Source organism: Heptranchias perlo, chromosome 33 (assembly GCF_035084215.1).
Source record: "Heptranchias perlo isolate sHepPer1 chromosome 33, sHepPer1.hap1, whole genome shotgun sequence".
Lineage (NCBI taxonomy): Eukaryota > Metazoa > Chordata > Chondrichthyes > Hexanchiformes > Hexanchidae > Heptranchias > Heptranchias perlo.
In genome coordinates, this window is record NC_090357.1 from 14,242,645 (window position 1) to 14,314,733 (window position 72,089).

A 72,089-nucleotide genomic window follows, 5' to 3' on the forward strand; every position below is an offset into this window, starting at 1 on the left:
GGATGGTGTGTGACTTGGAGGGGAACGAGCAGGTGGTTCCCATGTGCTTGCTGCTCTTGTCCTTCTAGGTGGTAGAGGTCACAGGTTTGGGAGGTGCTGTTGAAGAAGCCTTGGCGAGTTGCAGCAGTGCATCCTGTGGGTGGTACACGCTGCAGCCGCAGTGCGCCGATGGTGAAGGGAGTGAATGTCTAGATTAAAAACTGCCTTATTAATAAAATGAATGATAGATGAATGGAAAAAAAAACTGCAGAGAATGAATGCTGTTTAGTTTATATGTAGGGTGTTATAGTACTATTATGTATATTATAGTATGTTATAGCACAGAAGGAGGCCATTTGGCCCATCGTGCCTATGCTGGCTCTTTGAAAAAGCTATCCAATTAGTTCCACTCCCCTGCTCTTTCCCCATAAACCTGTAATTTTTTTCCCTTCAAGTATTTATCCAATTCCTTTTTGAAATTTATTATTGAATTTGCTTCCAAAACCCTTTCAGGCAGTGCATTTCAGATCATAACAACTCTCTGCATAAAAAAATGTTTCCTCAGTCACCTCTGGCTCTTCAGCTGATCACCTTAAATCTGTGTCCTCTGGTTACTAACCCTTCTGCTACTGGAACCCATTTCTCCCTATTTACTTTATCAAAACCACTCATGATTTTGAACACCTCTATCAAATCTCCCCTTAACCTTCTCTGTTCTAAGGAGAATAACCCCAGCTTCTGCAATCCCTCCACAAAACTGAAGTCCCTCATCCCTGGTACCATTCTAGTAAATCTCTTCTGCACCCTCTCTAAGGCCTTGACATCCTTCCTAAAGTGTGGTGCCCAGAATTGAACACAATACTCCAGCTGAGGCCTAACCAGTGTTTTGTAAAGATTTAGCATAACTTCCTTGCTTTTGTACTCGATACTTCTATTAATAAAGCCCAGGATCCCATATGTTTTTTTTAAACAGCCTTCTCAACCTGTCCTGCCACCTTCAAAGATTTGTGTATGTGCATTCCCAGGTCTCTCTGTTTCTGCAACCCCTTTAAAATTGTACCATTTAGTTTATATTGCTTCTCCTCATTCTTCCTACCAAAATGTATCACTTCACACTTCTCTGGGTTAAATTTCATCTGTCATGTGTCTGCCCATTTCATCAGTCTGTCTTTGTCCCCCTGAAGTCTGTTACTATCCTCCATGTTGTTTATTACATTTCCGAGTTTCTTGTCATCTGCAAACTTTGAAATTATCCCCTTTATACCCAAATCCAGGTCATTACTACATATCAAAAAGAGCAGTGGTGCTAATACTGACCCCTGGGGAACACCACTGTATACTGCCCTCTCGTCTGAAAAATAACTGTTCACCACTACTCTCTGCTTTCTGTCCCTCAGCCAATTTTGTATCCACGCTGCCACTGTCTCTTTGATCCTATGGGCTTTAATTTTGCTAATTTTGCTATAATGTGGCACTTTATCAAATGCCTTTTGAAAGTCCATATACACATCATCAACCACACTACCCTCATCAACCCTTTTCGTTACTTCATCAAGAACTCAATCAAATTACTGAAACACGATTTCCTTTAACAAATCCCTGCTGACTTTCATTTATTAGCCCATGATTTTCCAAGTGCCAATGAATTTTTTCCTGGATATTGGGCATCATTTTAGCACCTGCTATTGGGTGCGTTCCTGGTGGGGGGGCTCCGAAAATCGGAGAATCCTGGAGCGGGACCAGAGCCTGGCTCCAACCCGCCCACTTCCGGGTTCCCCACTGATGCGCCAGCGTGCGCGCGCAGCCCCCGCTGGTGGGAATCCCGCAGGCAATTAAAGCCAGCGGGATGCCACTTGAAAGTATTTATCTTGCTTGTTCAGGTCATTAACTGACCTGATTAAGGGATTATGTGAGGAGGGGTGGGATTTTATAGAAAACTGGGACTGTTTCCCATACTGGGGGAAACACTCCCAGTTCAAATGGACGTGTTGCAGCTGTCAGCCTGTGGCAGCTGCAAAGGTCCATTTGACAGGTGGGGGTGGAGACCCTTTGGGACAAAGTTTGGCCTCCACCACCCTCCTCCTGACAATCAAAGTCACCAACTTGCACACTTACCCCGGGGTCCAGACATATGTACCTACCTTGCGGACCCCCTCAGATGTATATCTTCCTGATGGGGGCCGCCGTAGCTGCAGTCATGACCTCCTCGGAGGGTGAACAGCATAACCAGCCTCACCAGCCTCGCCATCCACGCTGTCAATCTCTGACATGTGGAGCTCCACAACAGCGTGCTGTGACACATCCACCTGTACAGGAGGAGGGAGGGCTACTGCAGAGAGAGATGCGTCGCAGAGGGCACTCCCCTCGCCACAGGGTCCACAGACCGAGGCTCAGCTTCCTGGACCTCTCTGAGCAGCAGTGCACACGGAGGCTCAGAGTCACTCGACATGTAGTCATGGACATCTGCAGCTTCCTTCATGCCGAGCTGCTCCCGGCTGACCCGAGCACCATCTTCTTGCCTGTCGCTGTCAAAGTCACCACTGCCCTCAACAACTTCTCCTCCGCACCTTTCCAGGGTGCCACCGGGGATATCGCCGACGTCTCTCAGTCGTCTGCACAAAAGAGCCCTGAAATACACCTACACCCACTCTGCAGTGACACAATGGGTGGCATCAGTTGTGGGTCTTCATTGTGATCCTCAGGAAAGGGCATTATTGCGCAAACCAGACAAGATTCACAAAGACATGGCAGTAGTGGTGCCAATATAATATGCAATGTGAGTTGGTCAGAAATTCAATATAAGTCAAAACCATGACAATCCCTCAAACACCCTTGTGCATCCCCTTCATGCTCACGACACGTTTGCCTTACGCTGCCTACTGCACATATGTGATGCATGCCCTGTGGCTGCAGCACAGGTAGTGGCAGGTTGAGTGAGGCTGGCCGTGAAAGAGATGCACGAGAGGGTGAGTATGAGAGAGAGCCATGAGATTGTATGAGGATTGGGTTGAGTGGTAGTGGCGGGATGAGTACTGGCGAGGTGAGTAGGTGCAGGAAAGATGAGGATGAGGTTTGAGTGGGTATGAGGGGTGATGTGACAGAGTAGTGTTGGCAGTGCAGAAGGAGGTGTGGGGTGGGGGCGGTGATGTGGCAGATGGAGTGTAGGGGAATGAGTAAGTGTACTCACTTCGGCTGACCTACTGAGGTCATTGGAGCGCCTCCTGCACTGTATGCAGGTGGGCGATATGTTGGTGGTGCAGGTGACCTCCTCTGCCACCTCGAGCCAGGCCTTCCTGGTGGCAGAGGCAGGCCGCTTCCTCCCGCCCGCCGGGGGGAAGATCTCTGTCCTCCCCCTCCTCCTCACCCCATGTATTGATACCTGGAGTGAGGCATCATTAAACTGGGAGCAGCCTTCCCCCTGGGCTGCTCCATGCTGTAATTTTTCCTATTTCCTGCAGCATCAGTCAGTGGAGGACTGCCCCTTTAAATAGAGCTCCTCCAGCTGACAGATCTTACTGTGCATGCGCAGCCCGCCCGACCCGCAGATCAGCAGTGGGGAACCCGGAAGATAAGGTAAGTGGATCCAATTGGGCTGTGATCGCGCGGGTGGCTGACTAATTTCACCGGGCGCGTTACCCATGCGCCCAATAGCCCCCCGCCGCGAACCCGCAGCCCTGGTAACATCGAGCCCATTGTCTCTAAAAGTTTCCCCACCACCGACGATAGGCTGACTGGATTGTAATTGTCGGGTTTAGCCTCTCCCCTTTTTTGAACCAGGTTGTGACATTTGCAATCCTCCAGTCCTCCGGCACCACCTCCATATCTAAGGAAGATTGGAAGATTGTGGCCAGAGCCTCCGCAATTTCCACCCTTACTTCCCTCAGCAACCTAGGATGCATCCCATCTGGACCGGGTGACTTTTCTACTTTGAGTACTGCCAATCTATTATCTATTGATCTATTTTTATCCTATCCAATATCAATACTATCTCCTCCTTTACTGCTACTTTAGCAATATCCATGAAGACTGATGCAAAGTATTCATTTAGTACTTCAGTCATGCCCTCTGCCTCCGCAAGAAGATCTCCTTTTTTATCCCACCCTTCCTTTGACTACCCATTTACTATTTATATGTTTATAAAAGACTTTTGAATTCCCTTTTAGGTTCGCCACGAATCCATTCTCTATACTCTCTCTTTGCTCCTCTCATTCCTTTTTTAGATCTCCTCTGTACTTTCTGTATTCAGCCTAGTTCTCTACAGTATTATGTAGCTTACATTCGTCGTAAGCCTCCTTTTTCTGTTTCATTTTAATTTCTATATCTTTAGTCATAAGAACATAAGAAATAGAGCAGGAGTAGGCCATACAGCCCCTTGAGCCTGCTCACCATTAAATAAGATCATGGCTGATCTTCTACCTCAACTCGACTTTTCCGCCCTATCCCCATAACCCTTGATTCCATTAGTGTCCAAAAATCTATCGATCTCAGTCTTGAATATACTCAATGACTGAGCATCCACAGCCCTCTGAGGTAGAGAATTCCAAATATTCACAACCGTCTGAGTGAAGAAATGTTTCCTCATCTCGGTCCTAAATGGCCGACCCCTTATCATGAGACTAAGACCCCCAGTTCTAGACTCTCCAGCCACGGGAAACAGCCTCTCAGCATCTACCCTGTCAAGCCCTCTAAGAATTTTATACATTTCAATGAGATTACTTCTCATTCTTCTAAACTCCAGTGAATATCGGCCCATTCTACACAATCTCTCCTCATAGGACAACCCTCTCATCCCAGGAATCAATCTCGTGAACCTTCATTGCACCATCTCTAAGGCAAATATATCCTTCCTTAGGTAAGGACAACAAAACTGTACACAGTACTCCAGTTGTGGTCTCACCAGAGCCCTATATAATTGCAGCAAGTCCTCCTTACTCTTATACTCCAACCCCCTTGCAATAAAGGCTAACATACCATTTGCCTTCCTAATTGCTTGCTGTACCTGCCTGTTAACTTTTTGTGATTCGTGTACAAGGACACCCAAATCCTTCAGACAACCAACATTTCTTAGTCTCTCACCTTTTAAAAAATATTCTGCTTTTCTATTCTTTCTACCAAAGTGGATAATTTCACATTTCCCCACATTATACTCCATCTGCCACCATCTTGCCTACTCATTTAACCTGTGTATATCCCTTTGCAGCCTCTTTGCTTCCTCCTCACAGTTTACTGTCCCACCTAGCTTTGTATCATCAGCAAACATTACACTCGGTCCCCTCACCCAAATCATTGATATAGATTGTAAACAGCTGAGGCCCAAGCACTGATCCTTGCGGCACCCCCCTAGTTACAGCCTGCCAACCTGAAAATGACCCGTTTATTCCTACGCTCTGTTTTCTGTCCTTTAAGCAATCCTCAATCCATGTTAATATATTACCCCCAATCCCATGAGCCCTAATCTTGTGTAACAACCTCTTATGTGGCACCTTATCGACTGCCTTTTGAAAATTGAAATACACTACATCCAGGGAGCTCTAGCTTTGGATGGCCTTCCTTAACCCCTCGTAGGAATGTTTCTATTCTGTATCTGAACCAACTCCTCCTTGAAGGCCTCCCATTGTTCAATTACTGTTATGCCTGCCAATTTTTGATTCCAATCCACCTGGGCAAGATCCCTTTTTAACTCACTGAAATTAGTCGTCCTCCAGTTCAGTATTTTCACATTTGATTGTTCCTTGTCCTTTTCCATAATTACTCTAAACCTAATGATATTATGACCACTGGTCCCTAAATGCTCTCCCACTGAAACATGCTCCACCTGCCCCACTTCACTCCCCAGAACTAGATCCAGCACTGTTTCCTTCCTGGTTGGGCTGCAAACACACTGTTCCAGAAAGTTCTCTTGTACACATTTCAGGAATTCCCCCCCACCCCCCCCCCCCCTTTGCCCTAAGTGTATATTTGTTCACGATCCCGAGCTATGAATATACAAAAGATAATGACATAGTTCGAAGAGAGCTGGAGAAATTTCTGATTGGCTGAAAGCATTTTATTCCATAGTTACCTCACCTTTACCATAGCCGGAGAAAAATGGTAATTTGGAGCAACAGCATCAACAGTAACAGTGATCTTGGATCAAAGCCCAGCCTCTGGGATCGCTGCAGTTTGCTGCTTTTATTTTTTGGCAGAGGTATGTGGCCAACTCACAAGTGAAAATCTCAAACTTATGATTTGTCCAGGTTTGACAGTTCTGACATGGATGTGTTGGATCGGCTACAGGGAAGAGTGACAAGGAGGATTCCAGGTGTTAGGACTCTAAGTTATGAAGACAGAGACACAGAATGGAATTTGTTTCCACTGTAGTAAAGAAGATTTAGAAGGGAGATGATTGAAATCTTTAAAATGTTGAAAGCTTAGAAATGGAAATGTATGTAGGTTATTCATCCTGGACTGTGACTGCAGAACTGGAGCAAGCGAGACTGCAGATTAGAAGGATTCATTTTCCTCCCTGTATATGTGGACTAGTTAAAGCAGTTAATGCTGCGCCAATTACCTGCTTCAAAAAAGAGCTTGACAAATATCTGGTTGGAGGATGGAAGATTAAATGGATAAACATACACAGATATAACTGAAGATTCCAAGCAACATGATGGTTTCTGTGCCGCAGAGACCACAGAAATGTCCTTTGTGGAAAGCATGAAATAACGTCAGTGTAAGGATACAGAGATATTCTGGAGTTTCACTTGATTATCTTTAGGGGTCGAGGACTAATTTTACAGAACTTACCCTCAGAAGATTAATTATGTTAGAATACATGATTGGACAAACTGTACATAGTCGGTGGAAGGAGTGGCCTTGTTGAGAATCGTGCCTTTTTATATTGTTGAATGAGTTGAGACAGGATAAACTTGCTGAACCAGAATACTGCAAACTATGGAAATTCATACACAGAGGGGATCACTGAAATGATGAAATATTAAAAGGGAGAAACATAAGGGAAAGAAATAAAAAATAAACACATGATTAACTGGACGAGTAAACTCAGAATGGTGGTGATTAAGGAAATATATCACTGTTCTTTATGTGGAATATGGAGGTTTGATTTCCCTTGTTGGAATGATAAATGTAAATTTAAAGTGAATATCAAGGGCATATTTCAGCAGGAGAAAGCACACATGAATAATTTGCAACTTCAAAGCAGTTTGAATATTCCTGAGTGTTGCATGTTGTTCACTTGCATTCTCAAAGCAGGGCTATCAGGTGGACCTCTGATTGGTGAGTCTCCTTGCAAGTCGATGAAACTGGACCTTCTGAGCTGACAGGGCATCAACAGGCTGTGTGGCTTATGCCAGGAAAGTCTTGAAAGAAAGTGCGTACCTGCATTCATTCATCACTTTCCCTGAAGCAGCACAACGTATTGACAGGTACTAAAATATTTTCAAGCAGGACACCAACAAAATGTGTTACATGGCACAAACAACGAATACTTAACAACTGTGGGAGTTCACCCCTCTGGCACATTTGATTTCACAGACATATTCTGAAGAGAATGTATTGTGGTTGCCATTTTACTTATTTATATTTAGTCTGTGGCACAGATAACATTTTTGCACTGCTGCTGCAATTTTTATTTTGCGGGTGGTGGTGGTCGTGGGAGGGGGGCGGAGGGGGGAGGGGCTTTAAGTCTATTTCTCTGACTCTGCTGTCAGGACTGAAGGAGTATGTCAGATTCCCAGTCTGCTTCCAGTCACATGCCAGAACGCAGGACACCAAGGGGGTAATTTTAACCTTGAACCGCCGGGCGGGTTCTGGTCAGACGTCCATTTTACACCTCGACCGATTTTCGTCTCTACAGACTTCAATGTGGAGTAAAATCGGATGGGGTGTAAAACTGCTGACCGACCGAAACCTGCCTGTTAGGTTAACATTGCCCTCTTTCAGACGGCTGATGAGAACCAAGTGTGTGGGAGGCAGAAAATGGCAAATTTGTGAACTCACTGGCTCCCTGTCTGCTTCACACTGCAAGATTCATCACTGGATTACTCGCCCGTGGTCCTCTTTCTCTCACAGAAATGTTCGAGAGCTACATTAGGCAGGTAAATGTTATTGAAATCAGGGCACAATGGTGCAAACAGAAAGAGAAAAGAAAGACTTGCGTTTATGTAGCACCATTCATGACCTCAGGATGTCCCAAAGCACTTTACAGCCAATGAAGTACTTTTGAATTGGAGTCACTGTTGTAATGTGGGAAATGCAGCGGCTATTTTGTGCACAGCAAGGTCCCACAGACAGCAAGGAAATAAATGACCAGATCATCTGTTTTAGGCGTTGGTAGAGGGATAAATATTGGCTAAGACACCAGAAGTCCCCTGCTCCTCTTCGAATAGTGCTGTGGGATGTTTTACATCTACCTAGGGGGTCAGATGGGGCCTTGGTTTAATATCTCATCCAAAAGGCAGCACCTCCAACAGTGCTGCACTCCCTCAGTACAGCACTGAGATGTCAGCCTAGATTATGCGCTTAAGTCTCTGGAGTGGGAATTGAACTCACGACCTATCTGACTCAAAGGTGGGAGTGTTACCACTGAACCACAACTGAAAATCCCATGATTTCCTTGTCTCCCCACCCTGTTACTGCCCAGTGCTATGCTTGCTCATTTAAAATGGATTAATGGCCAAAAAGGTTATTGCTTGTTGGGAATGGATGATTTAAAGAAGCATTTCTCCCCCTCCCCCCTGCCATTCTATTGTAGCATATGTGGATTGCTTTAAATGGTTAGGATTTCGTGCAGGAGGATTAAAAAGAACAAAGAACACATGTCAGGGAGATCAAATAGCACCAGATGTGGACTGCTCATACCAGGCAATATGCCACCAACTGTATCTACAGGCAAGGCATACTTACCTCAGAATGATGGAGCAGAACAGACTCTGCAAGCAAGGTTGATCAGGGTGCCGTTAAACAGTGAAATCATCTGCTGCAAGGAAAGCTGCAGCTAAACTTCACCATTGGGATGGTATTGCCAGCGTCAGTCAAGGTCACCTCTCCCCTAAAATTGCTATCTCCACCTCCTTCCAGAGTCGAACAAGAAACATCTGCTGTATCAGACAATTCATTACCCACAATGTATAAAACAGGTGACTAATATATTGCTGAGCACGGCTAACATTTCAATCTCCTTTCCCACTGAATAGTAATAGCAGCATGGTAGAAGTACCCAATTTCATTGCACTGCTGGGTTTCCCAAATTAGAGAATCACTAATGGCACTCATGTGTCCACGAGCTTTAATCTTGTTCGAGGAACACACACACACACATGCACACACACACAAATACATATGCCCCATCACAAAGGCAAAACTACTGAGACTGTGAATGGACTTTTCCACACCTGACTATGAATATGTCAATTGGTTAATAACAGAATAATTTTAAATAAGAAATTGAAAAAGTTCCAACTTCTTGGTACAATAGAGGAATAAGATTGATCAGATGTTGTTTCGGATTACAATTTTATTCTGCCCTGATGGTGCACGGTTATTAGCTTTACACTGTATATAGAGAAGCTGAGCCTTCAGATCCCAGTAATTAAAAAAGAAAGCTGCTTCTTTTTTGCAAAATCTTGGAACCTTTGAAGAATTATAGTTGTTCTGGTATAGTTGACACCAGTTAATAAGAATATGGCTTAATGGAGAGCATTTTGTCAGGCACAAATCAATTTCCAAAGTACTCTTGTGTGAGTCAGTACCACAAGATTTTACTTAACGGAAGGCATCTGCTAAATGGCTTTGAATCAATTTCTACCAACGTTTCACAATTAACATGGTTCAAACCCGAAAATATCTCATCTTGCTATTCAATAGTGCTAATGTGGTGCAATTTTGTAGTAAGGGGGCAAGGTTGCTGGTTAGTGTCTTAGTGACACCATTGTTTCATTGCAACTCATGAGTAATATGGCTTCGAAGGGTACCTATTATCAGCTCTGACAAGAGAGAGGAATTTTCATCCACAACACGGTGTTAAAAGATCTTTACTAAAGGTACATTGTGATTATGCATTCTTAGGACTTTCTCTTTTCTAAACTGTGTTCCCGTGATTCTGTTAGCAAGTCATAAATTCCCATTAAGGACAGGAATTTCTCACATTTTCTGAAACAGAGGAAAATATAGCCCCATGTCTCATGGAGGGACCAGAATCTTTTGTTGTGTTGAGAGAAATTTTTAAAGAATAACATAATCAAGTTGACTTTTATTTTTGCCACTCTGACGGCACCTCTCGCAATAAATTCTCATGAAATCTTAAAGATAAAAATAATGAAACAGTAAAAGATAGCAACCTCCACCCAGTTCCTAGTATCTTAAACAATTCTGAGAAATGATTCTGCCTAAAATATTAACCAGTCTTTTCTCTTTTCAGCTTGTGGTGAACCAATTGCATATTTCCAACATTTTCTATTCACATAGAAATAAATGGAAACCAGCCATTTGGCCTAATCAGTCCATGTTGGTTTTGCCGTCCACATGGAAAAATAATGCTAGTCAATTTACCTGCCCTGTCCCATAACCCTTTATCCTTCACCAATCTATCCAGTCGAATCTTTAATGTTGATACAGCTTCTGCCTCAACTATTAACTTTGGAAGTGAATTCCAGAGCCTCACAACTCTCTGTGTAAAGAGGTTTCTCTTGCTCTCTGTTCTAAATTAATACATTAAAAGAGAGTGAGTGGAAAAGGGGAAGACAGATGCAGACAAGACTATGATGGACAATAAGGAAATAGCAGACTTGTTAACCGAGCACTTTGTATCCATTTTCATAGTGGAAGGAGGGGACGAAATATCTGTGGTACAAGGGAACTTAAAAATAAGTCAAGGGGATGAACTTTGTAGATTTAATACAAGTACAAAAATGGTAATGGAGAAAATAACAGGACTTAAGATAGACAAATCTCCAGGACCTGATGGTTTGCACCCAAGGATATTAAAAGAAATAGGTGAGAAAATTGAAGAGGCATCAGTCCTAATTTTCCAAATCTCTCTAGATTGAGGAATTCTGCCTATGGATTGGATAATTGCAAATATTTAAGAAGGATTTAAGAAGGAAGGGAGGGAGAAACCAGTCAGTTTCACATTAGTTGTGGGAAAGTTACTGGAATCTATCATAAGGATAAGAGTAAGTGAACACTTGGACAAGCATGAGCTGATCAAAGAAAGTTGGCATGGATATATGAAGTAAAGGTCATGTCTGTCAAATCAAGTTGAATTTTTTGAGAAGGTCACTGGCATGGTGGATAAGGGAGTGTTTCAGGATGTGGACTACATGGACTTTCAGAAGGCATTTGATAAGGCTCCGCACAAGAGATGATCAAATATGAAAGTGCCCGGATTGGAGGAAAATTTGTGACATGGGTTGGTAATTGGTTGGGAGGGAGGAGACAACGTGGGGAAATATGAGATTATCCACTTTGGATCTGAGAAAGACAAATCAGAATATTTTCTTAATGGTGAGAAACTGGAAGCTGTGGATGAGCAAATGGATTTAGGTGTTCATGTACACAAATCACTAAAAACTTATCCTGATTTGCTGCTGTGCTTGGTGCGCTGTATTCTAATTAGAAAACCAGCAACATTTGAAGCAAATTCGCAACGGTGAGATTTACGATGAACGTTGCCAAGCTTGCTGTTGCAGGAAATTCTGGGCCAATGAATCTTTCCAAACTTGTACTGCAATATCTTCAAGTTTAAAATTGTCAGTTTGTTTACTGTTTCTTCCAACCTTTACCCAACCTAAATGATACCAGTGGAAGCAATGCAATAAATATGCATTTATTCTGTTGCTCAACCACAATTTTGTCAGCCATAGAAGAATGCGAGTTTATCACCTGGATGCAAAGACCGATTTTTAAATTGAAAATCGTTCTTTTAAATAACATTCAACCAAGACATTTTTTGTTCAAAACGTTTTCCCACTGAATGCTGATAATGTGAACTTTCAAGGTGAACTGTACAGCATGATGCATGAATGTGCTCATTTAAACTGAGTTACCATCAGCGCTTTAGGAAGAAAAGAAATTGGAACCGATGTACACAAATATTGACTTAATAAGAGGTGAGTGCAATTTGATATTAATCTCACTGTAAATGGTGAGATTTACCAAAGGATAATTATCTAATTATAGCCATCTCAACAAAAATCAATGTTTATTAGATTCCAAACACAGTTTCCCAAAAAACAAATGAACAAGTGCAAGTCATTTACAATTCATAACAATGAGCTGGTAAAATGTAGGCAATATGTTATTTCCCTCTGTAAGGGAAGCGAGTGGTGAAAATCTGTGTCGATGAGTTGAACAATGGGATTTCTTTTTATCAAATGCCAATCATGTTCACTGTACTTCAACACAAAATGATAAAACTAAGTCTGTCTCCTCCGTGCTTGTTGAAAAGAAATGTTGTCAGTAATGGTTGATACGTTTCTTTCACTTCCAGAAACATTGGACTTTTTATTCTGTAAGACTAATTTTAATTGTCTTAATTCAACTCTTCCAACGTGCAAAGAACAGAATCATCATTCAACCCAGTAGAAAATACTCCTGTGTTGGGTGGATTTTAGGCAATAATGATTAAATCACACCAAGGTAGTTCCCATTGCTGGTGGCTCATATCATTCTTGGCCTTTAATCAGAGGACACAGATATATACATTTAGCCCTTATTTTTTGAACAGAGGAACATTTTTGAGATTACTGAATTATACATCTAATAAGCCGTAGGTTCGATATCGACCTGAAACGATAACTCTGTTCCTTTCTTCGCAGATGCTGCCTGTCTTGCTGAGAATTTCCAGCATTTTCTGTTTTTATTTCAGATTTCCAGCATCTGCAGTATTTTGCTTTTGGTTCTGCGTATTCGTCTGTTCCATTAGGCGTTGACTGCTGCATGCATCTATGTATAAAATATATCGGGAGTAATTTTCCTAGGCTTGCGTTCAGACACACTGGATTGCCTGGGTGCAGCGAATATTGGAAAAATCATATGGAGTGGAGAGGTTGCATGCAAAGGAATTGGACCAATTTTCCTTCCACTGGCATGCACTCCAGCTTGCTTGAATTTCCAAAATCTCCCCTATATAGAGAGTGAGAGAGTTAATTTGTGCACTGAGTACTGTAAGTGATACATTGGGCATGATTTGACTCCGAGCTGGGAAGGGGGCGAGGGGGGGTCAAATTGCGGACGGGAAACACGGTGGTACGGGTTTCCCAGACAGCCATACGGTTTTGACATAAGGACGTCTTTTAGTTTTTGTCGGTTTGTCATCTGACTGACCGGCCTGATTAACGGGCTGGTCGCAGTCAGACAGGAGACCAGCCAGGGAGAGGGAATGGGTTGGTATGGGCATGGGTTGGCACGGGGCATGGGTTGGCAAGGGGGAGTCAGTCGTGGGGGGAGGGATCGGGGGTCAGTCACGGGGGGAGGGGTGTCGGGATTGGGGGTCATCGTGGGGGTGCGCGATCGTTGGGGCTATTGCTGGTTGTCCATGGGAAAAATGATAAAGTTTCTACTCTGGCAAAAATTGCATCAGTTATCTGCTTGGTATATCTGCGCACTGCAGATTGATTGCTGTTTCTAATGTCCCCCCCCAGCAGGCTGGAAGGAGTCTGAAGCGTAAAGGTTCAGGGTTGAAGTGACCTTGAAAGTGCATTGGATTGCAGCATGTGGCATAACTGACAGCTGCCCTGCTAAATTTTAGCATCTGATTTTAGAGACTGTTCCTCAGACAAGTCCAAATAATTCTCCTTTATCTATACATACAGTTTGGAGGGTAAAGGCAGACGGGCATTAGTTCGCCAGTTGTTCAAACTGACCTGTCGGGCCATCCTTCCATTCCTTCCTTATCCTCTAAATAACATACATACAGATGGATTCCCATAATTAATTTTCCTAATTTGTAACTTGGAAACAAACACAATGGCCATGATTTTAAAATGGCGGCGGGATGGCAGTGGGGGGGGTCAATGGGCGCCCGGCAAATCTGAAAAACAAACCCTTACCGTTCCCCATGCAATGGCAACATAATTGATGGCCCTTAACGTGGCCTCCGGGTTTCGCGGACTGCGCACCCGCATGACCTGCTGTCAGCTGGTGTTTCTGTATTTGAAGGGCCATTGCATCAATGGTTTAAGCTGGACAAAGGAGCAAGCAGGCATAATGGAGCATAGTGGACATAGTGACGCCTCACTTGAGATGCTGCTGGCCGGGGTGAGGAGGAGGAGGGAAATTTTGTACCCGTAGGACAGGAGGAAGCGCTCTCACTCTGCCACCAAGAAGGCCTGGCATCAGTTATCTGCTTGGTATATCTGCGCACTGCAGATTGATTGCTGTTTCTAATATCCCCCCCAGCAGGCTGGAAGGAGTCTGAAGCGTAAAGGTTCACCAGGAGGAGCAATATCTGCCGCACTTGGGTCCAGTGTAGGAAGCGTTTCAATGACCTAACTAGGTCAGCAAAAGTGAGTACATTTACTTATTCTCCTGCATTCCGTGGTGCACATCACCGCCCCCACCCCCCTCACATTCTGCACTGCCAAGACGACTCCATCACATCACTCCTCACACCCACTTACCGCTCGTCGTCAAATTACCTTCACTTCCTGTGCACTTCCTCACCTCCCCATTTGTGACCCCACCACTATCACTCACCCCAATCCTGATCCAATGTGATGTCTCTGTCTGATAGTCACCCTCTGATGCATCTCCTTCATGGTCAGCCTCACCCAAAGTAATGCATTCATCGGCTGACCACTTCACCCTCACTCACTCACACGTCTGTACTTTCTCCCCTAGCCAGCTGACAGGAGGAGAGTGCAAAATGCATGCGAGAGGACGAGGGCTAGAGGGGGGCACAACAGATAGCGGTCCTCATAGAGGGGTAGGAGGAGGAGTTGGAGATCAGCCGCACCGTGGAGTGCGTGTCCATCTGGGATGCCGAGACTGGCACCCCACAAACGTCTGGTGACACAACTTTAACATTCATCACACACAACATGAATTGATGTTATTAATGATTGACATGTTAAACACCTCAGTATGCTTATTGCAACATTATATCTGTGATGATTCTTAATATTGCCTTCTGTTCTCTTCTAGGCCCTTCAGTGACCGAAGTGACGGGACAGAGCGATTCCTCAGAGGAGCTCCCGGCCTCTGAGGGCGCACAGTCACATTTTAGTGAGCCATCCACCAGCGCAGATACTCCCACCTTGGTGCGTCCTAGTAGTCAGTTAGTTGTGTTGTCACCTGGTGAGTCACCACACACAAGTGAGCATGAGCAGACACTGGCGGCAGGGGCAGCTGTGGAGAGTCCACGTCAGTGGGCGCACTCCTCTCCGGGCGCACTCCTCTCCAGACTCTGCTCAGCTGGACGCAGATGCTGAATCACAGGGGCCAACATTTAATAGGAGATTGAATGAGGGACAGTAGCACATTTGTGAGGTACTGTAACAGGTGCTACGCACGCTCTCCACAATTGCAGTGAGGATGGAGGAGTCTAACTCCTCCATGAGTGGACTGGTGGCGCAGGTAAGTGCGGGAATGTCTTTGATGGAGGGAAGGCTAGCCTCCATTGAGTTCAAGCACGGCTCACAAATGAGTCAGTTCAGGCCTTGACAACAGCTGTGCAGACTCAGGGTGAACAATATTCTGTCGCCTTAAACAGGCAGACAGATACTTTTCAAGTGGCCTTACAAGGCATCACACATGTCCTCCAAACTGATGTCCAGCAGGGTGGTTTGAGTGATATGGCCCTGGTCCAGGAGAGGGAGGATGGCGAAAGGGGACATGGAAGTGGGGATGCCACTCAAAGCGCTCCCACGTCTCACCCGTTGCCTCCCCATCAATCAGTATCCAACAATTCTGCGCCCTCTCCAGGTGGCCGAGTCTGCCTCTGCACAAGTGCAGGTGGAGCAGTCTTTGGCGGGACCCTCATGTGCTCCAAAACCTAACGGGTGTCGGCTGAGGGCATCTCAGCAGTCAAGGCAGGGATCTGAGCAACCTGCCACCATCTCTGCTGAAGCCACAGGGGATGCACCATGTAGAAGCACTACAAAGAGAAAAGCTAAGCAATTGTAATTCACCAAGGGTATGCAAAAGGGTGTCTGACGAGATGACAATATGAACCAAAGGACACAATTCTAAAAAGGGTACAGGAACTGAGAGACCTGGGGGTATATGTACACAAATCTTTGAAGGTGGCAGGGCAGGTTGAGAAAGTGGTTAAAAAAGCATATGGGATTCTGGCTTTATAAATAGAGGCATAGAGTAGAAAAGCAAGGAAGTCATGATTTATAAAACACTGGTTCAGCCACAACTGGAATATTGTGTCCTGTTCTGGGCAGCGCACTTTAGGAAAGATGTGAAGGCCTTAGGGAGAATGCAGAAGAGATTTACTAGAATGATTCCAGGGATGAGGGACTTTAGTTATGTGGATAGATTGGAGAAGCTGGAGTTTTTCTCTTTGGAATAGAAAAGGTTGAGAGGAGATTTGATGGAGGTATTCAAAATCATGGAGAGAAACTGTTGCCATTGGTGGAACGGTCAAGAAGCAGAGGACATAGATTTAAGGTGATTGGCAAAAGAACCAAAGGTGACATGAGGAAAAACTTTTTTACACAGCGAGTGGTTAGGATTTGGAATGCACTGCCCGAGGGGGTGGTGGAAGTAGATTCAATCATGGCCTTCAAAAGGGAACTGGATAAGTAATTGAAAGGAAAAACATTTCAGGGCTACGGGGATAGGGTGGGGGAATGGGACTAGCTAGATTGCTCTTGCATAGAGTCGACACGGACTCGATGGGCCCGAATGACCTCCTTCTGTGCTGTAACCTTTCTATGATTCTGTAACATTTCTATGTCATGTTTTTCATTTAAATACTGTTTTTGTTAAATTCACATTAAATGTTACCATTGTCACCACTACTGACACGTCTTGCCCACTCTTGAGTCCGTTTTGTGATACCGCCCTTTCATATGCTTCATCATGAATGTTGCAGCTTGATGCCACCCAGTGGGTGCATTTACAGTGGGTGTATGTGTAGTTGTAGGACTGATTTATGTTGGTGGTGGTGGGGGGGCTGCTGGTGTTGGCAGTGCTTATTCCAGGTGGTTTGAGGACTGGACTATCCTCATTTTGCAGATGTCCTTATGAGAATTGGTCCAATATTAGTGAATCCCTGGCCTCATGAGCGACCAGGTGAGCCGCTGGTGTGCCAATGGGTTGCCCATCCTCCTCCTCCTTGTCCTCGTCCTCAATATTGATAGTAGATGTGGATGCTGGATGAGGGCATGGGGCCTCATCCACTGGTAATCGTCTCTGTTGCGCGATGTTGTGCAGGACACAAGAGAAGACAATAATTTTACCCACTCTCGCTGGGGCATATTGAAGCATTCCCCCAGATTGATCCAGGCACCGAAATCGCACCTTGAGTAGTCCTATGGCATGTTCAATGACAGACCTGGTGGAGATGTGACTGTCGTACCGATGTTGTGCCTCGCTGATGGGGTTTCTCAGAGGTGTCATGAGCCATGTATGCAGGGGATATCCCTTGTCTCCGAGGAGCCAGCCCTTAAGTCTATTTGGTGGGTGGAAGAGTGGCGGGATGTTGGATTGCCGCAGAATGAAGGAATCATGGCAGCTGCCAGGGAATCTGGCACACACGTGAAGAAATCTTTTCCGGTGGTCACAAACGAGCTCTGCGTTGATGGAGTGATACCCCTTTCTGTTGATGAACAGTCCTGGCTCATGTGGAGGTGCTCGGATTGCTACTCGTCTGCAATCAATTGCACCCTTTACCCGTGGGAAGCCAGCCAGAGAGTGGAATCCCATTGCCCTCTCAGTTTGGCTGAGGTCGTCCATGGGGAAATTGATGAAGTGGAACACCCTGCAAAACAAATCATCGGTGAGCTGTCGTATGCACTTGTGGGCGGACGACCGAGAGACTCCAGCCATGTCATTGGTGGTGCCCTGGAAGGATCCGAAAGCGAAGAAGTTGAGGGCAGTGGTGACTTTAACTGCAATGGGCAATGCAATGCCACCAGGCACAGTCGGAAGCAGCTCTGCATTTAAAAAATTTTTTTTATTCGTTCACAGGATGTGGGCGTCGCTGGCAAGGCCAGCATTTATTGCCCATCCCTAATTGCCCTTGAGAAGGTGGTGGTGAGCCGCCTTCTTGAACCGCTGCAGTCCGTGTGGTGACGGTTCTCCCACAGTGCTGTGAGGAAGGGAGTTCCAGGATTTTGACCCAGCGACAATGAAGGAACGGTGATATATTTCCAAATCGGGATGGTGTGTGACTTGGAGGGGAACGTGCAGGTGGTGTTGTTCCCATGTGCCTGCTGCTCTTGTCTTTCTAGATGGTAGAGGTCGCGGGTTTGGGAGGTGCTGTCGAAGAAGCCTTGGCGAGTTGCTGCAGTGCATCCTGTGGATGGTACACACTGAGCTGGTGGTGAAGGGAGTGAATGTTTAGGGTGGTGGATAGGGTGCCAATCAAGCGGGCTGCTTTATCTTGGATGGTGTCGAGCTTCTTGAGTGTTGTTGGAGCTGCACTCATCCAAGCAAGTGGAGAGTATTCCATCACACTCCTGACTTGTGCCTTGTAGATGGTGGATAGGCTTTGGGGAGTCAGGCGGTGAGTCACTCGCCGCAGAATACCCAGCCTCTGACCTGCTCTCGTAGCCACAGTATTTATATGGCTGGTCCAGTTAAGTTTCTGGTCAATGGTGACCCCCAGGATGTTGACGGTGGGGGATTCGGCGATTTGAATGTCAAGGGGAAGTGGTTAGACTCTCTCTTGTTGGAGATGGTCATTGCCTGGTACTTATCTGGCGTGAATGTTACTTGCCACTTATGAGCCCAAGCCTGGATGTTGTCCAGGTCTTGCTGCATGCGGGCTCGGACTGCTTCATTATTTGAGGGAGTGCGCAGACGTCTGCGACCAACTAGCATCTCACTCTGAGCCTTCGTAGGCACTGCTCCTCAGAGAGGTCCAGGAAGCTCAGCTTCGGTCCGTAGACACTCTCACGAGGGTAGTGCCTCCTGCGACGTTGGTCTCTCTGTTGTTCCCCTCTCTGCTCTTGTGCAGGTCCCTGCGGTGCACTTCTGTCTTCTGGAGCTGCAAGTGGCGCAAGTGCACACTGTGCCTGCCGCGGACGGTGATGTTCCTCCTCCTCGGATGTACTGGTGTATGCAACCATTGCACCCCCCACCCCGATCCAGATGTTGTCAGTTTGAGGGGGTCCAAAAAGTAACTGAATGTTTGTAAACAGAACAATTCTGAGTGCGAACCAAGAATTCTCAGTCTAAACACAAAGATCTCCCAGCCAAAAGTTAGTCTGAGAGAACTGAGTGCCCTGCTGTAATAACCCACCTTTTATCCCCATCCATCAAACAGGGATTTAAATGGTCAAATGGCTGCCGGCTGCAACCCACCTAGTTTCTCATGGCGTGCTTCACACAGCACAGGAAACACGTTGAGGCAGCGTTGAAATCATTTCCCTGCATGAATAACAAGATTAATCACCATTTCAAGTATTTTAAAGATCTTAATTTCTACTTTAAATATCGTCCCGCTGGCTTTAATTGCCGGTGGGATTTCCGGCTTCCTGAAGTGCACGCACCCAGGTGGGTCTGGATCGTGCACGTTTTTCGGCGGGTTTGAGCCGGGATTCCTTCCTGCTCCATAAAACCCTGATTTTTATTGCTCCCCCACCTCCAACCCACCTGGGCTTCAGGGATAAAATTGAGCCCAATACTCTTTCAAAACCTGTAGCACAAATTCTTATCAGAACTGAGTTGACAAAAAAAAACGATGAAAAAGAGACTTGAAAAAATACAATGCACAACCCTATATTTCATTCCAAGTCTGTCACTTAAATAATTTTGCATTCAAAGGCACAGCCTAGCAACCCTGGGTACCTGATTTATATGGGCAAATTATGAGTGTACTTTCAATGTAAAGGGTGGAAAATAGCATAGATGTCAAAATATCAGCATTTCTGTGTTATTATATTATTGAAACACAGCTCTCATCTCTTTCTCGAGGACTTTCTTCTCTGTTAAAAACATCAACCAGAAATGGGCCTTATTCACATTATGTGCTCTCCACATTTTCTCCGCTCCATTACACCCTGATAAAACACATTCTAGGACATAACCAAGTTGAAAATCATAGCAATTACCTCAATCTCATGTCCCTTTGTACGATGCATCTTTCATGATCTAGAGGATAAGTGTCACAATCACTGCCAGTCTCAGCTGACTGAAAAAGGGTCTGTGGCATTGGTCCAATGGGACACTACCTTCAATCTCTTCTTCAGGAGACCTGTGGCCTTTGTCAGTCAGGGACCTTCTCATGCAGCATAACTGAGTGGGACTCAGTAAAACGGATTTGGACATGCATCTCTCCATTTTGTGGCATTGTTCTTTGGACCATCTTATGTTTTCTGCACACAAGAGTTAGGCAATTGTATTAGGGTTCTGTCTGGCACTGGATACTAGCACCTCCAGTATTTTATTCTGAGGTGTTTCTCTTATAGTTTCCACTTTCTCTGAAACTGTGTTCCCATGGTAACCAGTTACCATTGGTCTGCACTGCCTCCCTTTCCCTCACGATCACCCAGCAGTCTCCTTCCTGACCTTTTCTTACATTACACAAACCTAACTTTATATCGTAACTAGATAACCGTCCAACAATATGCTCCAGATACAAAATGTGGCCTTTCTCGATGGGTGTATATGTAAAATAAATAGCCAATATTATGCCTTTCTCAGTACTTTAAAATGGATTGGTTTCTCAATAATTTCCCTTCACTCCCCCACCATGCCCCAGGTGAAATTAACAAACCCACTCCCTTGGGGAAACTCCAATGAGAATATAAATTAAGGCTGAGGTCCAAACTTACCTTTATTACCTGAAAGAAAGACCTCCAATATTTCCTACTGCTTTCACAGAGGTGCAAATAAGGTTCGTTTCTTTTGCTGACCTGTTGGCTATTTACTTAAATCATGTAGCAATATTGAGTTTGCCTCCTTCAAAACATTGCATTCAAACTGTATAGATTATTGAGATTAGTTTGTGTAACCTCCAGCTGTACCTATTGTTCTGCATTAATGACCATATGGGAAGGGCATGTTTCATAGAATCATAGAAATTTATAGCACAGAAGGAGACCATTCGGCCCATCTTGTCTGTGCCAGCTGAAAAAGAACTATTCGGCTTAATCCCACTTTCCAGCTCTTGGTCTGTAGCCTCGTAGGTTACAGCACTTCAAGTGCATATCCAAGTACTTTTTAAATGAGTTGAGGTTTTCTGCCTCTACCACCCTTTCGGGCAGTGAGTTCCAGACCCCCACCACCCTCTGGGTGAGAAAATTTCTCCTCAACTCCCCTCTAATCCTTCTACCAATCACTTTAAATCTATGCCCCTTGGTTATTGACCTCTCTGCTAAGGGAAATAGGTCCTTCCTATCCAATCTATCGAGGCCCCTCATAATTTTATACACCTCAATTAAATCTCCCCTCAGCCTCTGTTCCAAAGAAAACAACCCCAGCCTATCCAACCTTACCTTATAGTTAAAATTCTCCAGTCCTGGCAATATCCTCGTAAATCTATGTTTCTATAACCAAATACATTTATAGCAACAACAAGCTGGTAAACCATAATTTGATAATTACTGGTTGAAATGGTTCTTTACTACTTTGGGTGTAGCCAGTGTATAACTGTAGGAAAGCTATTGATTCCCTCTGTGCTTTAAGATTTTAAATGAGATGAAAATGCATTAAATAGTTATCAAGATGAAAATGTTTTTTTCTGCAAGTAGTGTTTAATTATGATGGTAACTAACCAAAATGCCAAGTAAACCATCCTTGACTTCACAGAAATGAAGTTACGTGAATCTGAAGATGGAACTGCTGAGTTTGCTTTGAGTTTCCTTCTGTGGAAAAATCAGATAATAAAGATTTTTGCCTGACTTGGTTTCAGCTAGTAATGAAATTCAGATAATCACCAATATTAACTAATATGTTCATGCATAAGCTTGTGTCAAGGGATTTTCTGATAATATCCATTAAGGAATGTTTCTCCTAATGTGGCATTAGAGATCATGAACTTGATATAACAAGGAATTTTACCTTAAATGTCAGTATTTTAGTAATGACTGTTCCAAACCATGTGCAGCTGTTTTGTGGAGAAATCAAGCTTGTTATGTTGTAATTTTTCTTCATACTGTTGACAATATTAAATTCTTTGTTGGCTGAAAGGAAAATATAACCAAGAAGCCACATTACTTAGTCAGTCAGATGGTGACCATATTTTTAAAATTCATTCTCCGGATAAGGGCATCGCCGGCAAAGCCCGCATATATTGCCACTTATCAGCCCAAGCCTGGATGTTGTCCTGGTCTTGCTGCATGTGGACGCTGACAGCTTCATTATCTGAGGGGTTGTGAATGGAGCTGAACACTGCGCAATCAGTGAACAGCCCCATTTCTGACGTTATGATGGAGGGAATGTCATTGATGAAGCAGCTGAAGATAATTGGGCCTCGGACGCTGACCTGAGGAACTCCTGAAGTGATGTCCTGGGGCAGACATGACTGGCCTCCAACAACCACAACCATTATCCTTTTTGTCAGATATGGCTGCAGTCACTGGAGAGTTCCCTCCCCCCTCACCGTTCCCCATTGGCATCAGTTTGACTAGGGCTCCTTGGTGCCACACTCGGTCAAATGCTGCCTTAATGTCAAAGAAAGTCCTCTCACCTCACCTCTGGAATTCAGCTCTTGTCTCCATGTCTGGACCAATGCTATAATGAGGTCTGGAGCTGATTATCTGTTAAGATCATTCATTTCTGGGAAATTTGTTCCATTTGAGAGTGTTTCTACAATAACAACTTGCATTTATATCATAACCTTAACATAAGTATAAAGAAAGAACTTGTATTTTTATAATATCTTTCATGGCCCCAGAATGTCCCAAGGTGCTTTACAGCCAATGAAGTACTTTTGAAGTGTAGTTACCATTGTAATGTAGGAAACGCAGCAGCCAATTTGCACACAGCAAGATCCAACAGACAGCAATGAGATAAATGACCAGATAATCTGTTTTAGTGATGTTGGGTGCGGGATAAATATTGGCCAGAACACAGGGAGAACTCCTATGCTGTTCTTCAAATAGTGCCGTGGCATTTTTTACATCCACCTGAGAGGGTAGACAGGGCCTTGGTTTAACGTCTGCTCTGAAGGACAGCACCTCCGACAGTGCAATACTCCTTCAGAACTGAACTGAAGTGTCAACCTAGATTATGTACTGAAGTCTCTGGAGTGGGTCTTTGAACCCACAACCTTCTGGCTCAGAGGTAGGGGCACTACCACTAAGCCATGGCTGACATAGAAAGTTTACTGGGAAACTGGAGTATTATGGAGTCAACAGACATTCCAAGAAGCTGGGACAAATGCCACAATATAATTTCTCCACAACCCTCAATTCAGAAGAGATGCCGGGGCATTTTGCAACCACAGTATTGAAACTTAACATTTTGAAAAATGTACAGAGTCCTATATAATCATAAACTTAATGGGGGCCACAAACCTTCCAAAAATATAGATACCTTTAATTTTCAACTTTGGAGGAGCTAAATTGTGACCTCCTAGCAACCATCAAGAAATGTGTGGATCTCAGATATATAATTACATTCTGCAAGTTATAATTTACTAAGATTTTCAATTATAGACTAAGTAAGCTGAATGGAAGACGTGTTTGGACATGAGGCATAAACATTAGCTGAACATTGAGTGCAGATTGATGTGCTGTTACAATCCATCATTCTACCAATAGAGTGTCCATTAGCTACCTCTAAACCCTGAAGTTTGGATTTTGGTATGTACATTCTGGAATGGGAGTAACAGTGGATGGATGTCATGCATCTATTATGCTGACTGACCTGCATGTCCTCCCTTTGTTTTTCCTCTTCTTCTTCCCCTCAAAAATGAAAGATACAAGGTATTCCTAATGGGAAACAACAACAATTTACATTTATATAGTGCCTTTAACATAGTAAAATGTCCAAGGTGCTTCAGAGGAGTGTTATCAGAAAAAAATTGATACTGAGCCATGTAAGGAGACATTAGGACAGGTGACCAAAAGCTTGGTCAAAGAGGTAGGTATTAAGGAGCGTCTTAAAGGAGGAGAGAGAGGCAGAGAGGCGGAAAGGCTTAGAGAGGGAATTCTAGAGCTTACGGCCTAGACAGCTGAAGGCACGGCCGCCAATGGTGGGGCGAAGGAAATCGGGGATGCACAAGAGGTCAGAATTGGTGGAAGGCAGAGTTCTCATAGGGTTGTAGGGCTGGAGAAAGTAACAGAGATAGGGAGGGGCAAGGCCATGGAAGGCTTTGAACACAAGGATGAGAATTTTAAATTCAAGCTGTTGCTGGACTGGGAGCCAGTGTAGTTCGGCAAGCACAAGGGTGATGGGTGAACAGGCTTGATGTTAATGAGGTGGTAATGATAGAAAAAAGGACATAAAATGTCACTATGCAATTACTGTCTCATTAAATATGCATGCCCGGTTTAGATTGGGCACTTTTCCGGGCAACTGAAAATGTCTGTAAAATTGAGTCGGCAAAAAATGGACAGGGATCTGAATCTGACCCCACTCACCAACAAAGGCCAATATGAAGATAAAAATCCAGGCTTAAAAGTTTTGCAAAAATTGGAGACTCAGAAAACGTAAGTTTTAAGTAATAATTTCTATGTGGTTTGGAGTATCAGTTCCTGGTACTGAGGAACCATTTTCTTTGCACATGCTTCTGTTACTAATATAAACAGCTGCAGTCTTATTAGATGCTCATTTATTCACATTCTCCTTCAGATTACAGTCTTTGTCAGCTATGCACTTGTTAGGGGTGTCATTTTGCATTGTTTTATTCAGAAGGTTTCACTCATTTACATAGCAACTTCCCCTCATAAGAAAATAGCAGCCAGTGGAATGTTTATTTAAAAGCTAAAAGAGTGTTAAATTAACTTATGCTTCTGCTAGCAACATGTTGTTACAGCAGGTTTCTATGTAGTTCTACAACATCCGAAACATTTCAAAGATGGGATAGGTGTTATATTCCCCATCACTCACCCTGATGAACCCAAAAATGCAGCATTTTCTTTATTTTAAGAAAGAGAAAAATAGTCAAGCAGCCATGATGGGATTCAGGACATCTTTTATATATTACTAGTGGATCTAATCTAATATTGCTGATGAGTAATCTGGGGTGTGAAGTGAGGATGGTCTGATTTGGAGCTGGGAAACAGTGAACAGGAGGGGCCACAGAGCTCAGCAGAGTGAAAAAGGATATGGGGTCGAGCAAGGAGAGCTGGGGAATAGACTACCAGAGGGAGCGGGATGGAGAAACCCTCCTGAAACTCACCTCACGCTGCAGCACTTTCCTTTCTCTAGCCACCAAGTGATGTGCCATTTATCACTAGCCCACAAACATCATTTGCTGCTTCTACATTTTTTTGTGGCAGTCATTGAGTTTTGCTGGCCACTTTTTTGCATGAAAGGCTCAAATATGCATTGAAGATACCTCACCTATTTCTTTCAATACTCTAGGATGGAAACCATCAGGTCCTGGAAATTTGTCTAGCTTAAGTCTCATTATTTTCTCCATTACCATATTTAAACTTTTCTTTAGTTCCTCCGCTTGACCTATTTTTAGGTTTCCTTTTATTTCTGGTATTTTGCTCTCTTTCTCCACTGTGAAAATGGATACCAAGTACTCATTTCACAAGTCTGTCATTTTGCTTATTGTCCATTATAGTCTTGCCCACATCCATCTTAATTGTCACCCTCTTCTCTTCATATATTTATAAAAACTGTTAGCTTTGATACCTCCTGCAAGTTGTTTTCATTTTCCCCTTTTGCACCTCCTATTACTTTCTTTGTATCCTTTTGTTGCTTTTTATAGCTCTTCCAGTCCGCTGGATTTCCATTTTCCTCGCATTTATACAAACATTTTCTTTTAGCTTGATACTGTCTCTTACCTCATTTGTTCACCATGGTTGCTTAACTACACAAGTGGAGCATTTGCTTTTTAGGGGTATGTACTGGTTTTGTATGCTACCAAATACTTCTTTGAATACTTGCACTGTTTGTCTGTCGATTTATATCTGAACAGTTCAACCCAGTTTTACTGTGGTCAGTTAATTTCTCATCTGTTCCATGTTTGCCTTATTTTCAAACCTTGGTTTGTGAATCTTCCTTCTCCCTCTCAAACCTAATATCAAATTCAATCAAATGATGGTTTCTATTTGCAAGATATTCCCTGACCATCAGATTGTTAACTGATTCTGATTCATTACTCACCACCAAATCTAGAATGGCCTGTTCCCTTGTCGTTCTAAAACATATTGTTCTAGAAAACTGTCCCAAATACATTCTAGAAATTCATTGCCTTTACTATTTGAGGCATTCCGCGTCTCCCAGTCTATGTGAAAATTGAAGGGTTGGAATTGCACAGCACCAGCCTGTCGGTGCGAACTGGGTGTAGGGAACAATTCCTGCACTGGAACAGGTAGGCTGGAGGCCCCATGAAATTGGGCCATGGGCCTCATTTAAATTAAATCGGCAAGCTGCGGATGCCTGCTGCGCATCCCCAAATAGTTTGCCAGCGAAGCAGGCATCAATGTTGGGCCGCTGTGATGCCTGGGAGGGGTTTGGAGCGGTCTCTGGAGTGAGGTGGTGGTGTAAGTTAACAATGTCTGCGGAGTCGGGGGAGCACACCTGCTCCTCCTGGCTCTGCAGAAAGGGTTGGTTATTTAAAAAAATGTTTTACAACTTACCTTTCGTTGGTGGTCATGGATACTGCTGCAGTGGTCCCAGGAATGTGAAACCTTACCTGCTACACCATCTTTCCAGCCAGGCGTTAACAATCCTAATCTTCTTCTCTGCTGCCCCCCGCGCCCCATCCCCCCCACCTCCTCCACCCCCCCCCCCCCACCCCCAGTCTGGTCCAGTGTGAGAATAATCCAAAGATTACTACCCTGGAGGTTCTGCTCCTTAATCTAGAATTTAAATTCTTGAAATCCCTTTGCAGAACCTCGAGTCAACTCCTATCTATGTCATTGGTTTCTACATGAACCACAGCCTCGGGCTGCTCGCCCTTCCATTCCAGAACCTTTTGTATTTGTTCCGTGATGTCCAAATCCTGGAAAGCAGCATACCATTCAGGACTCTGGATCACATCTACAAAAAAAAGTATCCCTGACCATAGAATCTCCCATGATCATCACTCAGCTATCCTTACTATGTCTTGTAGTCGCTTATGGTTACTCTCCTCTGTGTCACCCTTTTTGTCCACACCGGTGCCACCTAAACAGACAAATCCAGCTCCAATGGTGATCCCCTGCCTACCCTCACCTGTTGCTTCCTACCCTGTCTGCTGATAGTCACCCAATCTCCCATACCAGCTTCTCTACTCCCAGCAACCTGTGGGGTGAGCATCATCTGGTACGTCTGCTCCAGAAAACTTTCCTTCTCCTGAATATTGCGGAATGTATCCAGTTGACTTCAAGCCGTGCAACTTTTTGCTCGAGGAGTGTAACCTTCATACATATGTATTCACCCTGCACGGTACATGAGTCCAGGTAGGTCCACATCATACATGCCCCACACATCACTCTAGACTCTGATCCTGCCACACCTATTTATATATTTAACCCAATAGATATACATTTTTAAGTTATTGTTTATTGAATTATTTCTGTTTACTCACTCTAATTTATTATATTTACTCAATATGTTTTGAATGTCTCTTTCTGTGCTACCCCCTGAAGTTATTATATATTAAAAACTGTAAATTCAAGTTGATCAATAAAATATGTGAAGATCAAAGAGTTACACATTTTAATATATACAAGACGTGTTGTTTCCTGTCATCAAGCAATCAAATAAAAATGCATATTGCTTCAGCTTGGATTACAAGATATAAAGTCACTGAAGCTCGAATCATGTGGGTAACATTGCAATTTTCTTTCATCTGTGACAATTTACCGCTGAGCTTTGTTATCTCGCTCATTTCTGAATTTCCTTGATGGATAAGTGTTTCATATTTTGTATGTGTTATGAAGAGTATAAAGTACACATTGTGTGTTTCAAAGCAACAGCACATCTCAGGTTTCAGATGATTAAACCAACCACTTTTGTGTTTTATGGGATTATCATAACTCCTTAGATGACGGGATAGAGAGCCACATATTCGAGTTTGCCGATGACACAAAGATAGGCAGCATTGTAAGCAGTGTAGATGGAAGCATAAAATTACAGAGATAATTAATAGATTAAGTGAATGGGCAAAACTGTGGCAAATAGATTTCAATGTAGGCAAGTGTGAGGTCATCTACTTTGGATCTAAAAAGGATAGATCAGATTACTTTCTAAATGGTGAAAAGCTTGTAACAGTGGAGGTCCAAAGAGACTTAGGGGTCCATGCACATAGATCATTAAAATGTTATGGACAGGTTCAGAAAATAATCGAAGAGGCTAATGGAATGCTGGTCTTTATATCTAGAGGAATAGAATACAAGGGGGTAGATGTTATGCTACAGCTATACAAAGCCCTGGTTAGAGCACACCTAGGTACTGTATTCCATTCTGGGCACCACACTTTAGGAAGATTTCTTGGAGAGAGTGCAGTGTAGATTTACTAGAATGATTCCTGGACTCCAAGGATTAAATTATGAGGAGAGATTACACAAATTAGGATTGTATTCCCTGGAATTTAGAAGATTAAGGAGTGTTTTGATCAAAGTTTTCAAGATATTAAGGGAAATTGATAGGGTAGATAGAGAGAAACTACTTCCGCTGGTTGGGGAGCCTAGGACTAGGGGACATAGCTTAAAAATTAGAGCCAGGACTTTCAGAAGTGAAGTTAGGAAACACTTCTACACTCAAAGGGTGGTAGAGGTTTGAAACTCTCTTCCACAAATGGCAGTTGATGCTAGCTCAACTGTTAATTTTAAATCTGAGATTGATAGATTTTTGTTAACTAAAGGTATGAAGGGACATGGAGCTAAGGTGGATATATGGAGTTAGGTCACAGATCAGCCATGATCTCATTGAATGGCAGAACAGGCTCAAGGGGCTAAATGGCCTACTCCTGTTCCTATGTTCCTATGTGTTTTCCTTGCAACCATCCCCATGTTCTAAGTCATAATCACTGAAGTTAAAATGTTCTCTCTTTTTTTGCTTTTACAATCACTGGAAGGTCATCCATTATACAATATTAATTTGAAGTGTGTTTTGAGTCAGACATTTTTCCTAGTTCAGACTTTCATTTGAATTTGGGAGTGAGTTTTTATGCTCAAGTTGGGAGAACGCTAGCGCTATAATGGAAATTTTCCCCACAAGCATTCCCAGATCAGGCACATTACTGGTTAGATGCAGAGAAAAGCTCCTGCTGTACCACCCCGATATTGTCTCTGAAGAATTCTGCACCAGTGCGATATTTTTCTTCCCACACCAAACAATTCTTCTCAGCTTTAATTGAATGATGGAACAGGCTCGAGGGGCTGAATGACCTACTCCTATTCCTATGTTCCAAATGAGACTGGCAATTGAGTACCCATTAATGTCAAATTAAGGGCAGTTTTGTACTGTTGTCTGTGTGAGACTGCCTCATTCTCATTTCACTTAGGTTCATTGCAGTTGTCAGAGGTAGGAGACATACGTCCTATCAAGCTGAATTTATTTCAATTAGCTGACTTTTTCAATGTCTGGGTGGAAAAAAATATAAAATTCTTTTATAATGCAAAACTAGAAATAGACTGAAATCAAAATGGCTCTGTCAGAGCTCTGACTACAAGATATGTACAGTCTCTACACAGATCAAGTGTATATCTGATCACAAATAAAAACCAATAAAGCTTCATATTCTGTACTGTTTACTCCACAATAAAACTCAATTCATATGTGGTTTGTACCATCTGCTTCATTTATCCTATAAATATTTACATTGTTTTTTCTTACGCATAAACACACAAATGTTGCTGGAAAAATGTAAACCAGGTATTAGCTTAATATAACTGAATCTGTCCTGAATGAGCAACTTTGAGTTGGCTTTAGTTTGATTTTACAAACAGATAGCCTTTCGAAGAACAGCAGGGATGTCCTGGCCAATATTTATCCCTCAACCAATATCACTAAAAAGCAGATTACCTAGTCATTATCCATTATCTCATTGTTGCTTGTGGGACCTTACTGTGTGGAAATTGGCTGCCACGTTTCCTACATTACAATAGTGACAAACACTTCAAAAGTACTTAAGTGACTGTAAAACGCTTTGGGACATCCAAAGGTCATGAAAGGCGCTATATAAATGCAAGTCTTTCTTCCTTTTAACATTAAGATTGAGTTAGATATTCATTCATAATAGGCAGGTGGTGTCTTTAGGAAAAAAATTATTCTGGAAACCTTCAGAAGGCATTGACTTTATATAGCATCTTATCATATCTCTGAGACATTTCAAATAGCTTTTCATATGATGAATTATATTGGAAATGAAGTAGTGACTGTTATTATATAGGCAAACCTAAAAGCCATAATTCCACTAGCTTAGTTAAAAAATAATATTCTACTGCAAGCATCTTTTATGGTAATTAGATGAATGACAATTAATCTATTTCTGATTGAGGGAAGAATGTTGGCCAGGTCATCAGAAGACATCCCTGTTCTTTTTCAAATAGTGTGAATCCATACCTTTTGATTTAGAGACAAGAGTGCTACCAACTGAGCCAAGCTGGCAGTCTATAAGGCTGTTGTTTAGTGCCAATCGCTGCAATATATTGAAATCAGTGCAGAAATTATGTTGTGATATTAACATAAATATTTCAAATAAATGTTAAATAAAAGGATTAGTACCTCTACTAAAATAGACAAAATGATTTCATTTGAACTGTTAAGCATTCATATGCTAATATTGCTCAGTGTAATTTCTAGGCTCATGTTTCTTTCCTAGCTTGTTTAAAAAGCAATATTCTGGAACAGGCATATTTTATAACAACACAGGTAGGCTCTTCTATATTAAATATAAGTATCATTGTAATTCTACAGCTTCCTCTAATCAGAAGTGACTGAGCATTTTCTCTTTTTTGCCTTAATTACATTTAAGTCTCTTTTGCATCAAGCAGTAATCCCCCATTCAAAGACCAGACAAATTGTTCACTCTTAGACCCAGTGCTGCTGTTAAGTTGACAGCTGGTAGATGCGTGCCAGAGTGATCCTGGGTGATAGTGAGCTTGATTTCCTTTCCAACTTGTTCAATGCTTTGCCCTAATGACAAGGTTGAGACCAGGGACATACCTCTTAATATTTCCCGTTTAACGGGGGTGACCCAATTTTGTGGATCAATTTCAATCCTGTCCTGCTCTGCTGACATCTGATCAGCAGTTCCACATTTTAAGGTATCCACCATATAGGCTGTTGGACTTCTTTTTGAAGTTACAGGAGTTGGGGATTAACAAGTCTGAAATGTCTAATTTGCTTTTCTTTACATTGCTTAATTAGAAGGAATAACACTTCATTGTACTTTGATGGTAAACTAAGATAAAGTCAGTGAGCCTGTGCACCCAGAGCAAACCATTGTTAAATGGCAGCATGAGTTAGAAATAGTTCTCTGATTTTCTGACCTGTGCTCCTATCTAATGAGGCTCTGCTCTAGTAATGCAAAATTACTGAATTTGCCTCATAGTTTAGGTCTTAAAGTCTATATTATCAAAATGCTACAACATAATAAAATCTTAATCCTCTGATTGAAAAGTGTGGGGAAAAACAAATTAAGCATATACCATATTTTTTTTGCTGCTCTTTGTTACCAGCCTGCCCGGCTGTTGTTAATCAATGCATTTTCCCTTCCTTCTCTCAGTTTTCAAAAAGAGAAAACAAGATAATGCAGTTTGTTGGCAAAGGGGGCAATTTTGAACTTACAGCACATGTTTTGCACTGCAAAATGAGGCCTCCGCATTTTGGGTGGGGATTTTGCTCGCCTGACATCTGCCGGGAATGTGCCTGATGTCATTTTAGTTGGCAGGGTGCCTGCCTGAAACCAATGGATGCCTGATACATATATGTAAATTAGAATCCTGCTGCCATTTTCAACTTCCTCAGCGCTGTATTTGCCCATTCTAAAATCCGCCCACAAGTCCTGGGGAGCATTTGGGAGGGATAATGTCACCATGTCCTTTGAAGGGATCCTCAGCTGCAGGAGCCATTGGCCCCGATATTTACAGGGAGATGGGGAGGGAGCAGGGGTGATGAGATCGCAGGGGGGTTGAGTCAAGATCGTGCAGGGGTCTGTTACAATCACGCGAGGGGTTGGGGGCGCGGTCACTGGGGGCTGGGACCTTTCCCACTTTGCTCCAGATAATTCAGTGGGCCAGTGCCCTAGAAAGAAAAAAATTGCATTCAGATAGTGCCTTTCACATCCTCAGGACATACCAAAGCACTTCACAGCCAATTAATTATTTTGAAGTGTAATCACTGTTGTTATGTAGGTGAATGTGACTAATTTGTGCACAGCAGGGTCCCACAAACTGCAAGGAGAGAAATGACCCATTTACCATCTTGGTGTTCTTAGTTGAGGGGTAATTGTTAGCCAGGTTATTGGAAGAACTCTTCTCTTCTTCTTTGAATAGTGGCAAGATACCTTTTTTACATCCATTGAACAGGCAGATGGGATCTCAGTTTAAAGTCCTAGATGGACAAGAAGTGGAACGCTTACTGGGGCTTTGTACTGCTAAGCTGCATAGCTTTAGCTGGTTAAATTCCAGCAGTACTCCTGCACAAACTTGAGGATCCCTAAATCTTGATCCTGCCAAACTGCATCAAATGGACTTAGAAACGTGGGTTGTATCCCTATAAAGAGAGGTTGTGTACTCTATATCATGGATATAGATACCTTATAGATGTGGGTTTCTTAGGAGCTTGGGTGGGGACTCTTAAACATACTGATGTGTTTCCACAAAACATGTCACAACCTAGCTGACTAAAAAAAGATGCTTACACACAGGCAAAGGAATGAACAAAAAGTACAAAATGACATTTGAACATATTATTCTAAATATCATCCAGAATGGCAGGTGACTTCTGGTAGATATGTAGTTACTTTGATAAAAAAAATCTTTAAATCAGGTTGACTACATAGTAATAATGAACAGCAGGGGTACTTTGGAATTTTTTTAGGATTAGGATTATGTTTAGATCAGATATAGGATTATCCAGACTACACAGACCAGGACATTTATATTGAAGAAATTAACCTTTCTTGGTTGTAAACTGAATCTTAAGGTTCGTAAAAGGGTTAATAAGTGCGGCTGAGGGAGAAATTTAGTTTTATTTAGATGATTGAAATCCCAATCTGAGTTTGAAACCTGAATCATATTTGTAATTTTATTTTTACTGAAGATAAATATTTAATTTTTCTGTTCAATTCTTTAAATATACTAGTGAATCTTCTGTGATGTGGCTTACGGTAAGTCAAAGAATATGATATTTCATGAGAACAGGAGCGTTATACGATGTAAAATAGAATATAGGGGATGTTCCTGGGCCTGCGATCAGCTGAATTGGATCACCTGAGTGTAAAGTATATTTAAAATTGGTTGGGTTCCTTTACAGTTATGCACACCATCTCACCCGATTTTCTTATATTTGATGTACCCAGGCAATCCAACGCACTTGAGGGCAGACACAGGAAAGTCTCCCCAAGGCATTATTCTGCTTCTAAAGTGAAGGTGTGTTTTTCTTTAAGGTACAAAGTCTAATTGATAGTAATAATACTGGATGAGTTCAGTCAAAGGTTATTCAGGCTGGAGGTCAGAACACTGGCTTTGTTTGTGGGAAGGTCAGTTAAGAGCCTGCAGATATTATGGCTCCTGTATTGTCTGTCCCTAGAGAGTGTTTCTGTACATTGCAAATAACTGTCATCATTTCTTTATACTTTTAAAAAAGTGTGACACTGGCAGTGTGTAGCATCTGAAGCGATACAGATGAAGAAGTATGTGGATATGTGAATTTAAAAAAATATACAGAGCATTCACTTTTCTGCAGTGGTAATCTGATGAATCCTTAATTTGTGCAAAACTTCACTGAAGTTGAATTGGAGAAGTGTCGGTTTCACTCAGAAATTACATAGAACGTACAGCACAGAAATAGGACATTCGACCCAACTGGTCCATGCCAGTGTTTATGCTCCACACTAGCCTCCTCCAACTCTTCTTCTGGTTGGTATGAATGCTAGTACTTTGATGGAGTAAAGGATAATCTCAGTTTGGGGTGGGATTTGTTCGGACACTTCCTTGGGGCAGTAAGGAGAGAGTTGTTTGCTGCATCCAATCTACGCTATACGTGAACTAGAAGTGTTTAATGCAGAAACTGGGAGAGGAAATTGAAAATGATTTAATTCCCCATCATTGAATGCCAGTGGACATAAAATTCTCCTCCTCAATGAAGCAAATACTGTAAACAAATATGAAAAAAATCAAGTTCAATTGAAATTGGACCAATTTGGATTGCCAATTCAGTTTAGGGCTTCTCCTCATAAACGACAAGGATGGCTAAATCAGCTGATTTGTTGAATTCTCTGTGCTTTAAGGCAAAACAGTTGTTACAATTTGTAGACAACCATAAAATAAGGCAATACATGACTACCTGAAATACAATTACACAAAACTGAAGCTCCACAGACCTACTTTTTGCTGTTAATTAAGAAGTGATCAATGAAATGTTAAGAAAACGTACAACATGCTGGTTCATCAGTGATAAATGTAACCTTGCTACTATTTTTGTTGGAAGGCAGAGAAATTATTGATATTGATTCTGTTGTCTGACAGTGACTAATATGTGTGTAGTTGTGTCAAACTACTCAGCGTGTACTCTAAAAACTGAATTTTCTGCTACACTATAAAAGCATCAAGATCCGAATCTCAAGTTCTCATCCTTATTTGATTAGCACAAATTGCTGCTCACTTTTTCCGTCAGTCCACAGTTTTGTTTCTTTTAAGATCAGCCAAATTTTTTTTGTCAAAATTAAATGCTATAATTTATTGTCTGGTAAGCTTGACTAACTGATTGGCATTTGATTGTTGTCAGATGGTAAACTCAAAGCTTTATTGCCTCAAAAATCCTTGCATTGTCAGATCCTTTATTTAGTCCTCTTCTGACCATGATTGCATTTTACCCCCCATTTTGAAAAGTAAATTGCCCCTGGTTGCTCATTGTCAGTTGATGGATAGAAGCTTTTCCTTATAGAAGATGGGAAAGGGACTTCAGAAACTCACTGCACAGAATCTCCCCCAAAAAGTAAAATGTTTCTGCAGCTTTGGAGAATCCCTTTCCAATAAAAATTCTGTGTTGTACGTGTTGCACAAGTCAGCAAACTACGACACCAAAACAGAGTTGCTTCTGTCTCCAAACACCCAGCAATATGCAATATTATCCCCTCATGGAGATGACACTTGTTTTAAAATCTGTTTTTGTTTTATTATGGTTTATAATTCATATGGTATTAAATATGGATCAATATAAAAGCTGCAGAGATCACTAACTAAATTAATAAATTATACAATGTAATTAATGATTGTTTTAATTAAAGATACTCTATTGACCTTTGGGATGTAGCTGAATTTCAATATTGATAGCAGCTTACAGCATCATAAAGAAACTCTTCATTCATGTGTGCTGATGCATAATCTTCATTAACAAAACTTTTGAAGATATGTTGGGTGTTATATTGGATAATCTCCGAAAACGGGCACTGGGATCTCAATGCGCGATTAACCCCTGCCCGTTGGTTGTGATGCAGGCAGCACGTAACATCCGTGCTGACAGATGATTTAAATGATTGCTGCGTCCAGCCAGCGCTACCTGTGCTATTGATTGGTTGCACACATCAGCAGGGGATCCCTGATATCGGGAGTGGCTTGCATTACTTAAAGGCAGCCTGCACCTCTTAAAGGGGAAGTGCACTGTGACTGCAGGAAGTGCTGGAAGTCCATTGGGAAGTAAATCTTGCTGGAATATAGTGAAGAATGGCTGTGCCTGCGAAAGAATGTGCACCAAGGTTCTCGGATGAAGCACTAGACGCCTTGGTGGAAGACGTGGACCAGAAGGAGGAGCATCCTATATTCGTAGGGGGGCAGGAGGCCCTCCAGACATATGCTCAAGAGACCATGGGAGGAAGTAGCAGATGAGGCCAATGCCAGGAGCTTAGCACCAAGAACATGGATGCAGTTCAGGAAGAGGTTCAATGATTTGACACCAGTGGTCTAGGAGAGTGAGTTTAACTGTCAAGTGGTATATCCTAACAACTGCACCACTAGCCTCATCCACTGCTCCACAAACTACACCCACATCACCCACCTACCAACAAACTCTTTCAATCAGCACTCAACTTTTCAAATCAGATGCTTCATCTCACCCTCACACATTACCATAATAGCAAGCCGCACACCCACAACTCAAAGATCACAAACACTGGCAGCTATTCAACCATGACAGCCACATCACCCAAACATCTTGCAGGACACTCACTGATACACTTCCCCCTTTCTTGCAGGGGAAGGTGGCACATAACAAGTAGGCAGCAGGAAAGACTGGAGGAGGACAGGTGGGCCTACACGTCCTAATCCCCATGGAGGAGACAGTGCTGTCCATCATTGGAAGGGGCATCGCTAAGGTTGTGGCCATTGGCGGTGCTGGAGGTATCGATGATGTGGGTCTCTGCATCTCCTTCTCGCTTCCCACTTCTCCCTCATCCCACAATCTTTTCTGACTCACGTGCTGCAGATGACGTAAGCACGCATGTCTTACTTTCTCCTCTCCCCTCACCACAACTCAACCCGTGTCCTTTTGTCATTTCAGATATGCAATAACTGGAACCTGCCTTGTCAGAGGAGGCAGAGGAAGATGTCAGTGATGATGAAGACACACTGTCAGTCAATCCTACACTCGCAGCTACCAACTCAGACACTGACACTGCGCATAGATTAGAGGCTAGGCTAGAGGAGGGATCTGCACGTGGTGGGAAACCGGGCACAAGTGTGCAGGAGCCAGGGCAGGGGAATGGATACCTCAAGGTGCCAGCTCAATGGAGGGCCAGACTACAGAAGAAGGCTGATGGGCATGTACAACCAAATGCTTGGTGCACTGAAAAGACTATCAGAAAGCCTGCGCACAATGTCAAGGGGCATGGAAGAGTCCAGCTCCAACTTGGCACAGGGCTTTGTGCAGAGCCCTTGGAGCCCATCCTTACCCACATAGAACAGGTGGTAACCTTCATCAGCACACCTGTGGAACCCACCATGATACAACATCTGATGACTGATGTCACAGCTTCCATTGCAGCCATCAAAGGTCTGACTGCTTCCGTGGAAGCTCAGACTGCTGCTATCTGGGTACCACTGTTGAAAGGGGATTCCAAGGTGTCACAGCAGTCCAGTAACCTGTTCTTCAGCAAATCACCAGGATTGCTGCGGTGCCACCCCGGGAGAATGGCAGTGGTGTCATGGAAGAAGAACCTGCTGTCCTCTGTCAGGATGACAACATTCCTGCTCCCACTCCTGCCACCCCGCCAATGCCCTTGCTGTTGCCTGTCAGCCTATCGGCACAGACTGCTGCAGCCCAGGCAGAGATGGTGCAGTCTGAAGCCAGGCCCTCTAGGCCCAGAGTTGCTCGAAGTCATCCTCTAAGGCCATCTGCACTCTCCTCAATTGAAGGTCAGCAGCCTTCTACCACCCATGCTCCAGCCACTGGGGATGTACCTGTTTCTGAGTGCGTACAGAGCCTCACGAGCCTCCCTTACACAGCAGTGCACTGCAAACTGCGAGCTGTTGATTATATCTCCAGCAGCAGCCTGAAAGGAACCAGAGTCGTAAAAATTAAGCCCCATGGTTACCTTGACAGCCACAGACAATGCTGTCTTGCTCTGCTCTGAGGCTGCAGTTATGGCTGCAGCAACTGACAAATTTCAGCCATGACCACTTTAATGAACTGCAGCCGTCTGATGCGCTGATCGTCGCTGAAGTTGAGGTAAGAGAATTGGTCCCTGAAGACCCTCCTTGGGTATGGCCTCCTGCTGAGTGCCCTGTTACTCCTCTTCATTCTCCATCTTCTAGCAGCTTGACCTGCTCTGTGTGGCCTCTCTTCATTCTCCCAACTATGTTCAATTCCCAGAGGAAGCCCTAGCAGGCCACCCATGTCTGGAAGCAACCTTTTTCAGCACATTATTTTAAATGCTACTAACAGTACTGCAAGACCAGCCAGACCAGTCTCTATAGAATATTGCAATTTTAGCCAAGTTTAAGAAACTCCCAAAAACACGTACAATTGCACCAGCAGCCAGAATAAATAATCCAGCAACTAACCTGTAACTCCTGCATGATCCTTTCAAATAGTGCTGGTGGGTGGGGGAGTGGGGGGGGGGGTCCTTCATGTCGTTTAAGTCCTGTTCAGCCGCGTGAGGTTAAGACAGTGCGTTGACTGGAGCATGGAGGTCCAAAATGTCGCCGGCTGCTTCAAATCCGCACACTGATTCACATCATAATCGTCCTACTCTACGTGCTGCCGGAGGTCGTTAGGTGCACGCGCGCAAATCCCTTTACCAAGATGGCGTCCTGTGCCCTTCACGTTGGAAGTGTGTGCGCGCATCTTGGATGCCATTCTCGCAGCGTAGCGCCTACAAAACGGGCGCTACATTTCCCAATTTCGCACCCGTTATTTTTCTGCAAAAGTTGTGTGTGATCACTATAGAAAATTGTTTTCACAGATCTATCAGTGTTTTCTGGCCATAACACATTCCTGGTCAGTTGTCCACCTCCATTTGTTCCAACCACCCCACAAGATGAATCACTTGCCACTGGCCTGGCCGAGAACTGAAAATGGCTTAGATCAGTATGTTACCATAGCAACATCAGCTCAATAAAGTGAAAGACAGCAGCAGAATTTTTTTTTACAATCAAGTTGTTTTTGGACAGTTTCAAAACTGCAACTAAAAGCTTTTATAAATTGTTCTGTAAATAGGATTTTTTGGCTTGTTTACTAAAACTATTTGCACAGCGGTATGGAACCTTTGTTTTTAGTACATAAAATAACATGATATTATATTAGAAGAGACTTTTCTTTCCAGGAACCCAATGGAGTCAGCAACTCTTGAATCCCAGTGGCTGCAGGATGTTCCCAGTGGAGATAATATTGGCTGCAGAATGCTAAAACAATCATGGAAGCTGGGAACTGAATATTCAGTTGATTTGGCTTTTGTCCTTTTCTAAAAAATCGCTACCTGTATAATTCATTGTGTTTCGCTTGAAATGTAATTCATTGTGTATTCTGCTACGATCTGAAATCCAAGAATGAATACCACCCCAAAATGTGAGAAATTCTTGGATTATTGATCTGTTGTAGTCAAACACAGATGAAATGTGATAACTTTAATTTAAAAAAATCATATAGATCTCCAAGCAATCCCGTGATGTTCCATTAATATCAAGTGTACAGGATGTATAGTTTATTTTAATTGATCCTGTAAGAAATGTTATGAATACATGAAAGAATCTCCTAAATCCCAAATGATTTTTGAATAAGACATTGCAGGATAAAGTATCTTGGTCACGATGCTTAGGAGTTATGTTCCATATGATTTGCTCTAAAATATAAGCAGACATTTGTTTTTAACTGCAGAACACTAAGTCCATAAATCCTTGTGAATAAGTACTTAATGACTGGCAAAGATTGCAAGTGGAAAACGAATGTTTAATACAAGCTATGGGATGAAGTTGATGTTTCTCCATATTTGAAAAGAAGCTCAGTGAATTGTAAAGATGATAGTTTCCCCATTTTCAGCTAATAATCTTGATATCATTTCATTTCTGTATTGTTTCTGCTCTATTTGAGCCACTGTAGCTGATATTCTCCCAGTTGTTTTCACCTATAATAGCTGCATAATAAGGTTTAATTTTCGGGTTATTAAAGAAGAGCAATGTATTAGTTTAATAAAAATAATCAGCTTTAACTCTGTGATGATTGGAATAACATGTCTCCTCCATTCAGAATCAATATAAGATGTAAGTATCTATTCTGTTTTCAACTGTAATGTATGGAGATATGCTGTGTAAAGGAAACACAAGAGAGATCAATGATTTATTTTCCTTATATCAGCAATTTCTAATGTGTATTCTATTTGTAAAGCAGGCAACTCTTTATTGGATCCTACCTAATTGTTTTTATTAAACAAACACAATTTGGAGTATGTGTACTGATTCAGATTGACAATAATATGTCATAGAAATACTGAAGAACTAATGTCATTAGCCCACCCATAATACAAGGATTGGATTAGCTGATAAGCGATTGTAAATGATGCCCTCCTAAATAAACTCCTTATGATTCAGTTTGTTGTGTGGCATTAGAATAAGGTTATTCGAAATTTATTCAGTTTTATTTTCTATGCCATATCTACTTCTAAAGCAGCAATTACTAGAAAAAAATTAACAGTATAATACTTGTCTAATGACAATGAATTTTAAGTTAGATTATTCACATCAAATTTGATTAATACTTCTGTTCAAAGTATTGTAAATCCTTGATTTTAAAGGCTTAAATTTTGAGCACAGAACTGCTATCAATTTCTTCAGCTCTGCTCCATTCATTATTCCCCAATCTCCCGGGACTCCGTCAGCCCTTATATAACCCCTGCCCTTTTCACCTTTCCCTTGTGGGGAGCAGGGGGTCCAAGCAGCTTTCTCTCAAGTTTGGTACCTTATCACTTTCTGGGTGACAATTATAGGGCTTATTGTTTGTTTAAATACATTTGTGTACAAGAAATATGACTAAACCTTTCCTTGTACTTCCTTATCAGATGTTCTATTTCCCTTTCTCGTTAATAAAAGTCATAAAATTACAAAAATTAAGAAGACATGGAATAAGAGAAGACCACAGGGCCAATCAAATCCACTTCTTCCACAGACCGTCTACAATCTACCTATGGACTCTACCTGCCCAATTAATCTCCTGAGGGAATGTTTTACATAAACAGTCCTTGATCTCTAAAGGTAAAGAAGCAAAATTCCAGAATATTTATCTATCCCCTCAATTTCACAATTTAGCTCTGGCTTACTGCTCTCCAAAGACAACATTCCACCCTCATCTCTGGCGTGTAGTAAACCATCCCTTTCCCTATAACCTCTAATCTCCTTTCTAATCAGATATGCAGTTTCTTTTTGACAGGGTTAATTGTCAAAGCATCAGTTGCCTTGGGTGTCTACTACTCAGTGGAAAAACATTCCTTGTAATCCATATTCTCAGTTGAGACTGATTAATTCTATCACTGTGTCTAATAGTTATGTGCTACAATCAGAGTCAAATAGGGATGGTCAATGAATGCCAGTGACACCCACAACCTGAGAATGAATTTTAAAAATTGCCGTTGGATTGGTGGCCCCGAGTATTCACAAGCCTTCTGGTGCACTATCAGTAGTTACTCCGGCCGGAGTGGAGTGGAAGGCCTGGGATATTGATTACGGGGACCCTGGTCAGGGGTGGAACCTACATCCCGCTCCAAACATGGTCCCCTCCTATCAGAGTGGGTGGGATTGGAGGAGCAGACTCCCTAAACTGGGAGTTATTGCTTCCTCACCCTCAATGTGTTTGGAGGACTATGCTGAGTGAGATGAGGCATACTGACCCCCGAAAGGGCACAAATTGGCCCTTCTGAAGGAATGTGAGAACTTTGGTGGAGCTCTGTGGCAATTGTGATCCCGACATGACTGCTGGGATTGTACCCCCGTGGATCATAAGGTTTAGCGGCCCAGATTGCATACAATATTCTAAATGTAGTTGGTCAAACACCTTTTGATTTGTCCCAGTATTCAATTAGTTTTGTTGACACCAGCTTTATACTGGCTGGAAACTTTCAGCAAATGATCAATAATAATGCCCAAATGATTATCCTCACTTAATCAGAAAGGAGAAAAAAAAGCAACAGGGCTGCAGAATTCCATCTACTAACCAGCCTCCGTATTTCAGATGAGACATTAAACTGAGGCCTCATCTGCCCTCTCAGATGGATGTAAAATACCTGATGGCACTATTCAAAGACGAGCCGGGGAGTTCTCCCTGGTGTTCTGGCCAATATTTATCCCTCAACCAACATCAGTAAAACAAATCAACTGGTCGTTATCTCATTGCGGATGTGGGACCCTGCTTTGCTCAAATTGGCTGCCGCATTTCCTACATTACAACAATGGCTACACTTCAAAAGCACTTCATTGGCTGTAATGCGCTTTGGGATGTCTTGAGGTCGTGAAAAGCACTATATAAATGCAAGTTCTTTCTTTCATGTCTGGAAAAAAATGGTGCACGTTACATTATGAATTTAACTTCTGATCTCATAATCTAGCAATAGATCACACAGTCTAACACATTATGACCATAAAAGTAAAAATCTAAATTATCCCTTCAAAAAAGCAATTTTCTCATTCAGTAAGTATAGGGATTGAACTGGTGATTCAGCAAATGTGAACTTTGAACAAACATCATTATAGGCTCTCTATTTACTAAGATGCACAGTACCATTTTCATTAATTGGTTTTATACCATTAAGTTTAGAAAAATATAATTGGCGACTGTTTTCTGTATTTTTGTCTCTTTGAGGAGGTGGAGAGGAGGAAGGGTAAGTGTACGGGATGAGTCCAGCAAAAAATGAGGTAAGCACAGATGGCCCTGGTGGGCTTTTCAAGTCCTATGTACTATTAGCCATTCCCTGGCCCTTTTATTTGGATTAGTGTGGGTGATAGAGCAGTGATTATTAGTTTTGGCAGTGGCGCATGTTACTTGTGAACCACAGGCCATAAACTTGTGCTGGAATGAATCACACTCAATAGTACAAACATGTTGATAGCTTGCTCTCGTTATGACCCGCAATATTTTCTCCAGAATCTTTTCTTACAGGCAGCATATACGTGATCGAATGGCATCTTCCTCACAAACTAAAAGCACTCTCCTGTCCTCAAGGGTAAAAACAGTAAAGTCTAATATTTCAGCAAACACACGATCGTTGAATGTGACAAGATCTCTTCAGGTGACATGAATACTGAAACACTACACTCTTAGCAATGGGTTCTGAAAAGAACGTTCCAATGTAATCATATTAAATCACTTTCTTTCTGCTTTTCTCTGTATAAAAAGGGCTTGCTACAAGTGAGAGCCACACTAAATTTAAAATGCTAGTTGCCTGAATTGAGTAATTTTGTGGTTTTATGTTAGAATTCAAATTTGAGCCAATTTGGATCAATTTGGGTTGGCTTGGCTCTTTAATTAAGGCAGAATGCATGTACAGAAGCGCAGAATGTCCCATTGTGGCATTTTCCTTATTGCAGGTTCCCCTGACAAAATGGCAAGTGGTGCCGAAGTGACTGCTGCCTATCGTTGGAATGTCTTCAACAAAAAAAGAAAGAGACTTGCATTTATATAGCCCCTTTCATGACATCCCAAAGCGCTTTACAGCCAATGAAGTACTTGTGAAGTATAGTTACTGTTGTATTGTAGAAAACAACAATTTGCACACAGCAAGGTCCCACAAACAGCAATGTGATGATGACCAGATAATCTGCTTTAGTGATGTTGGTTGAGGGATGGATATTGGCCAGCTCAGCGGGGAGAACTCCCATGCTCTTCTTCGAATAGTGCCATGGGCTCTTTTACATCCACCTGAGAGGGCAGATCGTGCCTCGGTATAACATCTCATCTGAATGACGGCACCTTTGACAGTGCAGCACTCAGTCCTGCACAGGAGAGTCAGCATAGATTTTTTACTCAAATCTCTGGATTGGGACTTGAACTCACAATCTTCTGCATCAGAGGCGAGAGAGCTACCACTGACCAACAGCTAACATACAAAAGTAGATGGATTTTGTGTTTGGATTTTCCCAGCCAAATCCTGAAGAAAAATTCTCATCACCGTTGCTTGTTCAGACTCATACTCCTTTGGCAAAGAAAGACAGAATGGTTTGGCTTGAGATGTCTTCAGAACTTCAATCAGCATTGCTCCGTATTTAGCTGCTATTGAGAAAGTCAACTGTTAGTTTTTCTCACCTTCTCTTAAGGAGTATCACACCTTCCTGTAACTTGACCAACTAACCTGTATGTTTTTTCTGATTAATGGAGGAGACTATCATTGGCCCGGAATTTGCTCTAAAAATAACGGCGAGCTTAACACTGTTATTTCAGTGGTAGAGAAACTTCCAGGGACCGCACACGCACAGTTAAACGCAGAAATCAAGTTCCTCTACCACTACTCGTCCAGAAGCTTTGCAGGAAGCAGATCTTGCTGGCTGGCTCCCTGTTGAAATGGCTGCAAATGGGGTGAAGTTGCTGTCCTGTCCAGCTGGAAAACAAATTATTTTCGCCAGAAAAATTTACGTCCAAAATTTTAACAGTGTGGTAAGTCTTAATGACTGCCAAACAACTCTTTGGCACTGAAAATGTACTTTTACTTGTGTGGAGTCTCATTCCTTCCTATTTTAATTGTTGTTGGACATTTAATAAAAAGAGCATTTCTTTTACTTTTCTTTTGATTCAATATTTCTTACCCACTTTTTATTTTGCTTTCTGTAACTGATTTTACATTGAATTTACTATTCTAACTTACACTTCTTAGTTCTGTGTCTGCGCTGCTCATTAACAATTCTTCAATCTGATTGGCCAAGAGGATAGACAGTTCCTTGCCCTGTTCATACAGTTCACAGATACCCGAGAGAGGATGATGCACTTTCTTCGGCTCCCCATTACAGAAAGTTGCTGTCCAAAAGCCTGTGGATAGTTTGTGGGTAAGTTCAAATCTAACAAGCGGCGGGCGTGTTCATTCATTGCTCAGCCCAAAATCTGGGCCAGAATGTTTTTAGAATAGAATTCATACTAGTGTCCAAAGATTGTGTTCAAAAACAGAACCATCTTATGACAGAGCGTATGCTGACAAATTCAATTTACAAAAGTTGCTACTAAAGCTTGGCCACAGGGCTTGCTATATTTAATTTAGGAGTACTACTTCATTTTCTAAATTTTACGTTATTTTCTAGATTTCACTTAGCCCCATTTTCGTCAATATCGATAACCCTCCGCTTCATCACGTTAAGATGTCCAAGCAGCTTTCTCTCAAGTTTGATACCTGATCACTTACTGGGTGGCAAGACCTGGGAAATTATTCAACCAATTATAGGGCTTATTGTTTGTTTAATAATATTTGTGTATAAGAAATATGACTCAACCTTTCCTTGTACTACCTTTTCAGATGTTCTATTTCCCTTTCTCATTAATGAAAGTCATAAAATTACAAAAATTAAGAAGACATGGACTAAGAGAAGACCACAGGGCCAATCAAATCGACTTCTTCCACAGACCACCTACAATCTGCCCATGGACTCTACGTACCCAATTAATCTCCTGAGGGAATGTTTTACATAAACAGTCCCTGATCTCTAAAGGTAAAGAAGCAAAATTCCAGAATATTTATCTATCCCCTCAATTTCACAATTCAACTCTGGCTTACTGCTCTCCAAAGACAACATTCCACCCTCATCTCTGGCGTGTAGTAACCCATCCCTTTCTCTGTAACCTCTAATCTCCTTTCTAATCAGATATGCAGTTTCTTTTGGACAGGATTAATTGTCAAGCTTTGGGTGTCTGTTTCATGTATCTGCTACTCAGTGGAAAAACGTTCCTTGTAATCTATATTCTCACTTAAGACTGATTAATTCTATTAAGACTTTTGATTGTTTTTTAACCTTTGCCATTTATTAAGCACTTACGCCCAGGCAAAAAAATCTGAGCCTATTTTCGAGCAAACCTCATAGAACATGAGTCACCAGATATTGTGACCGAAATGCATTACCCTGGAGAATGTCTTATTCATAAATCCTTTGCTCCCTAGTTGAAATTGGAAATATGACATTTTGGAAAGTGAGGCCATGATCTCTCATCTTACTCAGCTGTGCATCAAAACACTGCTCCACCAAGCCATCTTAATTCGAAACAATAGTTCCTCTCGTACACTTGTGGCTTTTCGTTTAGATAGTATATCTGTGGTTCAATAAATACCTTGGAACCTATACTTTCTCTGTTGTGCTGGAATTAGGAATGAGCATCCAAAGTTCAGTTTCAGCAGGGGGGTCGAGTTTGAATGATCTGAAGCCAAATTCTAACCATACTCTCCAATTTTCTGAATAGTTTTGTTTTCCTGAGGCTAAACTCCTAATTGTCAGAGACCACATATAATTGGATTTGACCACCCAAGTTGCCTTAGAATCCAAAATCTCAAAGACCATCCCTACCTGGGATTAGTTCCATGACATTAGGAGAGCCAGGGGAAAAGAAACTTAAGATTGTGTTGTTCTTTTTGTGCCATTCTGGAACTCCAGCACACTTAAACTTATAATTTTCTGTGTTGATTACTATAATCTGAATTCCTATAATAAACGCAGCTGTAATACTTGAGAACTCCCAGGGATTGCTGGTCAGTTGCAGTCACACAAGAGGATAGGGTTTCCAAACTCCTGTTGGGTTTCATTAGTAACAAGTGGACAGGATATGTAGTTTGTTCTGCTTGATCTTATTATAAAAAAAACTAAAAGAATCTCCTGAATCCCACAGGATTTATGAATAAGACATTCTCCAGGGTAATGCATTTCGGTCACGATATCTGGTGACTCATGTTCTATGAGGTTTGCTCAAAAATAAGCACAGATTTTTTTGCTTAGGGATTAAGTATTTAATAAATGGCAAAGGTTGAAAAAAAATCAAAATTCTTAATGGAGGATTATGTGATGAAGCTGAGGGTTATCGATATTTGCAAAAATGGGGCTAAGTGAATTATAATGATGATAATTTTCCTAATATCAGTGAATATATTGTATCTTGTCATCCTTCCACCCAAAGTATGACACCATAGCTGACAAACATTGTTAAGCCATGTGTAATAGTGGGATTTAATTTTAGAGACATTGAAATGAGCAATGTATTCATTAACTTTTAATCCCATGAAAGCAGCAGTGGCATATATACTCCACAATCAGAATGAATACAAGATAAAGCAACCATTTTATCTTGGACTTTGGTATGTGAAAATATGCTGTAGAGATTATTGCACCAGTGATGATGAATAACAAGATTAGTGCGAAGACCATCCTAATTCTTACCTTATATACTCAAGATTTCATAGAATCATAGAGTGTTACAGCACCAAAACTGGCCATACGACCTATCAAGTCTGGGCTGGTGGTTTTCTCCACATTTTAATTCCATTCTCCTACTCTTAATTCTTTTTCTATTTCCAGCAACAATCTAATTCCTTTTTGATAAAGTTCGTGGCAAAGAATTCCACATTCTAATCACCGTCTGTGTAAAGAGATTTAATCTAACCTTGCCTTTAATTCTTTTTGGTGATCTTACATTTGTGCCTTCTTGTTACTATCTTGTCAACCAGTGGAAACAATCTATCTCTATTTACCCTACAGAACCTTTCATATACTTGAAGACCTCGATTAGGTCATCACCTTAGTCTTCTCAGCTCTAGTGATAAAAACCCTAACTTCTCAAGTCTCTCTTCATCATTATAATCCCTCATCCCTGAATACATCCTAGTGAATCTATGCTGCATGTTTTCCATTGCTTTTATATCCTTCCTGTAATGGAGAAAGTTAATTTCTCTGTAAAGGCCTCCTCGATTTAGCACCTGATAAAGGGGCTGTCAGGGAAACTGAGTATAACAGATTTCTGTTTTGTTTCCTGCAAATGCTTTTATTTAAAATGGAGGGAAATGCATCAAGAGATAAAATCATTAATGCACCTCTAACTTACCCCTCTCACATATTTCAAACTGAGTCAATGAAAGAACCAAGCCCAATCTAAACTGTTCCTATATCAATAGTTTTATAGCTATGGATCAATGCCTCAGCACATGTTCCCTTTAAATTAATTCTACTATTAATAGATTATCCATAAATGTGCCTGCACTATAGTACATCTATCTTCATGTATTTTTTTAAATAGATTTTTTTAACACAAGCATTTTCTGTGTAGAATTAGTCATCTCTGGCTGTTTTATTTCAATTGATTTGAGTACTGAGGATAGCTGATACGGCTGTGATTAATGTGGTGAAATTCCTCACAATCTTTAGCAGTAACGGATTAGTGACGCCGTTACAATGCCAAAAATATCGAGGAAATGTGCATTTTACGTCACTTAGGCTCTGTTACTGGGCTAAAGACAAATTTCCTTGATTTTTTAAAACAGTACAAATCTAATATCCCTTAATGCCCCAAGGGCTCATTTGCATAGCTTCATGATTCAAGTACATGGAAGTTTCCAAGGTTAATGCTATTCCTGTAAATCGGAGTGACAAAATAAAACAGGTCTAGCACATCAGACAAGGGTGAGTGAGGAGTTGGTGAACTGAAGAAGGCACCTACTTCACTTACTGGTTACAGGCTACCTGCACTTCAATTTACTGTAGTGCTGTCTTCTCTTCCCAGAAAATAATTTTGGGACCTCTGACTTTCCCCACCTCGCAAGCCCACACTCAGATCACCTTCAGACAAAGGATGGCTTTCCACATGGGCATACCATTCTATGCCATCATAATGGAGGAGGAATCACAGCAGCAGTGTGTAAAGGCCAGGAGAATTAGACAGCAAGGTAGAGACCAGGAGCCCACCAGGTACGACCCACCCCAATGTGGGTACAGGCCACACCGGTCCTACAAAGACCTCTCCTAAGACCTGTGCATCCAATGGCTGTGCCTCTCCAAGGATGACATTGGGCACCTCTGCCAACTTCATCACAAAGTCTTGGTTGGAGGCAGAACTGCTGCATCTCTGTGGTCTCGCCCCACACTATTTGCAGATTTACTCTGAGGGGGACTACCAGAGTTCTTGCATGTGCTTTTTTTTATTCGTTCATGGAATGTGGGCGTCGCTGGTGAGGCCAGCATTTATTGCCCATCCCTATTTGCCCTTGAGAAGGTGGTGGTGAGCCGCCACCTTGAACCGCTGCAGTCAGTATAGTGAAGGTTCTCCCACAGTGCTGTTAGGAAGGGAGTTCCAGGATTTTGACCCAGCGACGATGAAGGAACGGTGATGTATTTCCAAGTCGGAATGGTGTGTAACTTGGAGGGGAATGTGCAGATGATGTTGTTCCCATGTGCCTGCTGCCCTTGTCCTTCTAGGTGGTAGAGGTCGCGGGTTTGGGAGGTGCTGTCGAAGAAGCCTTGGAGAGTTGCTGCAGTGCATCCTGCGGATGGTACACACTGCATCCACAGTGTGCCGGTGGTGAAGGGAGTGAATGTTTAGGGTGGTGGATGGGGTGCCAATCAAGTGGGCTGCTTTGTCCTGGGTGGTGTCGAGCTTCATGAGTGTTGTTGGAGCTGCACTCATCCAGGCAAGTGGAGAGTATTCCATCACACTCCTGACTTGTGCCTTGTAGATGGTGGAAAGGCTTTGGGGAGTCAGGAGTGAGTCACTCGCCTCAGAATACCCAGCCTCTGACCTGCTCTTGTAGCCACAGTATTTATGTGACTTGTCCAGTTAAGTTTCTGGTCAATGGTGACCCCCCAGGACGTTGACTGTGGGGGATTCAGCGATGGTAATGCCCTTGAATGTCAAAGGGGAGGTGGTTAGACTCTCTCTTGTTGGAAATTGTCTTTGCCTGGCACTTGTCAGGCGCGAATGCAATTTGCCACTTATCAGCTCATGCCTGGGCATGTTCTGCTATCCCGAGAGGCATAAGTAAATAAGGGTAAGGCTGGCAGTGGAGGAGTGTGTGGCGAGTGTGATGAGAGAGGTGAAATGAGAAGTGAGAAGATGTTAGAGTAGAGTAAGGTGTTTTGTGGGTTGCACAAGGTAGTCTTTATGTGTTGGGGAGGTGTAGCGATAGTGCAGACTAGGGAGTTGGAAGGTGCCCTTAACGAGAGTGCATTGTGAAGGGTTATGTGTGTGAGTGTTGCTTTAAGAGGTTGAAGAGTGTGTTGGCTCCCAAGATAGGCAAGATAGAAAGGAAAATTACTGTGAGTGCCTTACCTCACACAATCTGGTGAGATCATTGAATTTCTTCCTGCACAGGCCTGCTGACCTGTCAATGAGGGAGTTGGCCAACAGTGCCAGTGCCGCCTCCCTCCAGGCAACACAGCCTACTGCTCTGCCAAGCTTACAGGATGGTAATCTCAGAATGCTGCCTCTCCTCTGCTCCACCTCTTGCAAGAGGACATCAAGGTCCTCCTCCAAGAACCTCACCGTTCTCCTTCTCCCACCTCTTCTGTTTTGTTGCCCCATGTGCACAGGTGATGCCTGCTGCCAACACTGAATAAAGATGTGTGTTAGTGATGCCATGGAGGGATTTGAGCAGAACTAAAAGAGAACACTTGTTGCAACCTTACTTGTCAGTCTCCCGGGGATGCGCTGAAGACAGGAGTTTGCAGAACACTTTTTAACAGTTGCACCAATACGGCACTCAAATTTCCTGGGGTAGAGCTGCTTCCATTCATTTTATACATGTGTTATCCCTGGACTGACACCTGCTCATATGCAAATGAACTTACTCAGGAAATTTTCGTGCTACTCCCCTTGCTGGTGAATGGCATCATTTTCTGGCACTATAATGATGCTACAAACGTTGAGGAAATTCAGGTCTTTTAAGTTCCAGAAGTTTTGTGTGTTGCTCATAAACCATTCACCATTAACTTGTGCTGGAATAAACCATACTTAAAGCACAAACACGTTGATAGTTTATTCTCCTTAATGCCTATTATAGTTCTTACTTTATTTTGATACTTCCTTTTAAGAACAACAGTGTATATGGGATAAAAGTCCTTCTCAGAACAAAAGCCTTCTTTAGTCCTCAAGGGGAAAAACAGCAAAGTCCAATATTTCATCCAACATACAATCACTGACTGTGACAAGATCCCTTCAGTCATCATCAAAAACGAAAACATTACTCCGATAGTAATAGGATTTGCAGAAAAATGTTCAGATTTGATTGTTTTAAACATTATCTCCATTTTGCCACGTTTATCTCCATGGAGGAGCGATTAACGATTTGCTACTACGTAAACTTTTCCAGGCAGGAGGATGCAATGTTCTGGGCCATGGATTTTGCACAATTGCCATATTGCTGTCCTGAGTTGAGGGGATGTGAGAGATCGTTGCAATGGGATAAGCTGGCTGTTAGTTTTCTCCTCTTCTTTTAAAGAGCCTGCCACCTTTTGGCTGAATTGGCTTTCCTCTTTTTTTGCCGAATGTGAAGTTTTTTCTCCCCATCAAGTTTTCTAAACAGTTGTAAATATATTAGAAACCCAAAAGTCCTCATTCTGTATTTGTAAAATGAAATGACTTACAAGGGAGTGTAAGCTGTCAAAACAAATCTACAAAAGCTGTCACTGAGGGATGGTTACAAGGCCTGCTATGTTTTGCTTAGGAATATGAGAGCTTTTCCCCCCATAGGTTTTGAACTTCATTCTAAGTAAAAGGTTGATGTTCCACACTAAAAACTTCCTTTTGTGAAATACAGTTACCGCTGTGATTTAGTAAATAGCTTACAATTCTTATTTGCTTCACTCTGGTGTTGCTCTGGAGAACTTTTTTTTTGTGCAGTACATGAGATAATAATCGTACAGATCATTTATTGTAAAGTAAAAAATCTGAAAGAAAAGATGGAAGGAGCAGGGCTGGCCATTATCCTGAACTATATGAGTAAAGGTTATAGTATATCTCTGTTTCCATGGTAAGATTAAATGCAAATTCACAGACACCAAATAGGATGCTACTGTTTCAATTACTTTTATTAAAGGAAAGGACTTGCATTTTATATAGCACCTTTAACAACCACAGGACGGCCCAAAGCAGTTTACAGTCAATTCAGTACTTTTTGATATGCAGTCACTGTTACACTCCCATGTAGGGAAACACGACACAGAAATGTTGCAGATAATCTATTCGTTGAGGGATGAATATTGGCCAGGACACTGGGGAGAACTCCTCTGCTGTTCTTTGAAATAGTGCCATTGGATCTATTATGTCCACCTGAGAGGGCAGATGGGGCCTTGGTTTAACATCTCATCTGAAAGACGACACCTCCGATAGTGCAGCACTCCCTCAATACTGCACTGGAGTGTCAGCCTAGATTTTGTCTTTAAGTCTCTGCAGTGCGGCTTGAATCCACAGCCTTCTGACTCAGAGGTGAGAGTGCTACCACTGAGCCAAGGCTGACACCTATTATTTGATTGATGCCTCCTGAATGTAATAATTACACTTTTAAAAAAAAGAAAAATATAATTAAACCTAGAATTGTGGTTGGAAATGAATAATAAAGCTGTAATTTAATTGAGGTAAATGTAAGGAGTCTTACAACACCAGGTTATAGTCCAACAGCTTTATTTGGAATCACAAGCTTTCGGAGCTTTCCTCCTTCATCAGGTGAGACCATTTAAGGGATGCTATCAGAACCCCAAAATAATTTACAGCCTCATTCTCCTTTTCCAGCTTCTCTAACATTTATAATAGACTAGTAAAGTTGTTGTGGTGTTGCTTGCAAGCAGTCAGTGGCTTAGAGCTTGGAAGCTGAGCACAGCCTCAGACTGTCAGCGCCCACTCCATGCACACAAAAATATTCCCCAGTTTGTTCTTGGTGATGTGTTTGTGCTAAAGGGATGTCCTGAAACTCATGGTGCTTTATTGTCATGGTATATCTGAATACTTGCACCTTCAGCTGGTGTCTCATCAACACAACCATAACTATCTTCACCACTTCTATTTCTACTTGGAGGAAAGTGAGGAAAGCATAGCAAGGAAAAGACATATATAAAAAATAAATAATGTGTGCTTGGTCCACTGTGATTGTGGAGGTTGAAGGAAAGGAAACAGATCATTAATGGGAGGAAAAAATAATCTGATGTAATGACACAAAATCAGTTTGGGTAGTTGGAAGAGAGTGGAAAGAGGATGAAAAGTATGTCTTGAGTTATGCACAGAAACAAACGGAGAAGATTTCATATCGAGAGCATGAAGAGTCATGGTTGGCTCTGTGGGTCTTTTAAACTGTATCGAGCTGCTCTCTGCTAACTGCGTGATTGATAATGCCAAGTGGTCAGCAGGAACCGATCAGTAAACCAGGTTAGAGGAACTCTACAATCATACATTCTTACCATGCTGTAAATACAAAGATTTACTTAGAATCATAGAATCATAGAAGTTTACAACATGGAAACAGGCCCTTCGGCCCAACATGTCCATGTTGCCCAGTTTATACCACTAAGCTAGTCCCAATTGCCTGCACTTGGCCCATATCCCTCTGTACCCATCTTACCCATGTAACTGTCCAAATGCTTTTTAAAAGACAAAATTGTACCCGCCTCTACTACTGCCTCTGGCAGCTCGTTCCAGGCACTCACCACCCTTTGAGTGAAAAAATTGCCCCTCTGGACCCTCTTGTATCTCTCGCCTCTCAACTTAAATCTATGCCCCCTCGTTATAGACTCTCCTACCTTTGGGAAAAGGTTTTGACTATTCACCTTATCTATGCCCCTCATTATTTTATAGACTTCTATAAGATCCCCCCGAAATCTCCTACTCTCCAGGGAAAAAAGTCTCAGCCTATCCAACCTCTCCCTATAAGTCAAACCATCAAGTCCCGGTAGCATCCTCGTAAATCTTTTCTGCACTCTTTCTAGTTTAATAATATCCTTTCTATAATAGGGTGACCAGAACTGTACACAGTATTCCAAGTGTGGCCTAACTAATGTCTTATACAACTTCAACAAGACATCCCAACTCCTGTATTGATAGCCAGCTAGCACACTGAATAAAATTAAAAGGATATAATGATAGTTAAATCTGTGCTGCAATTATAATGACCAAGACTGGGAGTTTATTGTCATTAATGCAGATAATAATGCCACATGATTTACAAGAGTCTATAAGAAGGGAGTTTTTGGACAGTTCTAAATCAGACTTAAAAAAAAATGAAGAATCAATGTGTCCCCTGGATAGCAAAGGGGGAAAATATAGAAATTGTTAATGAAAAAAGGGAAACCAGGCTTTAGAAGAACGATAATACGACAACAGAGAAGAGCTGATAACTGATTCCAATTTGAGTTTAAATACTGCCTCATGCAAAAAAAGTTGTATTTAATAAAGGATGAAGATGAAAAGAAGTGAATGTAGTCATCTGGATTTTAAAAATGTGACATGTTATTTTATTACTATTATTCCATTTTTCCATACTTTTATTATTGATATTCCATTGTTACCGTCAATGATGATAAGTTCTTTAAGCGACATATTCTGCTGTCGATTGCTGGAGGTTTTCCTTGTGTTAGTTATAGTGCGAAGGATATTCCACCACTATATCTAGAATGGAACCTTTTATTTATATATACCCTGGGTCTGTGTGTAAAGAATTGTCCATTCTATAGTTCTTTGTTATATCTCAGACCTGTGCAGAGGCTGATCATTTCCACTTAAACAAGCCATTGAATTTTAGTCATATCTAATCCTAGATTACACTTGTTGCTGTTGATGCAGGATAAGACATCATTTTAAAAGAAACATGAAACAGCCCCTATGGGAATGCATACAATAAAGCAAACATATTTTCCCATTATAGCCAGAATCACTGTTACTTGATATGCACTATTTATGACCATTGAAATAATTGTTTTGTCAATTCTAAAACAATTAGGAGCATTATTTCTCATTTAATGTAAAATCCACTTATTTTAAATCAGGGAATCAATTTTTCCCCAAGTGGAGATTTCTGGAATAAATTTAAAGGGGTGAAATCAGGATTTTGAGCATTGAGTTTTAATAAAAGATCCATCGCTGGAGAAGCGAAGCCTCCTTTTGCAGTGCTCCTCAGAGAACTACGGTATGCTGTCCTGGGCATATAAATTCTGTTGAAAGGGGAAGAATTGCTGTGATCAAGCCTCCTGCTATGTGATCTTCCTCCAGCAACAGCTCGGTTTGCTCCTTCTTCCTCATCCTTCTCTTTTCATGATGTGGAGATGCCAGTGATGGACTGGGGTGGACAAATGTAAGGAATCTTACAACACCAGGTTATAGTCCAACAATTTTATTTTAAAGTCACAAGCTTTCGGAGATTATCCCCTTCGTCAGGTGAATGAGTGAAAGGTTCTCAAATCGCATATCTTATATTAGGCTGGGACAGCATCACACCAATCAAAAGGTGTCGTTGTTGTTCAAACAGGCCAGTCACGGAGAACAGCACGTCCCAGTACACTGGGTATACATTGTGTCAATTACACAGACAGAAAGAAAGAGATCCAAATGGCAGAGAGAGAGAGAGAGAGAGAGAATATTAAAACACATAACCTTTTTTTTTTCCCTTTTTGTTGGTGGGGTTACGTGTAGCGTGACATGAACCTAAGATCCCGGTTGAGGCCGTCCTCATGGGTGCGGAACTTGGCTATCAACTTCTGCTCGACGATTTTGCGTTGTCGTGTGTCTCGAAGGCCACCTTGGAGAACGCTGACCCGAAGATCGGTGGCTGAATGTCCTTGACTGCTAAAGTGTTCCCCGACTGGGAGGGAACCCTCCTGTCTGGTGATTGTTGCGCGGTGTCCGTTCATCCGTTGTCGCAGTGCCTGCATGGTCTCGCTCCGGGGCATCCTTTCCTGCAACGTATGAGGTAGACAATGTTGGCCGAGTCACAGGAGTATGAACCATGTACCTGGTGGGTGGTGTCCTCTCGTGTGATGGTGGTATCCGTGTCGATGATCTGGCATGTCTTGCAGAGGTTGCCGTGGCAGGGTTGTGTGGTGTCGTGGACGCTGTTCTCCTGAAAGCTGGGTATGCTTCTTTGCAATAGTCCGTTCTGTTCTGTATGACAACTGGACAACCAGGAACACTACAGACAGTTACCCGCAGATCCAACCAAAGAACACACCCACCAGCTCAACAAACTGATCAAGACCTTCGATCCAGACCTTCAAAGTATCCTACGTGCTCTCATCCCACGTACTCCCCTCATGGGAGACTTCTACTGCCTCCCAAAGATACACAAAGCCAACACACCCGGACGTCCTATCGTATCAGGCAACGGAACCGTGTGTGAGAACCTCTCTGGATACGTCGAGGGCATCCTGAAACCCATCGTACAGGGAACCCCCAGCTTCTGTCGCGACACTAGACTTCCCACAAAAACTCAGCACCCACGGACCAGTTGAACCACGATGGACGTCTCGGCACTCTACACCAGTATCCCCCACGATGACGGCATCACTGCAACAGCCTCAGTACTCAACACCAACAACAGCCAATCTCCAGACGCCATCCTACAACTCATCCGCTTTATCCTGGATCACAATGTCTTCACCTTCGATAACCAGTTCTTTACCCAAACACACGGAACAGCCATGGGGACCAAATTCGCACCCCAATACGCCAACATTTTCATGCACAAGTTCGAGCATGACTTCTTCACTGCACAAGACCTCAAACCAACACTATACACCAGATACATCGACGACATTTTCTTCCTATGGACCCATGGCGAAGAATCACTGAAGAGACTACACGATAACATCAACAAGTTCCATCCCACCATCAAACTCACCATGGACTACTCCTCAGAATCGGTTTCTTTCTTGGACACATGAATCTCCATCAAAGACGGGCACCTCAGCACCTCACTCTACCGCAAGCCCACGGACAACCTCACGATGCTCCACTTTTCCAGCTTCCACCCCAACCACGTCAAAGAGGCCATCCCCTATGGACAGGCCCTACGAATACACAGGATCTGCTCAGACGAGGAGGAACGCGATGGACACCTACAGACGCTGAAAGACGCCCTCGTAAGAATGGGATATGACGCTCGACTTGTCGATCGACAGTTCCGACGGGCCACAGCGAAGAATCGCATAGACCTCCTCAGAAGACAAACACGGGACGCAACCAACAGAGTACCCTTCTTCGTCCAGTACTTCCCCGGAGCGGAGAAACGACGCCATGTTCTCCACAGCCTTCAACATGTCATTGATGACGACGAACACCTCGCTAAGGCCATCCCCACGCCTCCACTACTCGCCTTCAAACAGCCACCCAACCTCAAACAGACCATCGTTCGCAGCAAATTACCCAGCTTTCAGGAGAACAGCGTCCACGACACCACACAACCCTGCCACGGCAACCTCTGCAAGACATGCCAGATCATCGACACGGATACCACCATCACACGAGAGGACACCACCCACCAGGTACATGGTTCATACTCCTGTGACTCGGCCAACGTTGTCTACCTCATACGTTGCAGGAAAGGATGCCCCGGAGCGAGACCATGCAGACACTGCGACAACGGATGAACGGACACCGCGCAACCACCGCCAGACAGGAGGGTTCCCTCCCAGTCGGGGAACACTTTAGCAGTCAAGGACATGTGATATACTCGAACATATTAACATCGAGCGGGAGGAGGTATTGGCGGTTTTAGCAGGCCTAAAAATGGATAAATCCCCAGGCCCGGACGAAATGTATCCCAGGCTACTGTGTGAGGCAAAGGAGGAGATTGCGGGGGCTCTAATACATATATTCAGAACCTCTCTGGCCACAGGGGATGTGCCAGAGGACTGGAGAACCGCTAATGTAATACCATTATTCAAGAAGGGGAGTAGGGAAAAACCGGGGAACTACAGGCCAGTGAGCCTAACATCAGTGGTAGGAAAATTATTGGAAAAAATTCTGAAGGACAAAATTAGTCTCCACTTGGAGAAGCAAGGATTAATCAGGGATAGTCAACATGGCTTTGTCAAGGGAAGATCATGTCTGACTAATTTGATTGAATTTTTTGAGGGGGTGACTAGGCGTGTGGATGAGGGTAACGCAGTGGATGTGGTATACATGGATTTCAGTAAGGCCTTCGATAAAGTCCCCCACAGGAGACTGGTCAAGAAGGTACGAGCCCATGGAATCCAGGGTGCCTTGGCACTTTGGATACAAAACTGGCTTAGTGGCAGAAGGCAGAGGGTGATGGTCGAAGGTTGTTTTTGTGACTGGAAGCCTGTGGCCAGTGGGGTACCACAGGGATCGGTGCTGGGTCCCTTGCTGTTTGTGGTCTACATTAATGACTTGGATATGAATGTAAAAGGTATGATCAGTAAGTTCGCTAATGATACAAAAATTGGTAGGGTGGTAAATAGCGAGGAGGATAGCCTCAGTCTGCAGGACGATATAGATGGGTTGGTCAGATGGGCGGAACAGTGGCAAATGGAATTTAACCCGGAAAAGTGCGAGGTGATGCACTTTGGAGGGACTAACAAGGCAAGGGAATACACAATGAATGGGAGGACCCTAGGCAAGACAGAGGGTCAGAGGGATCTTGGTGTGCAAGTTCACAGATCCCTGAAGGCGGCGGAACAGGTAGATAAGGTGGTAAAGAAGGCATATGGGATACTTGCCTTTATTAGCCGAGGCATAGAATATAAGAGCAAGGAGGTTATGATGGAGCTGTATAAAACACTGGTTAGGCCACAGCTGGAGTACTGTGTGCAGTTCTGGTCGCCACACTACAGGAAGGATGTGATCGCTTTGGAGAGGGTGCAGAGGAGATTCACCAGGATGTTACCAGGGCTGGAGCGCTTCAGCTATGAAGAGAGACTGGGAAGATTGGGTTTGTTTTCCTTGGAGCAGAGGAGGCTGAGGGGGGACATGATTGAGGTGTACAAAATTATGAGGGGCACAGATAGGATGGATACTAAGGAACTTTTTCCCTTCGTTGAGGGTTCTATAACAAGGGGGCATAGATTCAAGGTAAAAGGCGGGAGGTTTAGAGGGGATTTGAGAAAGAACTTTTTCACCCAGAGGGTGGTTGGAGTCTGGAACTCACTGCCTGAAAGGGTTGTGGAGGCAGGAACCCTCACAACATTCAAGAAGCATTTGGATGAGCACTTGAAATGCCATAGCATACAAGGCTACGGACCAAATGCTGGAATATGGGATTAGAGTAGACAGGGCTGATGGCCGGCGCGGACACGATGGGCCGAAGGGCCTCTATCCGTGCTGTATGACTCTATGACTCTATGACTCTATGACATTCAGCCACCGATCTTCGGGTCAGCGTTCTCCAAGGCGGCCTTCGAGACACACGAAAACGCAAAATCGTCGAGCTACACGTAACCCCACCAGCAAAAAGGGAAAAAAAAAGGTTATGCGTTTTAATATTCTCTCTCTCTCTCTCTCTCTGCCATTTGGATCTCTTTCTTTCTGTCTGTGTAATTGACACAATGTATACCCAGTGTACTGGGATGTGCTGTTCTCCGTGACTGGCCTGTTTGAACAACAATGACACCTTTTGATTGGTGTGATGCTGTCCCAGCCTAATATAAGATATGCGATTTGAGAACCTTCCACTCATTCACCTGACGAAGGGGATAATCTCCGAAAGCTTGTGATTTTAAAATAAAATTGTTGGACTATAACCTGGTGTTGTAAGATTCCTTACATTTCTCTTTTCATAGTGGAATTCTCAGAAGGGCCCCAATGAAGATAAACATGTAATGCCAGAAGCGTTATGAGTTCAGAAGGTTCTGCAACAACTACAAGCACTTTGAAATCGTCCAAGTAAAAAAAAATACATGTATTACATGCAAAATATCTCCCAAAGCTTCCGACAGCTTTACCTGAGAGCAGCTGAAGATCCTTTTAAATATTGTTGGAAATGGCTGCATGGCCAATGGACTTGTATTGTGCATGGTTTGTGGGCGGGAGCAGGAACAGCTGGTAGCAACACGGGCAGAGACAAAAATGTTGTTGGGGGTCATAACTACGTCATCTGGTCCTGATTTGCATTTATTAATGAGGACCACGCCTGTTTCCAGCGGAAGTCCATCGAAAAATCAGAACAGGCGGGAATCAAGTGGTAAGTCAATGCTCAACCAGTTGTGGTATTTTTGTCCCTTTACTGCCTGTTCTGAGCTGTAAGTTGGGTGGTAGGATCACCAAAATTGCCACCATTATTTCTCAGAATTTGCAAAGTAAACTGTTAGGCCAGGAATTTATCTTAAAAGGGTGTGATCTCTGGATTAGCGAGCTTTCAGGGAAGCTGAGTTCCTGGGAAAGCCTGCTTTGTAATCTTTGTTGATAGTCCTCCATGTTGCACGTCATGGTAAGCTCCTACTCTAGCAGATGCCACATATTTGCTACAGCGCACCTTGTGCTTAGTTTTGAATTCAATCGAAAAGTTTGTAGTAATGTGATTGCTGGCATGATTATGTCATTACATTACCTGTCACATTTTTGCACACAACTCTATTTGCAACAGTGAAGACCCACAAACAGCAAATAAGAAGAATGACCAGTCAATCTGTTTTTGGTGGTGTTCGTTGAAGGAGAAATGTTGATTGGGGCAACATGCTGACAGGAGAAGTCCCTGTTCGTCTTTGAATAGTGCCATGGGATCTTTAACAGTCATCTGAACAAGCCTCAGTTTAATGGTCTCTTCCAAAAGACACTAGCTCCAACAATGCATCACTCAACTCAATACTGCTCTGAAGCACCAGCGTAAATGATGTCTCACATCCTGAAGCGTGGCATGAATCCACAACTTTCTGATTCAGAGGCAAGAGTACTCCCAACTGACCCAAAAAGAGTAAAAGAGATATGAGGTAAATCAAGAAGTAGTGATTTAAGTAATACATGCTTGGAAGACTGTGGAAGTATCTAACGAGAAAGGACAGCTATATAAGAGTGCAAATAATATTCCAAAAGTGGCCTCGCGAATGAGTTGGGTTATTGCAATTTGTTTTGACTTGTAATCACCTTACAGAAGAGTTGTTTGATATTGGTGACAGCTTAGCTAGCTAAGTTGTTAAAATACATGGTACCTCCCACTGTGATGAACATGGAGACTATTTAGTAATACAACACATTGTGGTGGATACAGTAATAAAGTTTTAAAAATATGCGCATGCTAATATCTTCATAAGAATACACGTCTTGTAATTGACAAAGCAACGTCTGTTGTACAAACTAATAGAATCATATTCTTCAAAGCATCTTTGATTGTATTAGACTTCCAGAGCAACACAGTTAATGATACCATGGTCCAATTTTCAACATAATGTCTATATGTAATGTGGACAAGAGTTTGGAGTTTAGGCCAGTGCAACAGTCTCCTTCCCCTACATACACTGATCTCTCTATTGCATTATAGTAAGTGAAAGACATATTACAAATTGGTCAACACTGTAATTTATCATTGCCGAATACCTGTATAGTTGATGTATACTTTAATTACCGTGCAATAAGATGGACTCCTTCATGCACAAAAAAATGTGCAACCTTGAAAACTCAGCGTAAACATTATACAAACTGAATACACTGTAGGTAGTAAATGCTACACATTGTTTTCGAGGTACTCCCATCAATCACACTTGAAAGGTTTGGAATAGGTCAATGAGGAGAATTATACCACAATATTACATTCTATCAGTCAAGCCCAGTTCTTGTTGCTGGTGATTCTTAGTGTGAAAGGAATAGTTAAAACTAATGCCTTTCTTTTACTTGGTGATGTTTTTGACACCACTATTTCCAGACTATTCATTCTATAAAATGATAATTTAATCATCCAAGGTAGATATAGAATAATTAACTTTAAATTGACTTTAAACTTCTCTGAATGCAATTGAGAGCTTTATATTGATTCTTTTCTATTTTATGTTAATTTTTCTTTCACTTATCCTCATTTAACTTGATATTCTCTTTTGTTTGTCATTCTGCTCTCGCAAAGAGAGAAAGTTGCAGTGTCAAAATGAACTCCAGTATGGCTTCTACTCTAGTAACATAGTCCCATATTAAAGATGGGTAAAATATATCATTTTCATTCCACATGATATGAAAAATAGTCCAGCACACACTTAATTATTATACGCATTACTAATCAAACTTATGATCCAAATTTTCCTAGAAGTCACTGGGGAGAAATTCAACTCAAGCCGTTTATAGGACCCCAATGCAAAATTCAGGTACAAATGGGCGGAGCTAGTGCCGCGCTAGCTGGGCTGCCCGAAATTTGTCAGCCAGAATCCGTCCAGCTGCCTCTGAACACCTGTTTCGTGCGAGCAGCTCACCAGCTGCATTTTAATGAGGCCCGGCCTTAAAATGGACTGGGCCTCTCACAGCACCTCCCGGGTGGTCGGCCCACGCATTCCACTGGCTTTCCATCCAGGGGTTAAAATTCTACCTTAGCAATAGATTTGAGAAACAATTAGATTTGTTTCTGGCAAGTGAAGAGAATGTGGGATATGGAGAGAAGGCGGGTAGGTGGGGCTGATGTATGAAAAACGGACCGGCTTGCCAGCCTTTAAAGACCTTTCCTGTGCCTAAAAGTTCTTTTGTGTTGTAACATATTGAGAATGCATGATGGAGCTCAGTGTCATTTATCAAGAAATAGAATCAAATGAGTGATGTTCGACCACATAACTGTGCTTGTGAGTTATGAGCTTTGACTTGCGAATGGTTTATTGTTCAGGAAACTGCTGAAGCTGAGTTGGGAATTTGATTCATACCACAGTGTTTTATTGAGTTTAGGGATTAATGACCATTCTGAGACAAAGTGAGTTTTTCCCCCAAAGTAGAATTATATTATATAATTGGGTGACTATTGCCTGGCAGAGTTCTATGTGATGATACTCTTCTGGCTGAAAACACAGTGCTATAGGTCTTTGACTTATAGGTCCTCTCGGCTCTACATTCAGTTATTTTTTTACAAACTTACCTTTTTGGTGGCGGCCTCCAACAGTCTCTTTAAGGATTGCTGGTTAGGCCGCATATAGACCACATTTTCCTGAATGCTGCCGGCCCAATGCCGACTGCGTTCAGGGCAGACTGATTTTGCAAACAGGGGCCTCAAACAGGCAATAGGCCCCTTATTTAAATATGCGAAGGGCCTAATGCTTATTTCAGGTGTGGGCCCTGGACGTCTCTTTTTCTGCCTTTACCAATAACTTCCTGCATTGAATGTGTGCTCACCCCTACCATATAGAAACTATGGCAACCATTTTACCCTGCTTTAAAACGCACATGGTGTCAACCAATTTCTCGGCCTGTGTGCTTGCTGACACTACCTGTCGAGGCTCACGGGTAAGAAAGGGGTACCAGAGGGGCGCCAAGGCTTGAGAAGCTGCTCCGAGAGCAAGAGTCAGCATCTTCAGCAGAGAAGGGAAGGAAACTTGAAATATAATTATGAAAATAAATTAAACTTAATCATTTTTAGATTGTTTCAAGGAAGATTTAAGCCACCAAATTCTATATAAAACAGGAAAATGTTTATTTTTGGATTGCTGCGTTATGTTAATCGTTAGGAACATTCTTTTGCTGCATAAAAGTGTGAGCTGAAAGCCTGCTTATTATTATGGTTTGTGTTTATTTGTATCGCACGATGGGACACGTATCTAGCAATCTCTGGAAGCACTCCAGGAAGCAGACAGTTTGGCGCCTCCTTTAAAAAAGCTGCATAGAGCAAGGGAAAGCGTTGTAATAAATTACTCCAATCAGAAATAATGGCCAGGAATTTCCTGGAACGTTTCGGTGTAACTACGGCATAAGAGCAGAGAATTTTTTCTGAAGAAATTCGTGCGTAACTGATTTACACTGGTTTCACGCCAAAACATCGCTATACGTGAATTTCCTTGATCATTTGTGCTGCTCTTGAGGTACATCCACTGAAATCCCACTTAGTTCATTAACATTGTTATGTCACTCGTGCAAAAGACCAGGGCCTAGAAATTAGATTGCGCCCATATTGGCATGCGATTCGCCTGCCTAATAAGTCAGGCAGGACCACGGCAAATTGATCTGCTGGCCTCATTAGATAGTACCGGTGAGCTGCGAACACCAGTCGTGGGCCCAGAGGTAGCTCGCTGGTTGTGGACGGTACTGAGATCAGCCGGCTCGGACTCCAGCTGAGGACCTATGGTGAGTCCGGGAGGGGGATGGAGGTAATTGTGGGGTGGGTGAACGGTGGCTGGGAGCAGCATGCGGTTTTATTCTGGAGTTGGGAGGAGGGCCCCACAGTCTGGGGCTGCCTGTATGATCCAGTACAGAATGGATTTTTTTGTCTGAAAAGTCAACCAGGACAGAAATTTCTAGGAGCGATTTAAGTCCACCTTTAATCTCTTGCTCGCTCTGCTTCCTAAATACAAAATAACTCTGAATGCACTTATCCTGAAAACAGGGCTTGAATACAGTAGACAGTATAATTATGCTGTCAATCCTGAATACGTCTGCAGAAATTTGTGACACACACTCCAGCATTTCAGCACTTTTCACTTCCTGCACCTTCACATCTTAAAACATAGCTTGAGAATGAGATGGGCTTCTTGTCATTCACCTAAAAGGACATATCAATCAATTCTGGATACTGTTGCATTAATTACCAAACTGTTCATCTATTTTTTAATCTTGATATTCAATTTAACTAAGACAAAATCATTCAAGAAATTTTAAGTTGACAATTGTAATGCCTCCATCTTAACAACTCTATGCTGTAATACCCATCCCTGCATTCTTTGGGTTACAACCATTCTGATTTGGAAGAAAATATTTTTAAAATGCTGCCCAATGGTAACAGCGTATCAACTCTTTGCCCTTACTAAGATGAAGAGCTTTCATCGACGATGAGTTGGCTTTTAGCAAGCATTATTCAGATTTGCTTTCAATTTTCTCACAAATATCCTTTGTCTGAGAGAACATAGTTATCATAGCCATAGGCACCTTCACACTGATTCCTGCGTATGCCATGATCAGGCAGGAGAAAGTGTACCTTTTTGGAGATATTCATAATGATGAGGGATGACAGTGCTAGGGAGTGGAACATTGGGCTGAATCTAGCTGAAAAATAAAGGTGTGTTAATGATGCACGCCATTATTAATGCACAAATCGGCCAGCAAGTTCGGGGGATTTAAAGATAGACCATAAGTTGCGAATCTCCAGAACTTCCTGGGTGATTTCTGCCGCTCTGCTGTTTGCTTCACACAAATGGCATCTCACCCTTAGCCTTCCCGTTATTTTTAAGAATTAGCTGGATTCGCACATTAATTGCCCATTAAACTCGCCACAGAAAGTTAGGGCTGATGATTAAGAGCATAAATACCCTTTTAACAACATGATAATTGTTAATTCAATGCCAATCAACTTTTCTGGCCCAGAAAGGGAACAATTTAATCTGTTCAATCTCATTCCTGCATGTAGTAAACTCTTAGAGATTTTTAAAATTTCAAATTTCACAATTTTTTTTCTTACTTTTCTTTTGTCTCTTTTTTCACTCTCTGAATCCAATCTTTGTTTCCCTCTCTTTATTTCTCTTTGATTTGACTCCAATTCACCCTCATTCTCCGTCGTTCCTCTGTTTCTTTCTCAATCCTTAAATCTCATTGGTTAAGGAGATAGACTGTTGGTCCCGTCATTCACCAAGGTCCCAGATGGCCCGTTATCATCGACGTGCCGCTATCAGCTCGCACTTCCAGCAAGTTATGGCGCAAAGTTTTTTTGAGCTGAAGGTGCAGGGAAATGTCTAACTAATGGCATACACCGCGAGATGCCCCGCTCGAGTGAGATTTGGCCCAATATCTTCCTTCTCTACAGTATCAGCACCAAGTCCCTCTTGATGAAGTAAAGAACACACAGGATTCTGTTTTAAACCCCCTCTACAGAATTCCAATAACGTGCCTTAACCCTATCCACAAAAGAACAGCCCCCTTATGGACTAACAGGACACATCCATTTCCTATAACAATTATCCTTATTATCTCTGAGTGAAATTTCCATGTTAATAGCAAAGTACGAGCAGCTTTGTACTGTGGTCTCATGAGCAATGGTTTGAGGCTACCCAAATTATTTTCAATTGCACTCAACAGTTCTAAAGCAGAAAATACGAACATCCTATCTATTTGAAAGAGATGAGCTGTCCCGCCCTCAGTTTGGATTGCACTGCCCCCTTACACAGGCGAAGGAGCTGGATGGGGGAGCGGTGGCCTGGCCCTCAATCCCCGATGCTGGACAGTCGCTGGGCTTTCTGGCTGCATAGAGCAGACCGGTGCCGGTGACATAACTGTGCTGGTGGATCTTCAGCAGGGTCAGTGCTGGGGCACAAATGGTTGTGATTCTGGCTTATAAAGGAAATACGGGTGCATGTGGCTTCTATGACTTTTCAAAAGATATTCGATAAGATGCACCTAAGGGACTTATAGCAAAGATAGTGGTACAGAGGATGAAAAGGAATTTGGCCATATGTATGCAGAGAAGGTTGAAGGACAGAAAGCAAAGAGTAGACATTAAAGGAAGGTTCTCGAACTAGAAAGATGCAGTGAGTGGTATTCCACAGGGTGTCTGTGTTGGGCCGTTTTATTTACTATATACATTAATGGTCTAGGCAGGAATTGAGGGAACACTATCGAAACTTGCTAATGATGCTGAATTGGTGGGTGTAGCAAATTGTGACAAGGACTGTGAAAGATTGCAAGAGGATATAGATAGACTAGCAGGATGGGCAAACAGTAGCAGAAGCAGTTTAATGCAGAAAAATGTGAAATAATACATTTTGGAAGTAAAAATAGAGGAAAGAAGTACACCTTAAATGGTAAGATTTGAAATGGAGTGGATGAGCAGTGAGACTTGGTGTACAGGCGGGCCTGTAAATGCGCGAGCAGCACATCCACCTGTTTCAGCCGTAAAGCTGCTTAAACATGCAAACCAACATCCTATGCTGGATGTAGGACCCCAGTTACAATTTTCAGGTACAAATAGGCAGAGTCTTAGCCAATTGTCCTTAAAGGGGCTGCTGGTGATTGCTCACCTAAAGGCCCAGAATTTTTTTTAGGGAAAAATTTTGTGGGAACTGGAGTGCCCATCTACAAAAATACTGTTGTGCACTGCCGGTCTGTGCTTGACCCCCCTCCCCACCCCACCCCACTCCGGGATCGGCTATCTCCTCCCAGGTCAGACCTGCTGGCTGGCTCAGCGTGGGGAATTGCCACCCTCCCACAACTGGCGGGGTTCCTGTTTGGCATCCGCAGCTCGTTGGCAGCACTCAAATGAGGCCCCAACCTGAAAATGGTTTGGGTCTCCTGTCGTTGGCTTTGGCGGGCAGTGTGGTTGCTCTGTTGACTTTGTGCCTATTTTGAGCAGAAGTCGAATTTTCCCCCATTGGTTTTTTCACTGTTGAGCTGGAAATAGAAAAAAATCTTCACTAAAATGTTAATTGATAAAATCGTGGGTTAGGTACAAGGAACTATTGCACAAGTGCTTGTAAAAAAAAGTAAATTTATTCACTCATTTTGTGAGCAATAGCTGCATCTCTTGCCAGTCAAGATAATGTTGAATTAGTTTTAATATTTAAACTAGTGTAAGCTGAAATTTCCAACATGTTTATGTTGTAAACACATTCTAATTTTCAAGTAACTTCAACAAATAGAGAAAAGTAAGAGATTGGGAGATGGTTGTGGGAATCTGGGGTATCATGATGGGATAGGGCACATAACCTCCAACTGGCAGTGTTGGCAATGGGATGGAAACCATAGCTTCCCCACAGGGAGGTAAAAACCAGAGGAGAGTTACTCTGGGACATTCCTGTGCACTTTTGAGTACAGAAAAAATGACTTTAAAAGCAGAATCTTGCCAGCATTTCTTTCTGGAATCAAATTCATTAAAACTTACTCCCCAGTAATAACAAGGCAGCAGCAGCAGTAATTCAATAATTCTATCCAAATTCTTAAGTGCTACCACCCTAGACAATAGGTCAAGAAGTGAACTGCGGATAGGTCAGGAGCTTCAATAATGTTCTATCTGTCCTATCCTAGGTATTAAATATTCATACATCAGAATGCTCATACATCACTTTGTGCCATTTATACAGTTTAAAGAAATGAACAGAGTGAAGCATACAAGGTAAAATGTTCATGGAAAAACAACAAACTACTTGGTATATTGCACCCACAGAAGCGAAATGGAGGCATGTATTGTGACAGATGTTCATACTGTACTCTAATATTGTTCATTTAAGTCCCACTGGAGGGTAACAGCGAAGTCTGGTAATGACTATGAAATGTTTTCAATTGGCCCTTAGGGACTGGTAGAAAGGAATTCTAACCTTGGATATGAAAACCCCACCTTGGGTGAAAAGTTGGCAGTAGGTCTGAGGTACTGTACCATCTGTCCATTAATCATTTCTAGAAAGGGAACAGAGACCTCCAGCCTCGAGAGGCATTTGAGCTTTGCTTTCCTCAGTTGATGGATTCCATTTGTTTTGTGCCAGACTGGTAGATGGACCACGAGAAAATCATCAAGAGGATCTATTCAGCATTAGAGATGCACATTATCTCTAAGACTGAAAAAAAATTACAGATGTAAAAGGCAAAAATGGGCAGGAAAGGATATGGGAATTAAATAATTCAAAAAATTGACCTGGTGGTTGTGGTTCATAGCTGTTAGTTTTGCTCACATGAGAGACAAATTATATAGTCTCTTGGAGTCTACCAAGGGAATCATACATATTAATTGTGTGGATGTTAATATACTGAGTATAGATTGAAAGGTAAAATTCTTTTCACCTCAGTGTATTGTCATCCAGCCAGATACAGTACATATCTTTTGGCAGCATTGCAATACTGGTGTCAGTAATGGGATAAGCATTTGATGACTATGATAAGATAGGATAAAGGCTTCAGAGTGGTTAGCAGAATCATACTGAAGCACTGAAAATATCATGGGAAGCGCTGGCTGTGCACTGCACAGCCAAAAAAAGCAGTGGTGCTCATTTCAGAATAGGCAGGTCCCTGGAGGTCAAAAATCAATCATAATAACATGCTGCCCTATACAAGGTTTCTAATGGAAGTCACTCAAGTTTCCGCTCTTTGGATCTTAATCTCTATGGCAACCCAGGCACAATGTGATACTGCGGCAGCAATTGAAAAGTCCTACCAATTTCACATTGACATTTTCTTGAACAGTAGCAATTATTGAGATGTTCTGTTATAATTCGATAAATTAGTTGAGTTTTATTTAGCATTCATTTTTCTCTGATGCAAAGTGATAGATTAGTTACAGACCTCTCCAAAAAGTCATAAAAATGCATCCTAGCAGAAGTAGTAATTGAATAAAGAAAAATGCTAAGTAGCATCGAACAATGATACGTAGTTTATTCTGCAGAAACTGACATAGTTGACACAATCAGCTTATTGACGGCATTTGTAATGATGCCAAACATCATGCTATTTTTAGTGCTCATTTGAATAACACTATGTAACATCCCAATTAAATTCTTGGTCATTACAATCATTGTGAGCACATGAGGGGCAGTGGAACTATATACTGTGTAAATCTTGAATGTAAATGTCTTTAATAGCAGAAAATATTTGCGGAATAACTCTTGTTAAATTCAGAGGTAAGCCAATAAACTGAACAAATTAGAAAGAATTTGGTGTTATTATAATAGCTGCGAATGCTTAAAAAGTAAAATTTTTAAAAGATCATCATTGCCATGTTAGTAAATTTTGTTATTATTATAACTGGTAACCATTTGAGTCCCTCCTGCCTTAGCCCTGAACCCGCATCATTTTCTAATTTCTCTCCTATCTCCCCTCATGCCTTCACCAAGCTCATCTTGTCCTTGAAACCAACCTCTTGCTCTCTGGATCCTATTCCCACTAAACTGCAACTGACCACCCAACTGCCCTTCCTGGCCCCCATGCTAGCTGACAATATAAATGGTTCCCTCTGACCCTGTCCCCCTCCCTTCCAAAGCTGCCATCATCACCCCCTCCTCAAAAATTCCATCCTTGACCCCTCTGACCTTGCAAACTACCGCCCCCATCTCCAGCTTCCCTTTCCTCTCCAAAGCCCTTGGAAGTGTTGTCCCATCCCAAATGTGTGCCCATCTTTCCCGCAATTCCAAGTTTGAACCTCTCCAATCAGTTTACCACCCCTGCCACACCACTTAAACGGCCCTAACCAAAGTCATAAATGACACTCTCTGTGACTGTGACCGTGGTGTACTATTTCTCCTCATCCTTCTCAACCTTTCTGCAGCTTTTGACATGTTCAACACACCATCTCCCTCAAACGCCTCTCCTCCATTGTCCAGCTGAGTGGGACTGCCCTCACTTGGTTCCACTCTACCTATCTAGTTGTAGCCAGAGAGTCTCATGCAGTGGCTTCTCTTCCCATCTCTGCACTGTTACCTCTGGAATCTCCCAAGGATCTATCCTTGGACCCATCCTCTTTCTCATCTACATGTTGCCCCTTGGCAACATCATATGAAAACATGGCATCAGCTTTCACATGTGCACTGATGACACCCAGCTTTACCTCACCATCACCTCTCTTGACTCGTCACTGAATCAGCTGCAATTTCTTCCAGTTAAACATTGGGAAGACCGGAGCCATTATCTTCAGGCCCCACCACAATCTCTGTTCCTTCGCCACTGATTTCATTCCCCTCCCTGGTCACTGTTTCAGGTTGAACCAGACTGTTCGCAAACTCAGCATCCGGTTTGACCCTGAGCTGAGCTTCTGACCCCATATCCTCTCCATCACAAAGACTGCCTACTTCCACCCCCATAACATCTGCCAATGCATCAGCCCATCTGTTGCTGAAACCCTTATCCGTATTTTTGTTCCCTCCAGACTCGACTATTCCAATGCTCTCCTGGTTGGCCTCCCATCTTCCACCCTCCCTAAACCTGAGCTCATCTAAAACTCTGCTGCCTGTATCCTAACCTGCATCAAGTTCTGTTCATCCATTGTCTCTGTGGTCGCTGCCTACATTGGCTCCCAGTCCAGCAACACCTCAAATTTAAAATTCTCATTCTCACGTTCAAATCCCTCCATGGCCTCACCCTTCTCTATCTCTGTAACCTCCTCCAGCCCTACAACCCTCCAAGAACTCTATGCTCCTTCAACTCTGGACTCTTATGCATCCCCCACTCTCTTTGCCCCACCATTGGTGGCCATGCCTTCAGCCATCTAAACTTTAAGGTCTGGATTTCCCTCCCTAAATCGCTCTGCCTCTCCACCCCTCTCATGCTTTGACCCTTCTTAAAACCTACCTGTTTGACCAAGCTTTTCTTCATCCCATCTACTATTTCCTTCTTTGACTTGTTGTCAATTTTTGTCTGATTATGTTCTTGTGAAGCACCTTAGGATGTTTTCCTATGTTAAAGGCACTACATAAATGCAAGTTGGTTTTTGTTGTTGGTGTTGGAACATAGATTGGGAGAGTCAGAATTGAATTATTGTCTTGGCCAATATTCGTGCTCTGACTTTCCCTAGAGTCTAGGGCATGGATAGCAATCATTGACCTTGCTTGCACCATCAAGTACAAAAGGAAGTGGAGGTAGGTGTTTATTGAAACAGTGGAAGGGCTTCCTCTCTGACTCAATGGGGATAATTTTATCTTTTAGCAAATAGCTTGTATTTAAGAAGAAGCTAGAAAAGCACATGAGGGAGAAAGGAATAGAAGGGTGTGCTGGTAGGGTGAGATGAGTAGGGAGGGAGGATGCTCATGGTGCAAGGGGGAGGGATTCAAATTCCTGGGACACTGGAAACGGTTCTGGGGGAGGTGGGACCAGTACAAACCGGATGGTCTGCACCTGGGCAGGGCCGGGACTGCTGTCCTAGGAGGAGTGTTTGCTAGTGCTGTTGGGGAGGGTTTAAACTAAAGTGGCAGGGGGTTGGGAACCTGAGCAGGGTGAGAGAGGAAAGCGTAACAGGAAGGGACAGAAGGTATGGAGTAATAGGTAAAGTGTTAAAAAAGGAAAAAGCAGGAACTAAGCGTCACAAAACAGATTTGAAAGTTCTTTATCTGAATGCACGTAGCATTCGTAATAAAATGGACGAGTTAACGGCACAAATAACTACGTATGGGTATGATCTTGTGGCCATTACAGAAACATGGCTGCAGGGTGACAACGACTGGGAATTAAATATGCCAGGGTATTTAACAATCAGGAAGGACAGGCAGGAAGGAAGGGGAGGTGGGGTG